This window comes from Cloeon dipterum, chromosome X (assembly GCF_949628265.1).
Source record: "Cloeon dipterum chromosome X, ieCloDipt1.1, whole genome shotgun sequence".
Taxonomy (NCBI): domain Eukaryota; kingdom Metazoa; phylum Arthropoda; class Insecta; order Ephemeroptera; family Baetidae; genus Cloeon; species Cloeon dipterum.
The window spans coordinates 28,708,811-28,769,758 of record NC_088790.1 but is presented as its reverse complement, the minus strand read 5'-3'; the positions used below and the strand labels follow the sequence as shown (position 1 = coordinate 28,769,758).

The window sequence follows — 60,948 nt, the reverse complement described above, 5'->3', positions numbered from 1 at the left end:
TAGAAGAAAAAAAGCAAACTTTCCTGAATATCAAAATGAGTTTTAGAAAAAGTGATAGTTAAAAATATGAAACTATTTCCGCGCTGCTGCACGTGTGGCTCAAATTAAAATATTAAACCTTATTTACATCATAAATGACTCCGAATAAGTATATGTGCAGATGAACCGGCGTTTCCACTACTATTTCCCGCTGGAATTCCTGGTCTATCTCTTTTTTTTTTTAAATTGCAATGCCTTATCTTCCTCCAGTGAAAACGCCTTCATACCAATAACTGATTTGATTTTAATTTCATTTTTATTTCGATCACCGGTAAACTATTTTTCTCTTCAAATATATACGACGACCTCATTCCAGCACCGGCCACTTTTCTACTATCTCCCCTTTTTTTCCCTGTGAAAAAGAAGCACGATATTGCGATAAAAATTGCTTCTCCCTGCCCAAACGGGCAAGCAATAGTTAAAATAAAAGCTTTTTTAAACTCGCTTCGTATGGCAAGTTTAATAAAGGAACATAAATTGTTCGTTATTTATTTCAATTGACGTCAACTGGAACCTTTTTTGCCAAGGTTGGTTGAATGAATTTATTAGGTTTGACTGATTGTTTAATTAGAAACTGATCAATTTGTTAAGGTCATTTTTTGCTTTGTAACTATATAGATGTTATTTTCTATAAAAACAGTTAGGATCGAAAGTTGGGAAAGTTGAATGATCATAGAATTTTGTTTTCAAAAAGGTATTTAATTAATATGTCTAACAAATATTAAAAATTAAAAAATTGGTTGTTCTTTTAAGTGTATTGTGCAACCCAATGCTAACATTTAATTTTGGAGACGCGCAGAAAACCCGAATTTTTTATTTTTGTCTGTTTTTTCCTACAAAAAAAAAAAACATGATGAGAGGATCGTCATTGGGAACTGTAAATTAATCTGTTCCGCTTTTGATATATGTTGCGAATGACTGCAACACAGAGAAACCAGAGAATATATTATTAGTGCCCTCCGACCCTCTAACTTACAGCTCGCAGAACTGGGAGGCCTCCTGACGTTCCAAACGCAGAGCTCGCTGCCGCGGCGGCCGCCTCTCACTTTATAGCTCCTTTAATAATGCTGCTGGTTCGTCAGTAGGACAAGAGAGAATTAACACACAAGAATTTAAGATTTTAGAAAATTGGTTGAGCTTGGTTTATTGGTTCTAAATGGCTCTAACAGAAAAGAAAGACTTGCGATCGCGAAAATTGGCCGTAATTTAAGTTACTGAGATTGAATTTAGCGCGGGCGATAATTAGACAAATAAAAAGGAAAATTCTTACTGTAACTGGCAAGGCAAAAAGGGCCGCTAACTGGCGGAAGGCAGGAGTGATGCTGCTCGGCAGAGGTCAGGAAACCGCGTCTCCGATCCGAGCCGGCGAGAGTCGCCTCGAAAGCTCGGAGGGGTGGATGTGACACCACTTGGGGTGTCACGTGCCAGTCAGGGATTGGAGGGATACAGTTTGGGGCGCAACCGCTACTTTAAGTTAAACAGTGCTCGCTTCTCGTTTAAGGAAAAATAAAGAAAGGCCAATTTATACATAAGACGGTGTGGCTCTTGGGTGGCGGCCGGCGGCCGCGCCTCCGATCTGCAGGCGCGTGTTGGGGCGGAAGAAAGCCAGGGGGCGAATGAGGCTGAGTCATGTCACGACAATATATTTCCTTTTAATGGTTTGTTATTTTTTATCACTTCCTTTCTGTGCTGAAAAGCTGAAACGTGGAAGAAAAAAGCAAACTTTTTCCAGAATATCAAAATGGAATAATTTCCGCGCTGCTCCTCGTGTATGTTCCCGCTGACATGGACAGCACACAGAACCGGCGTTTTCATTACTCTTCTCCGCTGGAATTCCTGATTCATCTTTAAAAAAAAATTCGCAATTCCGATCTCTTCCTCCAGTGAAAATTCCTTTAAACGAATAACTTCCTTTATTTTATTTTGCCACCGTGTTAACGTTAACTCTTTTCCTCTTCAAATTTATACGACGACCTCATTTCAACACCGGCCACTTTTCTGTACTTCTCCCTTTTCCCTACACAAGGCTGCATATAGAAACCGTGAAAAGGAAACGTGCTTTTTTATTGCGATAAAAATGCGTTCTCGCTGCTCAAACGGGCAAACGACAGTTAATGAAACTTTTAGATCGAGAAAACGACTCTCTTCATAAGGCAAATTTGATATAGCAATAACATGAATTATGTTACTAATTTCAATTGACGTCAAGTGGAACTTTTTTTGCTTCAGGATGGTTGGTTGAATGAATTTATTAGGTTTGACAGATTGTTAGAAAACTGATCAATTTTAATAATCATTTTTTGCTTTGTAGCTATATCGCAAAGTTCATTTAATTAAAAATAAATAAGATCGAAAGTTAAATTGGGATCAATGAATTTTGTTGTCAAAAAAGTATTTAATTGTGTCTAATTACCAAATAACAAAAAATAATGATTAAAAGATGGGTTTTCTTCTTTTATGCGATTTGTGCAACCCAATGTTAACGTTTAATTTTGGAAACGCGCAGGAAGAATAACATTTTTGACTTTTTTTGTCTGTTTTTTCCCTACAAAAACAGTGGATTAGAGGATCGTCAGTACGAATTTCAATTAAATTGGCGAACACTATCTGCAATCTTTTTTGTCTATAAAATACATCCGCCCTTTCCTGTATTTCACTATATATTTCCTTACTATAAAAAGAACGTGACTTTAAATAAAAGCCGTCATGCGTTGTAATTTTTTTTTGTAATTTTTTAATAGGAGCATTCAATCCACATATTTTTTAATTTTTATTTATTTGGAAGAAACATTGCATGTTCAGCCAATTCAGGACAAATTGTCGGCTGGTGCTCGCTCAGCTGCTTCATTTGCAGCTATCTAACAGAAAAAAAACGTAAAAAATCATGTTGAAACAATAGAAAAAGATAGAATTGCGCTTACTCTCTTAGCAAAATTGCAGAAAAAAGTTTTTTGCAATGTTCTGCGAACTCTGCCATCCATCCTCTATGTATTTAAGAGAGATGTCGGAAAGTTCTAACTGCTCTCTGTCGATGAATGAGTTTGGAAATGCAGCAATAAATCGTATACAAACTTGAGCAAAAATGTGCGAGTAAAGCCGCTTGTTCTTGCGCTCACGTTGCATTTTTAACTATTCTCTTGCTCCGCTTGCTCAGCTTTGGTGAGCAACACGTTCGCTTTTTTTTGGGAAGTTGCACTGAACAAAAAATTCAAGTTTTGCTCGCTCTTTTTTGTTCACAGATGCTCAGCTCGCTCTCGCACAATCTTGCTCGATTTGCATTTATTCGCTTTCGTATTGCGGATTTACATGGCTGTGGACTGGTCGTTAAATTCCCGACTGCAAATCCTGAAGTTAAATAATATTGAATAATAATGAAGTTCTTTTGACATGTAAAAACTAAACCGATCGTAGAAAATTATACCCTTGTATTTAAATCCTACATTTTCCCGATTTAATGGCCAAAATTTTAAATTTTAAAAATACTAGTCGAAAAAAATTCTTGAAAATCTCAGGAATTATAGTTTATAAATGACCAGCATCTTTATCGTGTAAGAAATTTTCATTAATGTTATAAAAAAAATCAAATTTTGTTCCAGCCAATAATTTATTGTATAAATTCGAAAAGAAAAAATTTTATAATTCAAAAATATACAAAAACACAAAATACCTTTACTTATGAAGATTAACGAGTATGAAATATTTAAATATTTTATATACATCATATTTCATGGTTTGTGAGCGCATCTTTCGCGATGGTTTTCACCATTAGCGGGTACATCTCCTAAACGCCAATTGATCAATAATTTCTCAAATTCACAACAGTAGCACACTGTGCGATCTCGTTTAAGATAGAATCCAGCATTAACGAGATCACTGACAGTTGGGTTGTCGAGGTGCCATGGATGTGGGGCGTTCTCGAAAGTTTTAAGACGATGCTCGACTCTGGCGAAGGATGGAAAAGGTAACGCTGACTTGCTCATTTTTCCTATACCATCATGTGAAGATTTGATTGGTTCGTTTCCTATTTTGACGTTCAAGAGTGAGGCCCCTTTCAAAAAAGGGCAATTAGGGTTCCAGCGTTTGTGCTCGCCGTCGGCAGTGTCTCCTTCTTCCCACCCGTTCACTTCTAAATTACAAAAAGCACATCTGACTTTGTCATCCTTTCCAATGTAATAAAATCCGCTCCTCGCCAAATCGAGGGGCTCAACATGAGACCAGTCGCGATATTTCAGCAGCGAGTACAGACGGTGTGATTCAAATTTGAAGTTTTCACATTTATCAGCGTCCGGCATTGGCACATTTTTTGAATCGCCCGCGGCAATGTTGCAGTTGAAATTTTCTTGCATGTCTCTTGCAATTGTCGCCCTCGGGTCTGTTCCATCGCGAAGTTTTTGCTTAAACTCCTCCAGACTGCTAATATAATCGCAAAAATTGCATCGCAATGATTTTTGCTCATTGTCGTAGTAGAGACCGAGTTCTGCAAGTAGTATGCATGGGTCGAATGAGAATTGATCCGGGCATAAAAGACGGAAGGTGAAAAATCGATGCAGAGCAATGAAGAGGTTCCAATTAGGCACCGCCTCGCGCCCTCGGCGGAATTTTGGAGCACGTTCAGGCGTTCCGCTTGAGCCTGGAGGCCTGAAAATGAATTAGAAATCATTTTGAAACGAATTTATTTAGCAAAAACGTCTGGTTTTATATTTAATATTTAAATGCATTACTTTTTGAACACAAGTGAAGGGAAAATAATGTTAGTTAGTTAATATAAAATGTATTTTGCAAGAAAAAAATTAAATCGCTTATCTCAGTGTGGTTAAATTTTGAGAGGAAATAATTAAATAGCAATCTCTCGTAATGCACAGCAGTACTTGTCCTTAAAAAATTTATTCAACAGTGCTAAATGCAGAGAATTCGCAGTATTTAGTTATTTTTAGTTTTTATTAAATTACACACAACGTGATAAGAAACATAAATAATTATTGTAATATATTATTTATTAATTTGTATCGTTTTTTAACAATTACAATCATTGCTAAACTGCATGTGGAGTTGAAATTTATTAATTTCGTTATCTCTTCCTTGAGAGGGCTTGATAATTGATTAAACGGTGGCGCGATTGACTGCACAAACAATTTTTTTACAGCTTTTGGCAAAGATTATTTTGGCGTAGATGATACCATTCAAGCAACAATATGAAATTAATATGAAGAATGTAGACTAGAGACTGCCTGTTGGTCAAAGCGACTTTATAGCACTCAGGGTTGCCGCCTTTTTCTTTGAAAAATGAACCAAAACTTGTCGGGCCGTGTGGTACTTATAATTTTTGACAATTTTTTAAATTCAGTTCGCCTATAAATAATTTTTCGATTTTCAAGACTTGAAAAATAGCTATTATCATCACATGAAACTAAATGTTTATTTTAATAAAACAAATATACATTAATAAAAACTCACTGTTCACTGCGGCCCATAATGCACGCCGCTGTCGCAATCCGCAGATTTTTCCAGAATTTGCACTCGAACCGCAGCACAGGCCACACACAATGGCACCTCTGAGTTAGCAAAGCTTAATCTCTGCTGATTGTAATAGTTCTGGTGCCGTGTGAAGAAATCGGCCGCTAGCTGCGATTCACTTATAACTTCCGTGCGGAGACAATTTGAAATTATTGGCCCCGCTGAAAGGGGTTGTTCATTTTAAGCGCAAAAGTGGTTTCCAGCTGAATATCTGCGAAAGGGACAAGTCAGGCATTAATTTGGATCAACTATTTGATTGATATGAAAAAATACTGAACTGATTTTTATTTACGAGGGATGAAAATATTTAATTACAAAAAACTTTAGCACAACACAAATAATTTATTGATTTATTAAATTTTTGCCGGTTAATTTGCCAAATTATTGAAAATGATTTCTGTCAAGATTGTTTAATTTTTAAACCTTTCTTGGCAAAATGAATTCGCGCCTTGGCATTACAAAAGAAGTTTCCTTAAAAATATTCCTTAAACGCGTATTTTCATTTAATTAAAAATCACGGAATTCAATTCTATGATAAGAAATTTTCGATTCAATTATAATTACAATTCTCAGTTCTCGCCAAACTGAACAAAATGCACTCTCGCATATTATTTTCCCTTGGAAACATACTCAGGGCAAAACTTTCAACTGCAAGGTAGAAGAACGACTCACCTTACTTAGATGCGAATTAACAATCAACCCATTGGAATTTTGGAATTCTAATAACTGGGCTCCTGCGGCGCCATACTTGAATAATAACGCAGAAGGAAAACAGGCCGTGTGGGTTTATATATTATCTCTGTTGGCATTAGACTTTACAAAAGTCTTACTGGTGAAAAAAAATCTAAAAATTGCGTTTTAAACAGAATTTTAAAAATATACCAGATAATCAAAAGCACAATAATAATAAATTTATATTCTGCTTTATTAATTTGGTCAGATCAGCGTAGAAGAGAAGAAAAGTAATTTATTCTCTTGTAATGTTTTAAATTTCAGAAATTATAAAACAAAACGGTTTACGTTATCTATAACCTTGAATTCTTTGAAAGTCTTATTATGTACCATGACATTTAGATTTGGCAGAGATATGTGAACAATACAATATTATGCATTTTTCTTTTTTACTTTTAAAATTAAAAAAGACAAAAATAAAATATAAAAGGAGATTTTATCATGTACTTTTAGACTAAATATAGTGCAAAAATATCGAAAATTTAATATTTTGAATTTTTTCGACATTGTTTAATAGTTTTTTAAATTTAAGTAGTAACATTTAGCAAAAATCAATTTCGTCGTCAATTATACCGAGCAGTTTTCCAGTTTTCCTGATTATTCCGCGCACAAAACTGAGTGAGAGTAAATAAACGAGAGAGATCGGTTAAATTTGGGCCGCAGAACTTTTTAAGACTGAAACGTGCTGCACAGAGGACGCGAGAATTTTTGAGAATTTTATTATATTATCTGGCTCAACTTTACCCTGACACACACCGGCCGGCTCTGCACCTCCCGCACCTCCGCATGAAGGAATCGGACCTCTTTTGCGAAAAGTAAATAGAACGCAAAACGTGGTGACGCAACAGGCAACAGAACTTTTTTAATCCATCAGCATTAAAATTTTAACGATAATAATATGTGAAAAATTGGATATCATGTCTATAAAGAGTCGAGAAACGTCAACAACAAAGAGCGCAAGAGTTGAAATACAGAGGCGAATGAATCTGTAAAAAAGGATGGGCCGGACTAGGGGGGCGTAACCACCACAAGCAACCTGCTGTTGCCTGCTGGAGCTGAATGTGTGTTTTGTTTAGTATCATACGTAGCTTGTCGAGTGAGATCAAGTCAGCCGAGCCGCCGCAGAGGTCAGCCACGGACCATCCTGTGTGTCGGCTTTTTGTCATTGTAATTTTCCGTCGCTCGTTTTCTCCGTTGCTCTCTTCCGGAAAGCAAAGAATAATTCTTTCGCTCTCACCGGCGACACCATGAAAGTCGTAACGTGCATCGCGCCGGTCAACATCGCCGTCATCAAATACTGTAAGCCGGCGTTTTACTAAAATTTCTCCTAATAATAATTATTGTTCTAAGAAACGGTGGTCACGGTCTGTTTAATTTATTTTCAGGGGGAAAGAGGGACGAGGATCTGATTCTGCCCTTGAACGACTCCATCAGCGGCACTCTCAGCACTGACCACGTAATTTTTGGATAATTAAATAGAGAGGGTTTATTAATTCAATATTTTGTATAGATGCATGCGAAAACGACGGTGATGGCAAGTGAGAGTTTCACTGAAGACAAGATCTGGCTCAACGGAAAGTGAGTGTTTTTTAGAGCGAATAAATTTAGGTTTTTATGTTTCAATTCGGATTTTTTCAGGGAAGAATCTATTGAAAATCCAAGACTGCAAAACTGCCTGAAAGATCGTAAGTTTAATAGAGAACTGGCTATTTAAATTTTAATTAATTTAATAGTTTCTTTAAATAGATTATGCGCAGATTTTTCTCTTGAAATATTGTGGATGAGTTAAAGTGAGATATAATTTATTTTTGTTTTTGCAGCTGCATTTATTTTGCTTTTTGCCTAATAGAGCAGAAGAGCTTTTCATTGAATATCTCTAAAATTAATTTAAATTTTCAGTGAGAGAAAAGGCGAAACGAGACGGCGACGCCGCCACCGCCAGTCTGAAAGTGCACATTTGCTCGGAGAACAATTTTCCAACCGCAGCCGGCCTCGCGTCTTCAGCAGCCGGCTACGCCTGTCTCGGTACACCACCAGCCACACCCTTAATAACCCTTTTAATCTGACCCTGAATTTCACATTGTGCAGTGTTTACCCTGGCGAAGGTGTTCGGCGTGGAAGGGGACGTGTCGAGTGTGGCGAGGAGAGGCTCCGGCAGCGCCTGCAGGAGCGTCTTCGGAGGTTTCGTCCGCTGGCACCAGGGCCAGATGCTGTCCGGGGAGGACTCCATCGCGACGCAGGTCGTCCCTGCCAACCACTGGCCGGAAATGCGCATCCTTATCTTGGTGGTGAGTTATTTTCTTAAAATGGGAATTTTTTAAATTTGTTTTAGGTGGAATTTGAAAACACATTGCGTTTAAATTTTTTTTAAATTTATTTTGGTGTAATTTAAATCTAAAAAATTAAATTAATTCCTAGAAGCAATAGTTTATCCTCATAAAACTCAGTAAACCTTTTGTAAAATCCATTTTTCTTCTTAAACTCCTACAATTCTACACAGTTAATAAATAAAAAATACCTAACAGATTTTGGCTTGTCAAATTTACTCGATAATTCAATTATTACAAATTTAGGTGAGTGATGCGCGGAAGTCGACGAGCAGCACCTCAGGGATGCAAAGGAGCGTGGAGACGAGCGAACTGCTGACGCACCGGGTGAAGAACTGCGTGCCCAAGCGTGTGGAGGCGATCACCAAGGCGATCGAGCAGCGCGACTTTGAGACTTTTGCGGAGATCACGATGAAGGACAGCAACCAGTTCCACGCCGTGTGCCTTGATACTTTCCCGCCGGCTGTCTACCTCAATGACGTCTCGCACGCCATCATCCGCTTTGTCCATCAGTACAACGCCGCCTGCGGACAGAAAAAGGTAAGATTTAAAGTTCAAAATGTGATTGTAACAGGTTTTTGAAGAAATTAACTGAAAAAAGGCAATTTTTATTAATTATCTCGGGATCTCTAGGAGATAGAGTTTTAAAAATTTATTTACAGATGACTGCCAGGTCTCGTAGCTTCATTTTCGGTATTAAAAATTAAATTAAATTAATTTAATTTATTTTTATAATTTTATAATCGCTGTTTTTTTAGAAAACCGAAGGGAAAGTTCAAAAAACGTTTTTTTACTCGTCCAGAAAATTGAAATTAATTTAAAAAGGGAAATTTTTGTGTAGATTTCGAGCGGATTTGATCCAAATTAGAGTGAAAAGAATTAATTTTGACATTTCGAGGTCAAACTGAGATTTCTTCGGTGTCGTTTCATGTTCTTTGCCAAGAGAAACGCCACCTCCGTTCTCAGGGTGACCCATATATTGAAAATACTTTCGAACACAATTTTGCAGGTGGCATACACCTTTGACGCCGGTCCGAACGCGTGCCTCTACCTCCTGGAGCAGGACGTCCCGACTGTGTCAGCGCTGGTCAAACAAATCTTTCCCCCAAATCCGGAACAGCAGCAGGACTTTTTCCGCGGCATTCCCATCATCCCCAGCGTCATTCTACCTCCGGTGAGTAACCCTGAAAAATAATTATTCAACGTTGTTATTTTTCATTAAAAAAGGCACAGAATTTAAATCCCAATTATATAATAAAAAGGTTAAACTTAGGAGTAAAAGCTCCTAAGTACGCAGAAAAATATTAAATCAAATAAAATCCAGCAAAATTAGTTTTAAATTAATTTTTGACATTTACATTCCTAATTAATGTCCTCAAAGTACTCTTTCTTGATAACAATTTTTAAGAAATGTTTTATTATTTATTTACCTTTCAGATTAACGAGCCGCCGCAGGTGGGAAAGGTGCGGTACGTGATTCACACCAAAGTAGGCGAAGGTCCGAGCCAGGTGGACGACCACTTGCTCGCCGACACCGGCCTGCCCAAGCAGTGATTTCTATATACATTTATCAAAGGACACAGTGGTGATGGTATTTTGACACATTGTTACGCATTTGACTCATTTTTTATGTATTTTATACCTTCGCTGGAAAAGAGTTACGAGCGTTACTCGTATAGGAGAGAAAATATACAAAAATATTTACACGCCTTAAATCTGAGGTTTTTATTTATTATTATTCCCTTGTTAATTAGTCACCAATAATCTGTTTTGTGATAAGTGTGAGCGGTGAGAAATTTCAAAACAATTTTCGAATTATGCCTAGTTAAAACATAACACTTACAGACAGAATACATTTCTCACTGAGGGAACAGCTTGGCCTCTACTGACAGCCTTCAGAGTGGTAAGTCTTCAGTTTATTTTAAATATTGCATGCATTTTGAGAAGTTAATTAAAAATTGTTAAAATTTCAAATTAATAGTCCAAAAATTAGGGAAATTTGGAATTTTGTTACGCGAAGATTTTTAAACAGAGCTTCTTGGCAGGTTTGAATTTGAAATTTTAAGATTCAAAATTTCCCTTTCACTTCATTTTTTCTATGTAACAATAAAGAGACAGTTTAATAATTATTCTCGACGAGGACTGATGTGGAAATTAGATGTTAAATTTAATCGCACGTCCTTATAGCCTACATACTATTTTGAAATTCCTTTTAAGGCTTAAAAAAACTCCTTGCTTGTATATATTTTTTTCTAAAAACTGAACCAGGTTATTTAAATATTTTAAATGCGTGTGCTGGGAACATTTTGTGAATTTTGGTAGAGCTGACAATGAACGCTTAAACCATTTCGTTAAACATTTCAAAGAATTTTTATCCTTATCATGCAAAATAACATTATTTGTCATCAACCCTCTTTCCTGTCGTTTTTATTGCCATCCAGACACGTGTTTACTACGCAGTTTGATAATAAAAAATGACTAATTCAAGCGTATTAATGTATTTTAATTGGAACAAATTAAACTTGTTTTTATCAGGTTGTTACTTCACCATAGATATCAATTTCTTGCAGTCTCATCCTCATTGTCAGTGAGAGCACTTTAATTTAAATTGTGTATGATAAAAATGTGATTAAAAGAAAAATTAACACTGTAAGGAAAAGCACACGCGAGCACGGCATGTGGAGGGCTTAATTTTGTTTTTAAATAAAATTATTGAAAGTTACGCAAGTGAAAAATAAATATCCTCTTTTTCGTCGTCTTATATAAAAATGTATTTCCTTTCAAATCGATTTCTTTTTACTTTGGAGTTAAGAGAGTATCGTGAGGAAACTCAATGATCTCATCCTGGCTAATTTATTGCATCACTCCTTTTTTATTATGATTTATAATGCTCACACAATCAGTAAATAATAGTGCATTATCTTAATTAGGGTTCGCAAATGTTGTAATTATGGTAATTATACATTTTATTTTTTTATAGCGCTGGATAACCAGCCGGGAAATTTTTTACTTTTTTGGAATTTTCCGTATTTTCTGAAATTTACTCCCAAAATTGACAAGAGTATGAAATTTGTTTTGTAAAAACTGAGAAAAAAAAATCCATTAACTTTTTGGAAACTAGCCGTGGCAATTAAGAATTGATTTTTTTTATAAATTTACTTTTATCAGTAAAATAAAATTAAAATTTTGGAAATTAGTAGAATTATCTAAAAAAATGCAGGGTTTTGCGAACCTGCTCAGAATACTTCTGCAGTTAATTGTGAGGTTTATTTTTTTAAAAAAACGCTTAATATCTCCATAGCATTTAATGATAAAAAAATTCATCATTCACAATATTTTTTCATTTTATTAGATTAAAAATATCTGAGACAAAACTTAATAACTTTCTGAGTACAAAATAATTTGCATAGCATTAATTTGTTTTCCATTAACAATTTTAATTAAATTTGCAGAAATGAAACCGCAAAATATGGATATAATGGACATCGAGGCGCCGGTCCCGGAGACGCGTCGGATGCTGAAGAACATTTTGGTCATCAGCTTCGCATTCACGTTCCTCTTCACGGCCTACCAGAGCACGGCCAACCTTCAGAGTTCGATCAACACCGACGCCGGGCTGGGCACCGCGTCCTTGAGCGCCGTGTACGTGGCGCTGATCGTGTCCAGTCTGTTCGTTCCGACGTGGATGATCACAACTCTCGGAGTCAAATGGACCATCCCCGTCTGCATGCTGGGCTACGCGGCCTACATCGGCGCCCAGTTCTACCCCCGCTTCTACACGATGGTGCCGGCCGCCGTGCTCGTCGGTTTGGTCGCGGCTCCCATGTGGAGTGCAAAATGCACCTATTTGTCGCACGTCGGCTTTCTCCGGGCTGACGCTTTGGGAACTTCTGAAGAGGCGCAGCGAACACTGCTTTTTGGAATATTTTTCCTCTTCTTCCAGAGTTCGCAGGTCTTTGGCAACCTCATCTCTTCAGCAGGTCAGCTTAAAATTAATTTTATTCAAATCGTTTAAATTTTTTGTTCTTTAACAACCTCTTTAATTTGTTTTAAATTTTTTGGGTGTGAAATAATAACAAAATTATAGCTCGTGCCTCTCCCGTGTTAAAAAAAAGTTCCCAACATTTTTTAATTTGAAATGTAGATTTAGCTCAAATTATAATTTTAGGTTTTTAATAGTACAAAAATTTGTGCTGATAATTTTTTGCTTGACTTTTTCAATTCGTTGGAGAGAGATACCACTTTGGAGCTAAAAAATTTAAAAAAATCTGGCTATATTTTATCAAAAAATAAAAAAGCATCATTTATAATTAATTACTCAGTTATGTGTGGCTTTTTAATTATTTAATTTAGATTTTACTCAAGACTATAGCGCTCTTTTATATAATTATGCTTTTTTAAAGATTCCAGATATTCAGGAGGTCTTCAAATCTACCGTGTATGATTAAGAAATTGCAAATTGAAAAGAAAATTAAGGAAACGAACTGTTTAAAACCTCTTTATTATTTTTTTTTAAAAATAGAATTTAATTATTTTTAAATTTAAATTAAATTGCGTCACACATATATGGCTTGGGTAATTTAGATTACTCAAAGGACTTTTTTGCATGGAATTGAAATTGCATTGAATTAAATAATTTCTTTCTTAAGATTTTATGAAACAATTGGTATAATTTGCATAAAACATTTGACACTTACACTATTTAAAGTTGTAAATCAGGTCTATTTTAGATCTTAAGTTAATATTCACGATCAAATGATATGGTTTAAGCCAGATTTTAAAAATGGATGTAGGTAATTCTTTAGAAAAACTCGGTGAACAAAAATACTACTATTTATTTTCATATTTTTAAATGAAAGCCATCAGTACAATCAGTGTTTTTTAAATATTCACCAAATTCTCTCTACCTGAATCTCAAATTCTGAGCTTCAACTTTAAAATTAATATATTTTCGTATGAAATTAATTTGTTTTAATTTAAAAACAATATTGATTATTATCTTTAGTGTTCTCTGCGGGCGACGTGGAGCCGATCAGCCCGGACAGCCCGCAACTCGCGATCTGCGGCGCCAAATTTTGTCCGTGGTTCAAGCTGAACGCGACGGCCAGCGACAGGCCGTCCGATAACAAAATCTACCTGTTGATGAGCATCTACCTGGGCTGCGGAATCGTGGCCGCGATAATCGTCTCATTTTTCGTCGATCAGCTCACCAGGTTTAAAATAAAATAAAATAAAATCATTTAAAAAAATGTCATGATTTTAAATAGGTTTGGAGAACGTGCTGGAAGTGGAGAAGGTCTCTCTGGCTTCAATCTTTTGCTGGCAACAATGAAACGCTGGAAGGACAAGAGGCAGCTGCTTTTGATTCCTCTCACTATTTTCTGCGGTCTCGAACAAGGCTTTTTCGGAGCTGATTTCACCCAGGTTTGGGAAATTAGTTAAAAAATTAAATTACAATTTTTAAAATCCTCCAAGAAAAAGCATAAAATCTTAATCACAATTTTTTAATTTTCCAGAGTTATGTGACTTGCGCGTACGGCGTGCAAAACGTGGGCTACGTGTTGATCACTTTCGGCGTGTGCGACGCCCTCTCCTCCTACTTCTTCGGCGCCGCCATGAAGGTGGTGGGCCGCATTCCGATCATCACGTTGGGCGCCGCTATTAACGTCGCCGTCATCATCGCCATGTTCGTTTGGCAGCCGCGGCCGGACGAGCCGCTCCACTTCTACGCCATCGCCGGCTGCTGGGGCATTTCCGACGCCGTCTGGCAGACCATGGTCAACGGTCAGTTCAACTTTTAAATATAATTTTACTCTAGAAAGAAAGGGGAAATCCCTTAAAAACGAAGAAATTGCTATTTTTGAGAACATTATCGCACCAGAAATCAGTGGATTGCGTCATAAAATTGGAAAATTATCATTTTTAGGGTTTTACGAGACAATTTTGTACAATTTTTAGATTTTCCCGTGCTGCAATTTAAAATTTTTTGTGTGTTTTGGATTCCTCTTGCCAATCCTGGTCGAACTATATATCGCCAAATTTTAGTTCTAGGTCAAAAATGTCATTTAAGAGTAAATTTGTTTGGTTTTTAAATCAGCTCAGAATTTTGGAATATGGTAATTTTGCTTAATTAACACGTGTGAAAATTTCAGAGTGGTGTTGTTCCACTTAAAAACTTCAAATAATATTATCTTCACTTGTTTTTTTCAAATATCTGAACGTCAAAATATCGGTTTCTAACCACTAGAATTGCCAAACGTGAACACCGTAAGACTCGTCTCGACCTCCCCTGACCAGCTGAAGGGTTTAGGGGTGCTTTAATATTTCCTGCAGAGGTGAAATTGATTTTTAAAACAGAGAAAATAGCAGGATAAAAACCCTCTGTGTCAGGGCTTCTCGTAATTGCTCTTTAGTTTTCTAGATTTTAAATTTTTTAAATAAAATGTCCAAAAAATTCGCATTTTTAAACGGGTTGAAATAAAATTAAAAAGACAAAAAATGAATTAATTGCTTTTTCTAAAATTAATTTTTGTGAAAATTGTTTAGCTCAATTTTCCAGCCAGAAGAACTGCCAAAAAAGGATTTTTTTATAGAAATTAACCTCAAAGTGATTGAAAAATGTTTTTTAAAAATTGTTAAAATATAAATTAACCTTCTGTGTGCATTTTTTACCTCACGTAATGCACACTTCTACTCGTTATAGATGCGAAAATATGGTTTCGCTGCTTATGAATTAATTATTTGCGTAGAAAAACGTGCTTTAAAAGCCTCCCTAAGACCGAAATTCACGCTATTAATTAATCTTCTGATATCTCTGCAAAACTAAAGCAAGACAGGAATTTAAAAAAATCATTTCTAGGAAAAGAATTGCGCGTTTGTCTATCATGATTGACATATAAAAAATTGATAAGAAATTTACATGAAAATTAACTGCATTTTTGTTTTGTAGCGTTGTACGGAAACGTGTTTTCGAAGGACGAGGAGGCTGCGTACAGCAACCACCGGCTGTGGGAGTCTCTTGGCTTCGCCGTGGCCTACGCGTACAGCACCCTTCTGTGCACCGACGCCAAAATGTGGGTGCTGCTCGGTCTGCTCGCGGTCGGCATGGTCGGCTATTACATCGTCGAGGTCATCGAGGCCAAGAACAGGAAACAGAAGTTTGAATTGTAGATTTTCACGCGTATAATTTGTGAAAATGGTATATTAAAAAATTTAAATAAAAAGTGGAATGAATTTTAATTCTATTGATTTTAAAAGAAAATTTCACTTGTTGAAGCAATTTCTTAACTTAAATATTTAATATATCTTGGGGATTTTTACCTTTGATCGCTCAAGTGGTTATCAAGATATCGACGATTGAATGATTCAAGAATAGCTTTTATATATACAGATAGGAAAATCTGCTAAGGCATATTTTTGTTGTTTCGTTTGTGACCTACAAACATTTTCTATTGACACCACAGCTTTTCCTGCAAGTCTGCAGCAATCTGTCTCTCTTCGGAGATAAGATAAAATCATCTATATACATTTTAAATTACCTCCATATATAATGAAGAGAGGTAGGACATTATTAATCAGTTGGAATCTAAAAATCATCAAGTTCAAGTGTTCAGAGAAGTGACTTTTTTATTTCATAAAAGGTAATTTATATTTTATATATTGCTGCCCTTTTGGCAAGTTAATTTTATTTACTAATTTATAGTATGGGGGTAGTTGAATAATTTAGATCGGGTTGGTTTTTGTGGAAAAATATTCTCATAATCTGTTATAAAGTAAAAAATTTATATTTTTTAACACAATTTTATTTATTTTATAAAATATGGATTATTAGGACCATAGTTTAATGTTTAAAATTTAAAACGCAAGTTTTTTGTCATTTTTAGAATTGAGGTCAAAATTTACGCTGAAATAAAAATTGCTAAAAATTATTGGTCTATACTTTTGAGCTTTTCTTTTCATATGAAATATTAAACAAGAAATAAAAATAGGTGAAAATGTAACAGAAATTATCAAAACAATTACAAATGGGTTTTTTGAAACTGCGTACTATTTTGTTTTATGATATTTTCGAATTAATTTATTTAATATACCATTTTGCAGAATGCCCTCGACTTGAGAATAAACATAATGTTCTCAATGTTTGGTATTTTAATCTGAATTAATATATTTTAATATTGATGTACGCATCAGCAGATCTGTTTCCTTCCTTTATTAAAAGGAGATTGGGAAGCTTTTAATTTAGAAATGTCATGGAAGATCGTAAATTGTTAAAAAATTTCAATTAAAATGTATGAACGACTTAATAAAACACGTGATTAAACAGTTCACAAAAAAGGTAATAAAAAGATAAAATGAATACGTAAAAAGTAATTAACAATATTTTGCATCTGTCTATATGTTTGTTTTAAATTAATCAAGCTTGGATTTTTTTTCTTAAAAAACGGTCCATTTTAAAACAAGAAATTTATTCATTTTCCTTTTCCAGCATTACTATAAATATTGACAAATCTTTAAAGACGATTAAAATACATTCCCTTTATTTATATACCTCTAATTATATAAATTCGATGAATTATTTTAAATAGATGAAATCTGGAGCTGACGAATCAATGGCGGAGACAGCGATCAGCAGTCCTGAAGACAAGCCGCCGGTCGTCGAACTGCGGCGGATGATGGTCAACATCCTGGTCATCAGCTTGGCGTTCACGTTCCTCTTCACGGCCTACCAGAGCACGGCCAACCTTCAGAGTTCGATCAACACCGACGCCGGGCTGGGCACCGCGTCCCTGAGCACCATTTACGTGGCGCTGATCGTGTCGTGCGTTTTCGTGCCGACGTGGTTGATCTCGGCCCTCGGAGTCAAATGGACCATGCCGGTTTGCATGCTGGGCTACGCCGTCTACATCGGCGCCCAGTTCTACCCGCAATTTTACACACTGATCCCGGCCGCCGTGGTCGTCGGTTTGGTCGCGGCTCCCATGTGGAGTGCAAAATGCACCTATTTGTCGCACGTCGGCTTCCTCAGGGCGCAGGCCCTCGGCACTTCGGAAGAGGCGCAGCGAACGCTGCTTTTTGGAATATTTTTCCTGCTCTTCCAGTGCTCGCAGGTCATCGGAAATCTCATTTCGTCCACAGGTTTGAAGATTTTATTTATTTATTAATTATATACCAATCATTTCAAACAGTTTCAAATAAGTATTAAATTTAATTAGTATAATCAGAGTATAATTTTCAATTAACTGAGCCTGTTTTTCAGTCTAAAATAAAATTAAAGGTAAAAAATATCTCTGCTCCTAATTTTTATTCAAAAAAATTTAATTTTTACTACATATAATATATTTTTTTACAAATTTAACATTTAAAGTTCAATTCACCAGTTGCAATAGCCCTAAACAGATGGCGCCACCGTAGACTTTCGATTTTAAGGCGCTTCCGCTGCGATTTCAGACTCAATCTAGCTACTGTGCGTTCTTCAATTAATTTTCTTTTTTTTGACGTGCTGAAAACCAAAATCGGTGCAGCAAATCGCCGTAGAATCGCGAAAAACTATTTTTTAAAATAAAAAAATCTTTTCCAACGTTTCTACGGCGAATGGCTGAACCGATTTTGGTTTTCAGCACGTCAAAAAATAGCAAGTTAATTGAAGAATGCACAGCAGCTAGATTGAGACTTAAATCGCAGCGGAAATGCCTTAAAATTGCTTAAAACAAATTTTTTTAAGAAAGTCTGTGGTTGCGCCATCTGCTGGAGGCTTTGAACACTAAGGGTTTATGCAACTGATGAATTATAGAAATAAAATATTAATACAAACTGAGAACCATCACTCGAAAAATTGAACTACCGCGCAAGTTCTGATATTTTTGATTTTTAATAATTTCTTAAAATCAAATATAAGCAGTGCTCTCAAAATAAAATTTTCAACAATAGATGAAACACTTTTTTTCCTCTTATTTTATACTTTGCTAACAATCGATCCTACATATTTTATCTAATATTAAAGTCAGCTGTATTTGTATTTATGCATGAACAGGATAAAAATATCTGCTTAGAAAAATTAAACCTGTTGTTGGGCCTTGCATCCCCTAGACATTTTAAAATCTCGAAATTTCCTACTGAAAAAACAGTTCTTTTAATTTAAAAGACGTTTAATTGGTATTAAATTCATGCGTGACCACTGACTAGCTATTTTAAGGGCGCTGGAAGGCCTCAATTGAATTACAAAGCAAAAAATCGTTAAAACGTGGTCTTTTTTAAATTTCGTTCATTACAAATGCCTTTTGCAGTTTTATCGTCAGGAGATGTGGCGCCGATAAGTCCCGAGAGTCCGCAACTGGAGTTTTGCGGCGCCAATTTCTGTCCCTGGATTGCTCTGGACGCGGCGCCCAGCGAAAGGCCGTCCGACGGCAAAATCTACCTGTTGATGGGCATTTATTTGGGGTGCGCAGTCGTCGCCGCGGCAATCGTCGCCCTCCTCGTCGATCCCCTCACCAGGTCATTTGTTCATTTCTTTAGAAAAAAAAATAAAATTAAATAATAATCCGAGAAAAGAATCTTAGTCTTATTTTTATTTTCGAATTTAGGTTTGGAGATCGCGTTGGTAGTGCAAAAGGTCTCTCAGGCTTCAGGTTATTGTTGGCAACAGTCAAGCACTGGAAGGACAAGCGGCAGTTGCTGTTGATTCCCCTTACCGTCTTCAGCGGCCTCGAGCAGGGCTTCATCGGCGCTGATTTTACTCAAGTAAATTTTAAAATGAATATATTATTTAACTAAAATCTGGATGGGAAACAAAATATAGTGTATTTAAAAATATTTGAATAAACTGGCGTAAATTATTCCAATTTTAAGATTTATAAAATATTTTAAAAAAGATAATGAAGAATAAATTCATCTTGTGCTGCTTGCTTTAAAATTTGGATTGACTGAATCAGTTTAATATTATTTATCTGAACAATTTTTCATTTTTACAAATTATATTTTTTATAAAAAAGGTGGAAAAAACCAAACTAACAGTTAAATCCTCAAAATACATAAAAACATAAATAAAAGAACTTTTTTAAATTTGTATTTTAAGAAATCCTGATGGAAAATACTCAACTCTCAAGAAAAATAGTGCTTTAACTTGGAAATTCTGTACATTTTTAGTTGTGAAAAACAAAGCAGAAAATTTTACACCTACATAATTTAAAGAAAAAAACAATTTCAGAGTTACGTGACGTGTGCGTATGGCGTGCAAAACGTGGGTTACGTGATGATCACTTTCGGAGCATTCGACGCCGTCTTCTCCTACGTGTTCGGCGCCGCAATCAAACTGGTGGGGCGCCTGCCCATTTTCACGCTGGGCGCCGCGATAAACATCGCCATGATCTGCACTATGTTCCTCTGGAGGCCGACGCCGGACCAGCCGGCCGTCTTCTACGTCATCGCCGGCTTCTGGGGCATCGCCGACGCCGTCTGGCAGACTCAAATGAACGGTAAAACCCAAAATATGCGAAAATACATGATAGACATAAAGCACACTTCGACTGATCATTAATTATTTCGATTCATAATGATGAATAACGATTCTAGCACATTATATATAAATTAAATTTAGTTAAGTGAAGTAGTTTGAACGGAAAATTTACTATTTTTTATTAAATTTTAGTTGATAAAGATATTTAAATACAAAATTAAAAAAATATGATTGAACTAAATACTTTATTTTTAATATATTTTGAAAAAATATTAGGGTCCAGTTTTTTACTGGCTTATTTTAAATGTTTGTAACTTAACTCTCAAAATAAATGTCTTTAAAAATTGAATAAAATAAAATTTTAAACTTGATCAAAAAATAAAAATCAAATGTCTGGAAAATTACGTTCTGTTGAGTGCGAGAAGAATTAAAAATTAAATTTCAATTTGAAAAACACTCTTGGCATAGAAACGTCATTGACGCGCAATTGACAATGAGCAACAGAACCAAAATTTATTTGTCCTTTTACGACTGGTGTGAATTGCGTGAAAATGTTTACTCAACTTTTCCTAAATAGCATTTAAGAGCTATCATGTGTTTAAAAATTTATATTAATTACTTCAAAATCAGCAGTGATGAATTTATACAACACAGGAAGTTTCTCTTTAAATTGTACGAATTTTGCCTAATCCTGTGATTATTTAAATATTTTCCAGCCTTGTTAGGAAATCTCTTTGCCCAAAACGAGGATATTTTTTCCAAACAAAAATCATAAAAAATTGCATGGCGCTTGTTTAACTCCCAATGATCATTTTCTTACTATTTAATTATTTTTCATTGATCACGAAGTGTGTGCAAGTAGACAATTAAATGTATAAAATAATTTTATTAAAAAATTTCCCTTAGGAAGAGCTCAAAACAGTTTCCTCTAAGCATTTTACATAGTTTTTAATTTATTTGAGTCCTACTCAGGGTTGTTTTCCCACGGACTGTTCCTTCCTTCTCTGGTAAAATGAAGGAGACTTAACATTTTAAAACAAAAACTAAAGAAAATTAAATTTTTAAGTCCAAATCAAAGCCAAAATATTAAGATTAAGGCTGAAAAAACTGTCAGCTGAATGTCAGAAAAACCAAGAGAACATTTACGTTATTTTGATGGCGTGAAATATTAAAATTTATTATTTTAATTTTAAAAACATTAAATGACGCACAGTTGAGCAACAAAACTGAAATTTATATTTTGTCTACTGATGCAAAGTGTGTGTAAGTGGTTAATCAATCGTGAAAAAATGTAAAAAAAATACTTAATTCATAAATTAATGCGAAAAAATGTCTCAATAATTTTTAAAAAATCCGCAGAGATGAATTCATAAAAAAACGAAGAATCTTTCTAATAATTTTACGCCTTCTTGGCTAATCCGTAATTAATTGAATATTTTCCAGCCTTGTACGGAAACCTGTTTGCTCAAAACGAGGAGGCAGCGTTCAGCAACTACCGCCTGTGGGAGTCTCTCGGGTTCGCGGTGGCCTACGCGTACAGCACGTACGTGTGCACCAACGCCAAAATGTGGGTGCTGGTCGGCGTTCTCGTGCTCGGCATGGCCGGCTACTACGGCGTCGAGGTCATCGAGAAGAAAAACAAAAAACTCAAGTCCAGTTTATGACTTAATCATTGTTTTTAAATGTAATTTACAAGAAATAATGCATCTACAGCGAAACATCTTCAAACGAGGCCTCAAGCTGAAGCTGTCGGCGGAGTTTCTGAAACAGGACAAAGAGCAGTGAGACTGTGCTATTGTAAATATTATTTGTACATGTTATTAAAAAACTCAAACACGAAATTATGTTTTTTTTATCAAATGACGAACGTATGTTAGTTAAAACTAATAAATCGGAGTTAGGAAAATCACTCTCCATGCACTCGCAGAAAAGCTTACTTAATTCAGGATTCACTTCTCCGCCGCTGGAAGAAAATTGCAGAAAATATTTTAAGCTTTTTATAAGACATAATGGACGTTCTAAAATGATCAGACTGAATTTAAAAGTTTAAAGAGACCATAAATAAAGTATAAAATCAGAGTTTTTAACTTACTGACTGCCTTGCCGTCCTTCCAGGGCGTGAATTTGATGTGCGACTCCTCGCGCTTGAGGGCCTCCGCCCTGTGCTCGGGCTTCAGGGACTGCCGGACGACGCGGGCAGCGATGCTCGAGTACTTGACGTAGCTGCAGAGAATTCAGAAAAGACATTTTTGAGAGCTGTTTTAACGAGAATTCTGAGTCTCGTGACCCCGGATTCCGACCCAGGGACACGTCTGCACGGTGCTGGACACGAAAATGGTACTCACTTAAGTCCTGCCTGGCGCCAGAAAGTCATTTTTGCAGATTTTTTGGTGTTACTCTTGTTTCTATCGGAAACAGATGAGCGAACGAAGGACAAAGACGAAAAGGGGGCGTGGCCGCCCGGATACGGCTTCAGTCATTTGGAAACAGCTGAATTGAATTATTTTAAGGATTTTATCTCGTTAAAGACAGAATTAATGATATTTTAATAGTTTTAGCGATTTAAAACAAGGTAAAATAACAGTTTTTTTAAGTAAAACATCAGGAATCCATTCCAGGTTTGTCCTAAATCAGTTTTGAATAAGTTCAAATTTTGGCGCGAAACTTCACATCGCAAAGTTTAGCGGATTCATTGAAACGATGTAATTTTTTAAGATTTTAACGATTTAAAATTTAAAGAGAAATACTTTAATTTGACTCTGTGATTGTGAAACTTGCTTTTTGTTTTTAAATATGATTCTTGCCAATTTCTCCTGAAATAATTTAAAAAAAAATTCATTGACGGGGCGATGATTATGCTCATTTATCAATTTCGGTAAATTAATCAAGCATTCAGCATCTCACCTGCTCGTACATTTAAATTTAATTCCAGTTAGAATATAAATTCAACAATCAAAAATCATTTCCGGTTTCTTTGGCTTTGTTAGAAGGTAAAACAACTCTTTGATAAATTAATACAGATATTTTTAATCATTCAATCTAACTTCAACTTTAAACATAGTTATCAAAAAGTAACTTAATTAAATAGTGATGTTTAACATTGCAAATAGAAAATAGTAGTTTATGAGAAAAACGGTGGTTCACATATCCTCTTGGTTCCTCGGCGGTCTTAGATTATTGTTTCTCTTGATGCAGTCGACAAGCCAGTTAATTCCCTCGTTGATTCCATCACTGAAATAGAGATTTCATGGTACAAAAAACACAGATTCAAATTAAAACTGACCCTGTGAGCGCTGAAACGGGCATCACCATGCAGTCTCTTCTGCCGATCAAGTGGGCGCTGCGGTTGAAAATTGGTTTCACGTCCCGCACGCCCATGCAATCAGGAATGTCTTGTTTGTTGGCCAGCACTAGCAGAGGCACGCCTTCTAAGAAGTTGCTGCTTATCATTTTGTCTAAAATAAAGATTTAATTAATATAAAATTGGAAAATTAGGACGGACAACGGACCAAATGCGTTTTTCGATTCTGGAATTCTTTCCCTGTCGGCCGAGTCGACCACGTAAATCACAGCATGCGATTCTGCGTAATACTGGAACGAAAATTCATTAGAAAATTCTTAAATAAAAAATATTATTAGCCAAAAACCTTGTCCCAGAGGCTCTGCAGCTCCTCCTGCCCGCCGAGGTCCCAGAAGCTCAGTCGAACGCCCTTAATGTCAATTTGTCCGATGTTGAGACCCACGGTGGTGGTGATTTTGCTAGGATTCAGTCCTTTGTAGCCCTTGGTGAACTTGGTTTTCGCCGCCTCCAGGTACGTCTGCACGAAAAAATTTCAGGAATCTAATTTTGACAGCCTCTGGCGTTGAACTTACGGACTTTCCGGCGTTGTCCAGGCCGAGAATGAGGACGCAGTACTCGTCTTTCTGCACGAGGTACTTGTAAAATCCGGAAAGCAACGTGTACATGGCCCCAAATGCGATAAAAAAGCCTCAATTTCCACGTCCTGTCATTGCCTTTCTCGCCTGCTGCTGCTTTGTTTACCAACGAGAGGCCAACGAGCCACGCCCCCCTCTCCGACCAATCAGCAATCGGCGTTCGCAGTAAACAAAAGGCTAGGACAGTTTTTCTTTGCGGCATGGACCTGCTGTTGCTGTGATTTTATTTTACGTTACATAAATTTCGGTTTGGAGGGATTAAGTTATTTAATGATTGACGCGTAAAATGAAAATGGAAAGTTCGGACAAGGTGAAATACGTTCTCTGGTTCGCGCAGGAACACGTTAACTTTAGGGCCGCCGTGAGTTCTGTTTTAAAACAAAATAAGAAAGGATTTTTAATCATGAATTTTGCAGGATATTGAATCTGTTGCGTCTATATTCAATATTGAAGTGAATTACCACACTGAAATTAGTGATGTTGTGAGTATTTTGTTAAATCCCTTTTAGAAAAATTCTGACAGTTTAAATTTTAGCCGTATTGCATCGTTGAGTTGCCAAGTGAGAAAGAGGCGCATTTGCTGGCCAGTCGGTGCATTTCCCTGAGATCAGTGCTGGAACTGTGGGGTCACGGCAAGACTAATGAAGAGCTGCACCTCAGCATCCAACAAACTCCAAAGGAACGAATGTACCCGCATTTCGTCCCTGAAAAATCGTTCCGATTGACAGTAGAGACCTTCTGCAAATCGCTTTCTATGAAGGAAAAAGTAGAAAGAATCGAGGTTTGTGAAAAAATTATTGCTGGAAAATTAAAATTAAAAGTTTCGTTTCCAGTCCTTTAGCTACCTGCCCATTGAGGGAAACGTGAATCTGAAAGACCCGGACGTGACATTTTACCTCCTTGAATATTTTGGACAGGACTCTAATAATATTCCTGATCAACCTTATGAGCTGTTCTTTGGCCGATGGGTAATTATTCATTAAATTAAAATCATTAACATGATTTATAATTTATATTTTCAGGTTGCTGATGGTCAGCGGTCGTTAATTCAAAAATTGTCTCTCAAAACGAGGCATTTTCTCGGAAACACGAGCATGGACGCTCAGCTCTCCTTGTTGATGGCCAATCAGGCCAAAATTGTGCCCGGAAGCTTAGTTTACGATCCATTCGTCGGCTCCGGCAAGTATAAAATTGGCATCGAAGATGTTTAAATAATAATTTTCATTCCAGGCTCGTTATTAGTCTCAGCAGCTCAATTTGGAGGCTATGTTAGTGGTGCTGATATCGATTTTCTAATGATTCACGGCAAATCGAGACCAGTCCGACCAAATCAAAAGGTGCCCTGTGCCCTTGCGCTTAATCTGTATAGAAAATTTTATTAATTTTTCTCCAACAGGTTAGGGAAAAAGGGGAAAGCATCAAAAGCAACATGCAGCAGTACAATTTGTCGTCTAAATACGTGGGCGTCCTTGTGGCAGACTTTGCACGGCCGCTCTGGAGGCCGGACGTCCGTTTCGACGCGATTTTAACTGATCGTAATTTTTTTAGATTGCTGAAAATGAACTTTAACTCATCTCGATATTATTCAATCGCAGCTCCGTATGGTGTGCGAGAATCGACGTTCAAGGTTGGCTCGTGGCGCGGTCCAGACATCAAGCCGATCGCGGAAAAGCACCTGCCGCACCACATTCCTGCAAAGGTTGACTACGACCTGCAAGAACTGATGAGGGACCTGCTCGATTTCGCCGCCAACCACCTCTGCATGGGAGGCAGACTGGTCTTCTGGCTTCCAATCTGCAGGTAAAAGGGAATTAATTAAGTGTTGAAATGATTGCTAAAACAGTTAAAAAGCCAATTTTCCAATTAAATTGATTTTTTTTATTATCTTTTTAAGGCTAATTTTAAATTTGTTGAACTGTCTGATGTTCTCAAGGCCAAATTTTAAGGCTGTTAAACTGAAAATTGATTGTCTGTAGAAGGAACTGATTCCAAATTTTAAATTTGAAAGAAAAATTAGTTGAAATATAAATTATTGGAATGCTATGTATAAGTGGTGGTTAATTTATCGAATTTTATAACCCTTTGTTATGGTTTAAATAAGATGACGACAAGGAGAAAATTAATTTTTGAGTTTCAAAGGCACAAAATCATCAGGAAATTTAATGTGGAAACTTTCAAAGGCATATTTTAAATTTTAAAAAAAATCTCAACAGTAAAAATGACTTGTTAAATCATTTTTTCGTCTCATTAAAATTTGAATAGAGGTCTCAGCTGTGAGATTTATGGCGGCGGTTGGCCAACCGGTTAAGCTGATTTTTTTTGCCCGGCGGCTGGTCATTTTCTCCGTTTTTTCTCCATTTTTTCCGACCAAAGGTACGGAAGACATTGTTTTTCTCCTGCACCTTTTTAATTTTTAACCTTTTTTCACTGACGGCTGGTGGTTGCCATGTAACCAACAATTTTCTGGCTGGCTGAGACCTGTAGAAATGATTGATGAAACAGTTAAAAAGATAATTTTTGTTTTCCATCAACCAAGGTTAAATTTTTAGATGTTCTCAGGGCAAAATTTTAAAGCTATTAGACTGAAAATTGAGTGTCTGAAGTAGCCATTGATTTAGAATTTTACTTTAAAGGGATTTTTAATAGAAATTGAATTTATATGAATGCGTTACGTTGTTTCAAATGTATGTTTTGAAGTTTGAAATTAAAAAACTTAACAAAAAATTAAGGGAAATTTTTAATTTTTCTTCAATTTGGATATTTAGCAAAGGTTGGAAAAATTCCCCCTCGATCGATTAGTTGTTGGACCGAATTTCAATTAATACTGAATTTTTAAAATATTAATTATATTTAAATTATTTTGAAATATATTTTTTTAAGTAAAGTCTCTATATCGGTCCAATAAAATTACCACCCAAGAAAAACACAGCTCCCTTTGAAAGGAATTAAAGATAAAGTTTTTGTATCAAAATATGAAATAAATTTCCTGAAAATATTTTAGGGAGGAGTACGACGAGGAGAAGAGTTTGCCGAAGCACAAGTGTCTGCGGCTGATCTACAACTGCGAGCAAGTTCTGAGCTGCCACTCAAGCAGGTTGTTGCTGTGCATGGAAAAGGTGAAGGAGCCAGTCACCAAGGAGAAGACGCCGCCGGCCGAGCTGACGAGCACGACCAGATTCCGGCACAGGTACTTTGGCGGCAAGGAACAAAAGGAATAAGAAAGCAGTCAAACAACGTGTATTACTTAAGAGATCTTTATTTGTTTCATTGTTTTATTTTCCTCTAATATTGTATATACACAAAATAATGAAAGTTTGATCTCGGAAAATAATTATTTTAGTTTGAGATATGACACATTCCCCTGCAAATGTAGCGTAATAGGCAGCATAGAAAGGCACGCAAGTAATTTGTTTAAAGGCTGATTACGGCTCCATGTCCAGAGCATTGTAGACAGGCATTGGGAAATATTCGGGGAAGGCGATGTTCCACACGATCGTGATGCCGATGAGAACGGTGAACACTGCCAGGCTGGCCCACCAGATTTTCTTCTCCCACGGCTTTTTGTTCAGGTTGCGCAGCACGTAGATGCCGACGAGCAGACCAGCAAGCGCGCCGCCGAAGTGCGCCATGTAGCCAACCTAGGACAGTAAAAAATAATTCAGCTGGATTTTTGTCTCTTACAATTAGATGACCAGACTCACGTTTGTTTCGACCTTGGAGACGTATCTTTGATATATTGCGGTGCCGACGTCAAAGCCGATCAGGAGGGTGAACACAACTAGCTGGTAAATTGCAAAGGACATTTCTGACCAGTTCTGAAATTGATAATGAACATAAATTAATTAATTTAAAGGTGATTTTTAATACAATTATTTTTTTCTCAAAAGTAATATCTCTTAGATTGGGATTATTATTTACCCATCTTTACCCCAAAAATTACTTCCCGGGTTCGTGGGAAAATTTTCTTATTTCTTAGGGAAAACCCAAAACGTGAAAAACCCTTCTCAGGAAATCCTGGTCAATCTAATGTCTCAAAGTTTTTAATTTTGGAGTAAAAGGTGTCCAATTTAAATTTTATATTAAAAAAAAAACATTTTTTCTCTTGCTCTACGCACTAATTGTAAGTAATTAACACGCACGCAAAATGAAAAAATCTAGTTCGCGCCTATTCTTCCCTGGTACATGCTACCAAATTTTACCATTTGGATCAGGGTTCACCAAAATCCGCATTTTTCCGGGAAAAATCCACCGCATTGCGTTTTTCTGCAATTTTGCTCTTTTTCCCAAAAAACGTTAATTTTAATTCAAGATAAAAAATTCGCTCGATGGATTACCAAAGAAGGGATTTTTACAAAACAGTAAAAAATATTCTGATTTTACCAAAATATCAAAAATTTTAACACTCAACGTAAATTTTTACTCTATAGACGCAAAATGGGACATTTAAATTCTGAAAATGCGGAAATAACCAAAACTGGTGGATATTTCCTGCTGGTATTTTTGCGCATTTATTAATTGGCAAAACCCTCTCAGGATTCCTGTCACAAAAAAACGATTTCAGGTATTCCCGGGTGCCCAAATATTTCCCAGCTTGATGGACGCTCTAGACACTACACAAACTTAATAATTTTACCAAAAATTAAAAAGAATTTCCTTGTTAGAAAAAAATTTGATGTAATACATCAACAAAAAATTGCAAGCCTTATCTAAAAGATAAGATTTTCTCATGAAAAAATACTAGGAATGAGAAAGCAACAAGTGGTGCACACCATGATAATAGTGGCCAGGTGGGCGGTGATGATGGCATAGACGCCGCCGGAGGCGCCAGCCAAATAGACGTAGGGGTCGGTGACGGAGGTTCCGAGAGAGCCGGCCACCACGCCAGCAAGGTAGACGATCAGCACGCGCCACCAGTGGTGCACCATTTCCAGCGGGATGCCCAGCATCAGCAGCACCACCATGTTCACGATCAGGTGCATCGCCCTGTACAAATTTATTTTATTAAAAATGCGCCTGGGGATATAAAAGTTTCCAAAGTTTACCCGACGTGAACGAACATGTAGGTGAGAAAGCGCCAAGCTTCATGTCTTTTGTGCGGGTTGTAAATTAGCACCGAGGAAAGTGGGCCGTTGACGCTGTATGGGTCCTTGGTTGACGTCACGTCGATCAGGAAAATCGTCATCTGGGAAAAAATTGTCTTATAATAGGATTTTTTTATTAAACTGGCTGCTGGATAAAGAGACAGCCAGAAAATTGTGACGTCATCTATGCACTGATTGGCAATGATTAGATAATTTTCTTTGTTGAAAAAATGTGGACAAAAAACAAAAATAAGACTTATTCTTTTGTAAGTATTAAAATTACGCGATTTTGAAAATAAAGTAAAATAGATTTATTTATCACAGATTAAAAAATAGGAAAAATTTCAACAAAAAAAGTGGCTCTATAAAAATATGTTGTGTAAAATGGTTACACAAATCATCGCAATTACCACAATTAAAGCTACAACAAGCATGGCGATCGGAGGCGGACAGCAGGAGTAGGCTTCCTCGTACTCTCCGTCAGGGACGTCGTGCGGCAACACCCTGGGAACGATCAAATTGTGGACGTAGCCGTGCAGCAGCCGCGACAAAACGCCCCTGGGAATCGCCTCGCTATGAACCTATTGAGGAATTTTTATAATAGGAATTGCGGCCGAGTGTGTCGAATGGAATTATACCAATTTCATGAACTCCTTGAAATTCAGTCGGCCGTCGTTGTTTTCGTCGGCCAGGGCGACGATTTGGCGAACGGCGTCCTGCGGCAGGTCGGCAGCGTAGTCGGCCGCCAGCAGCATTTCTTTCATTTCCGCCAGGGATAAATAGCCGTCGGCATCCAAATCGTACTTAAAAATATTCAAAAAAATATTAAAAAAATCAGATATATTGGCACACAAGGCCAAGCCTTTATCTCTGATAAGGATTAAGTCCAACCGCTTCCATAAAAATATATTACAAATTTTTATATTTCCTCTTCAAGGAGGATAAGAAAATTATTGACTCACCTTGTTGAAAACTCTTTTCCAATGCTGAAAATTTAGACAAAAATTAATTTCCTTCCTCTATCACTGTCACCGTAATTTTTTTATAAATAAAAAGTGACTTGCAGCTGGATCCGCCGTCTGAGTGTCCAGTCTTTGGAGCTGCCGTCCATTGGTCTGTCCAGGTATGGACAGCCGGTCGTTGAGCCTCTGGAGCTCGACGTCGGGGTGGCTCATGACTGCCAAGAAGCTAGCTAGGCGTTAACTGTCCTAACTGACTGCGACGCGCCGTAACGAACCAAATACCTGTTGAATGATTAACCAAAGGGCTTATCAGCTCGGAACGGGAGCGTCCGTTGAAAAACTGATAAAGCAGAGCACAGCGTTAGGCGCCAAAGCAAAAAAATACCATACATAACTCTAATAAAAATTATTTGTTATTGTTATTCTGTTTAAACAAATCGTGAGTTCCGCGTTGCCTATTTTTATGAATATTCAGACCACGAGACAAGTGAAATTATATGGTACCTGACTGCGAGTAGAAATCGACTTGTGCTGTTGTTGACTCATTTGCTCTCAACACGTCATTCTCGTTCGCTGGAATTAACGTAACTACTAACACGAACGGCTGATGGTTAATAATACACGGCAAAAAAGCTGGATGCTCCTGCCCGGGGAGGGGAGAGCCGTAACAGCAGCAAACACGCAGCCCGCCACCTTTCAAATCACCTTTTATGGGTTTCATTCACGAAAGAAATCACGGACTTGAATGGAATGTTTGTTTTTAATTATTTCATCATGTGTTAAAATGTGTCGTCTAACAGTCCTTGCAACTTAACGACGGATTTTTTGATTTCCTTTTTGTTTTTGGCACTGAGTTTTTCGTGTTTCAATTCCTTCACTAACGAATCAATAAAGGAAGTCAGCTCCGCCACTTGCGTGTCGCACGCCGAGTTTTCTTCCGGTGACCCCGAGGAAAAGATCGCACTGCCAATACTCATCTGGAAAAATCACAAAATCCTCAAATTATTTAATTTGCTTCATCCGAGAAAGGCGTAGATTAATTTCATATAATTAAAACTAAAAATATTGATATATAAAAATTAAGTGAAAAATATGAATTATTCAGGAGGATAATTATTTTAAAGGGAGTTAAATTATTTTGAGTTAGGTGTGGAGGATGGGTTAACCCCATTCAGTTCAGTAAGGTACCTTGATTTTTAATAAGGAAAATATTTGCAAAAAAGTATGATTTTTTTCAAGTTTCAAATTTTAATCTTTCAAAAATGTAAGCGAAAATAAGTTTAAAATTTTCACAATAGTCCACACGTGCCTGAGGACAATTTAAGAGTGGCTTTATAGATTTAAAAAAGAGGATTATTAATTTAGTATCACGAAAAATGTCTTGTAATGACCTTTGACCTTGACCGATGACATTAATTAAGTGTTCATTTGATCAAGCTTGTTGACAGCGAACCCAATGAAAATCTTTCTTAGACATTTAACCATTCAGAAGAGGATGATATATTAGAATTTTATTAATAAAATTTCTCAGGATTGCATTAGCTTACCACCCAGTTATTTCACCACTGGTGTTGCCACTCAAATTTTAAAAATTTCTTGCGCGAGAAATGAATTTTTCCCATTTTTCCCCTGTGGAAATCTAAAATTTGTAGTCAGAATAGTAAATATTTCCTCTATGTACTGTGATTTTTTTAAATTGCAATTTTCTGCATCATTATCACCAAAATTTTCTCTCTGACAATTTTTCAAGTCTAGGTCATGAGCAAATAATTAGAAAATTAGTTTTAAGTGCAAACATTGCCTGCAAGAAACTGGTATAAATTTATGACTGCACTGCATTTAAAAAAAAAATCCCTAAAATTTCCAAAAAAAGATTGCATTTTTTGTAAAACTTCCGTATTTTCCTCTATTATAGTGAAAGACACTAACCTGGCTAAGGGTATTTTCCGGGGAGGGCGTCCGCAGACGCGGCGGGGTATCTTGTTCATTTGGCTTAAAGCGAAGTCCAGCGATTTTCTCGACTCTCATTTCGTCACAGGGGGCCCACTCGATTTTGGACAGCCGCCGCATTTCCTCGTCGACGCCGTAATTGTCACTCACCTGCAATTATCCCACGAAAAAAAAAAACTAGTACTTGAGCTAGAGATAACAATTTAGGGCATTTTAACATACACATTTCTGACAATTTTAACAGTGAAAAAGGAAATTCAAAGTTTTAAAAAGGTTAATTTGCTGATTTTTTTCTAAATTAATGGTTTGCTGAAATTGTTAGAGCAGACATCCAAAAGGCTGCATCAGAAAAATTATAATTGTAATTTTTATCTTCTTTCAAAAACTAGGAAAAATTAACCTACTTTTTCCAGGTGTTCGTAAATTTTATAAATTTTTCCCCAAAGTCAAGAAAAAATTAAGCGCAGAAACGATTTTAGAGTAGTTTTCTGCTTTCTTGCAACAATTTCGGGGATTTTTTCCAGTGTAAATAAAAACTCTGCCTACCTGCTTCTGGATGAAGGCGGACACGGTGAGCTGGAGGGCCTTGTTGTTGGCCACTGCCATTGGGACGACGTCCTCGTGCGGCGAGCACTGCGCGAACGTGACGAACGTCTGCAGGGCCGCCTTGCGCACGACGACGCTGTGGTGCTGCAGCAGGTCGTTGAACGCCTCGGACACCAGCCGCACGACGGAGGACGCGTCCAGTCTCCTGCTGCTCAGCCGCCAGAGCAACTCGAGCGACGCCACCCGCAGGGCCGGCGAGCAGAAGAAAGGCACGTTCGTCAGCAGGGTGTCCAGGGCCCGCGCGTCCAGGAGAGGAGTGTAGTGCACGCAGGTAGCCAACACCTATTATTTAAGATGGTGAGGAGAAAAAAATTAAATATCAATTAACGAATTATAATTTTGTTTTTGAGATTTAAGGGTGAAATGATTCATAATTCAATAAGTTGGACATTTCATTGCCATTTATAAATTTTAGTTTCCTTTTTAATACCAAAAAATACCATACTTTTTTATGAAACCACCAAATAAGCAGGAATAATTAAGGAAACACTGACCTTGAGACCCATGCACTCGGAAAGCTCATCCAAGTCGTGGCAGAAGGGTAGCAGACGCAGCAGCACCTCCAGCAACTCTACCCTGACATTCTTGCGGCCCATCAGGTCCACAGCATCCAAACACTGCCGAAAAGACACCTCTGAGGGCCGCTCAAGAAACTCTTCAATCTGGGCTTTGACCTGGTCCACTTTAGAGTCCATCAGCGGCTCGCCTGACTCGACCTCCCCATTCCCAGGGAATTGGGCCATGACGTCAGTCAGCCGCTGGCAAAGGGAGGTGACCACCCGCCTCTGAGGCCCAACAGGCATCTGTTCGGAAAGCAAACGCAGCGTGGACACATGCTCCAAACACAGTTGCGTGGAATTGCTGCTCTTGGTCAGACACACCCACAGGTCGGACGCCAGCAGCCACGGCCACGCCGTTCCCCACGAGCCGCACAGGGTTTGCAGCAGCGTTTTTTCGGCCACGATGAATTCCTCGGCGTCCAAGGACACCAGGAAGAGACAGCCGGAGGAGAGGCAGGAGTCGTAGATGCCGCTGTCTAAGTTGGACAGGGACAGAGGACCTGGAATTAAATTAATAAATAATTTAACTTCATGATAAGAAACCCCTTGGGCTGATTTGTTTTTGTTGGTACTTACATTTATCAATCAAGCGGAAGAGTGTGCTCAAGATGTTAACATCTCTTGAATAATTAATCCAGAGGATTCTGCTTGTTTCATTAGAACATTTCATCCCCACCTCTTCTAAAACGGTGGCTACCAGCATTAATTCTTGGACTGGTTCATCCTCAAATCTCAAGTCAAACAGCCACTGAAGAAAATAATTCAATAAAACATTTCCTCTGAAGACAACGGAAACCCTACCTCTGGAAAGTCAGGTTTGTCTAGAAAATTTTCAACCATGAGTTTAACTCGGGCAACGATTTCCTGACTAACCATCTTTTGTCGATTGGTAACCGCAGCCTCCCTTGTTTGTAAAACTGGCTCTGACCATCTGCGAAAATTAGTTTTAAATCTGTTACAGTACAAAATGGGAATTAATACCTTTGAAGGGATAGAATGAGCTTAAAAACGTCTCGCAGGCGGGATACCAGCCTTGATTCAATGTTGCCTCCAGTCATTGTGTTTAAAATTTGTAGAAGAAACACAGCAAATTTCACGAGCCGCTCAGCACCATTATCAGGAACCGTCTGTAAATAGAAAATAAATATTTGTATGTGCTGGAAAGTAATAAATAACCATACCCGTGAATTTGGAATTATTTAACATGAAGATAAGATTGTGGTTTTAATAATTTTTTTTATAATTTCGCATAAATAAAATAATATCTCCTTTGGATCCAGAGGAAAAGAATGCAAATTACCTCGTCAAGAGAGATTTCTGCATATTGCAAAACTTGCTCGCTTAAATAAATAGCAGGACGAATCACTTCAAAGTCAATTGGAATTGCGTTCCTCCTCACAAATGCGATTAAACTGTGGTAAACTCTCCAACTTTTTGCCAGCAACGGCAGGGCTAGCTCGGCCTGCTGAGCAAAACGGCTGACGTCGAAGAAAAAATCAATGGCTGCAGCAGATGCAATTAGTACAGAAAATAACTCCAAACTAAAAAATTACTCTTAGCAAAAATGTGGTCTGCCTCTTGATTTCTTTCCGTTTCATCGAAATTAACTTTATCCTTGAACAAAACAATCAGACTCGACAGGACTGCTGAAACTTCTCTTGAAAGATCGATCAAGACCTCAGCAGAGCTCGTATTTAGAAACCTTTTGCTGCAAACAGAATTTTAAACCACGCAATTTTTAAGATATGAAACTCTACCTGTTGCTGTAGTGTTCCAGCAAGTTGACAACAGCTTGGAACAAACTGTCTTTGAAAGATTTCAGGTCTAAAGGCTGCAGTCCTTCCAAGCTGACGTAAAAATGGATGCAAGAATTGATGCATTGGGCAAGGATACCAGGCACCTGCGTATTTGAGTTTTAATCCAAGCCATTCTTATTAAAAGTTGATTATTTTACTTGCAGCAAGCCATCATCTACATTCAATTCCCTGATTTGCAGCTGATTTTCTATGTTGGTAAATATCTAAACAGAATTTAATTCATTACTTTAATATGCTGTCAGGTTTCACATTTTGTACCTCAGTAGAAAGTTTACTAAATAGTGGCAGAACGGGCGACAGGAAATTCTTTTCTGCTTCAGAAATGTTGTCAAAAACCGGAAGACAGTGAGTGAAGAGAATGCAGCTGGCCGTGACAGCATCTCCTGGATTAGCAGAGGAACTTTTCATGCACTCGTAATCATTTAAGGTCAAGGAAAACCATTGCAACGCTGAATATAAAAGCAATATATAAATAAAATATAATTTAGAGAAAAGGATATCTTCAAAAAGGGAAGTCTGTTCGCTAGGTATTCCTTAATCTGCTCCTTCGAGAGGCTCGGCAGTCGCTCCAGGTCGACATCTAGAGACGACTGCAGTTGCGACATTCTTGATAAACCTGTAAAAGGCAATATAAACAAACATAAAATCGCATCCATAAATCGACCCATGCATTATTTGTCAGCTGTTTCCGACAGAACTTACAGAAACGACACTCCCACAGTCGCGAAAAACGACAACGCTTCAGCTAACAATCAAAATCAAACTGTTTTCGGGGCATTAGAGCCCATTTTTGTCTTCTCTGGCAGTTTTCTGGTTCTTCTTTTCCCAACAATAACATTGAAAAGCTGACCTTACAAGACCGCACTGCAGAATCCCGCGTTCTTTGGCCGCTGCACCAATCAAATCGCCCCACTATAAAAACCTGTTGCACACCTCCCGCTCTCGACCAATCAGAATTCAGAATAAGTGTATGGGCCTCTCAGTCAGCTGCGCCAGCTGGAAGCAGCTCGAAGGGGTTAAAAATCATCAGGAGACTTGATAATTATACATAACGCATATAACGCCAATATTTAAAAATCTCTGCGTTTAAATCTCACATGTGAGAAATCTGCATTGGGAAATTAATAATGGCGAGCAGCTTCAATCCTCATGTTTGGTGAAGATCAAACGTAAACAAAAACTGGATTCCTGGCCTGCTGGGAGCTGGGAGTCGCGATCAGGTCGCGATCTGGACTTAAATTCGTATTTTGATGTGAAGAACACGAAGAATAGAGGGTCAGATAATTATTTAGATACTAAGAATTTGTCACACTTGCGTAAAATTGGTGTTTACATATTTTGTACTAAAGTCAGTAATAATTTTGTGCTTAAATTTCGACTTCTTTTAATAATATTATTAATGAGGTCGTTTTCATTGCAGATGAGCAAAAGACATCATGAGCCAGGAGCAGAAAACAGCAACGAAGCCGACGAACCTCTGATAAAAATTCCCAAGTCATTGTCATCATGCAAAACTCTGGAGGCCCTGATTTCGATTGGGAAAGATTTTCCCATTTTACGGTTTTCAAACAAAATTCCCGCCGTGGTGATGATCCATCAAGTGTACGACTTGGTTCCATCACGGACTATCGTTGACCGGGAAATGGTAAAATTAGATTTAAATTTAAACCCTAAAACCGAAATTCTTAAATAATTAAATTTCAGAATTCGTTACGGAGCAATGGTGTGATCTGCGTTTTCCAACTGGGCATCGATTTGCAGTCCAGAGCTGTAATTTTGGCCGAGGACATGCTTAAAACTGCCAATGTTTGCTACCCTGGAAACAAAACCGTTGCGAAGTATTTAGGAAAAATTATACCTTTGGGTCTGATTGAGATCGAGAAAACAAGACTGGAGTCGATTGTATCGAAAACCGAAGCCAAGTGAGCCGTTTTATCGAATTATGAAGTGGATTTTAAAGTAAATCATTTCAGGGAGCTGATGCACTTTGGTTACCTGGTGTTGAAGGACGCCAAAACCTACAGCCTGTCCTTCCCAAACGCTGGAAACTTCATCAGAGCCTTCACGAAAGGACGCAAGACCGTCCTGGCACTGATCAAGAAGGGAAAATACAACCAAGTATTGGAAAGGGTATGGTACTCAAAAAACCTTTTTTAAAATGCAGAGAAGTTAAATTATTATTTGAAATTTAAGGAATTGCTGGGGAGGCCTCTGGAGAAGACTGTCGTTCTCGGCACAAAATACCAAATCCATGACGTTGTTGGAGCGGATTTGGCGCAGAGGTAATTCAATCCTGGAGAATATCTCTTGAGGTTATTACAACTACTGCTTTGTTGTAGTTTTGACACCACTTCTGGCAGAATGCTGAAGATCAGCCAAAATGGCGTCAAGGTACTTAAAAAGTGACCTTCTTCTGTGATATTTTTCATCTGAATCAAAGATCTAAATTTTAATGCGTCAGGGTTACCATTTCACGTGGTAATCATTTACACAAAAGTAATTCGAAAAATTAATTTCTACGTACCAAACTAAAATGGCTGGAGATTTAAAATTTTTATAATGTGGCATAGCTTAAAGAGAAAAATCTGGCTACTAGAATATGACTGGCACACAATTTTTGTTGTGTTGTGCGTTTAACAAAAATCTACAATCGTGAAGTTGTATTTTGTGGGAATCAATTTTCAAATAACAGTTAAGTTTAGTGTTATTTGTGTTGGTCGAAACCAAGTCATGATATTTTTTAATCATAATCAGAAGTCCAGAGAATTTTTCTAATGCTTAGGTTCAAGAACTAGGAAACTTGATAGGGATTTTTCATCATATTTATTTGCCATGCGAACTGTTTAGATGCTGTGTATGATTTCTGTTTTTGCGCCAACAAACCGCCACTAAAGATCTAAAGAATAATTAATTACCCTGCCTCTTATAAATTGAGCACATTTTCGTGTGGAAAAATATATGATTTACCAATCAATAAAATTCAAGTTTTGTCTATATTTTGCTTTATTTGATCATTTGAAGGATTAACTCACCAAAAGCCTGAAGCTGGGAATCTTATAAAAATAAAAGTCATACATTCATATTCAGTTGGTCGTCATAGAGAGGTCGCTTATCAGGGACGTTCATACAAAAATTTAATTTATGAATAAACTTCTTGAGTATCGGAGATTAGCGTCCAAAGAAACTAGAACACATCGCGCATCTTTGAAATCCAACGATATTATGGCGAAAACTGTAAATCGGTGATGAAAACTGTAGTTTTTTCTTATAATAATCAATTTTGGTACGATCGAGAATTTGTTATGACATGATTTGTTACACATTCTGCTTCAATTGGCTTTGCATGGAAAATTGAAAAATATTATGCATGAGAACTTAACATAATATTCACTTGAACCTTCCATTTTCCAAGCAAAACTAATTGAAAAAGCTTATTTATTTTTACTATGAGTCGCTCCCTTATTTAGCTTCAAAAGCCGTTCACAGATATTTTGCACGACGAGCACGACAGAAAAAGATGCACGATAGAAAATTTTGTACCTAATAAATATGGCATATTTTGCAAAAAATGTTTTAAATTCAAATAAAATTTGTAATTATTTAAATAATTTCCAAATAAAACGCAAGAATAAAATTGGGTAGAATTGGGTAACACAGAATAATCCAGTGTTACGAAAAACTATCAAAAGTTCATATATAATATATATTAATCTTTTAGATCAAACCTGGGCGAAGTCGATAAATCTTAGAATATTCTTGGGCGTTATTTTTATGACGGGAGGGCGAAAGACTACCATGGGGGGCTTGAAAGTGACGGGTTGGACGTCTTTTGGGAGCATGAAAATGTTCAGATCACGCTTGTGACTGCTCTCGACGGAGGTGCCAACAGCAACAGGGGAGTTCAAGTAGGCAGCTCCGGCGTAGGGGTAGGTCACCACAGGGGCAGCGACAGCAGCAAGGGCGGTGGTACGGTTGTAATCGGCGGCAAAGTTATTAGCCTTGGCAGCCATGACCTGCGCGTGGGGAAAATAGCAGGGGAGCGATTAGAAAGTTTTTAGGGTGAGGATTTGGTCTTGGGATTGGTACTTGGGCATATTTACCTCAGGGGTGTCTATATCAATGGGCTGAGGAAGACCACGAGAGGTGTCCTTGGAGGGGACAGCGACGGTACCAACAACTCCACCAGTGTTCACGTACCCGTCAGGAAGAGCCAGGGCTGCGACGACGACGAGGGAGAAGGCGACTTGCCGAACAGAGAGTGACAAAAGGGTCGGTCAGAGGTCAGGCGACGGGACAACTCACCAGGCCGGACTGCATGGTGTTGTTGTTTGCCGAGTGTGCTGCTGAGAAGTACTCTGCAAATTGTTCCTCGACGCCCTGACTTTTTATACTCTTCTAATATTCGGCAGGACGCCAGCCCCCACCTAATGGCCTTGCTGGTGGGCTATTAGGATTGTGAGCCCTGAGACTGAGAAGCACATGCACTTTTGCTTCTCTGCTCGGGCGTGGATTCATTATGTCACCCCCGTGGCCGCCGACGGTCTCATCTCTGCAAAACCGCAGCTGCATTTGCTAATCGACGCTAAAGCTCTGCGACGCAGTGTCGTCAGCCAAGGTCTAATTCGCGTTTTTATATAGATTAAGAGGCACGCGTTGGTTGTGGATGTCCTAGCGCGCCGTGGGATTTTAATTTTGATGGCTCGTCTCTTGCTCAAGTAAAGTGTGTTATAATGTCATTTCCTCCGCGCGATTCGCGTTTCTTCACATCTCGGCGCGGCTCCTAATTTAATTCTACATTTGCGTGCGTGATTTTATCTTTGCTAGCGGCAAAAAATAACATTCTTCTCATCCACATTAACCGAGGTGCTTAAGGACCGTGATATTTACAATAATTTTTTTTTAAATATTTGTAATTTTCTGGAAAAGGAGTTTGAAACGTAAAAATAAGCAATAATAAAAAAGATATACAATAAATTTTATTGAGGCTGATACACTCTTGTTATGGTGCCCAAACAAAGGGTTAAATGAAACACCCAATAATTATTGTATGTTGCATTACGTGGCACATCATATAATTATCTCACACCAGGCTTGCGCTTCGCTTAGCCTTTATTGTGTAAATATTATTTTGTGTCACTCTCCTTTTGCGCCTTTTAAAATGCGCTCGTCCTTTTGCAGTAAAAATAATCTCTTACGAGACGCTGTTGAATTTATGGTTTACTCTGAAAAAATAGCAAAATTATCAAACAAGCATTCAGTCTCTTAGAGAAGGAGCTAGAATAAGGCAGCAATCCCAAAGCAAAGTGATGACTTTGCAACTGACTTCTATGCGCCACTAAAAGAGGCGTTGGCTACAAAATTAAAATGAGGTTTATTTAAATAGCTGTAAAATCTCCTCACACTTGATCTTTTCAATCAAAATTTTCCAATATACACACCAAACTTTTGCGCCTCAAGAATAATTTTAAATGGTTGCCATGTGACAAAAAATGTATAATTTCTGTGTACAAAATTCATTGATTGGAGTGAAATTAATGAATTAAATTTACAATAATTTTCCTGGATAGCGAACTGATCCAAAGAGAGTTAGACGCTTCAACGAGGAGAAGAAAAAAACGCTTCTAAACCTCACTTTGCCCGCGTCTAACCCCAAATCAGGATCCGAATACGCTTACAAACTCCATATTTTGCTTCCAATCCGCTTCTCCGGCACTTTTTCAAGCGTTTCGCTTGCGTTGGAAGTGGAATTTTCTGCCTGGGATAATATCTAATTTGAGCGGGTCACAAAATTTCCGAGCGTCCCTTTTTCTATCAATGTTAACACCCCAAAAATCGGGGAAACAGGAGGAGTATAATAGCATTGACGCCATTTTAGGCACGTACAGATTAGATTTTCGTTTTCTAACATCTTTAATTAGTTTTAACATCCTCTGAGGTCAAGGTCAGACGCTGCACTCTTGATAAATTATTTGCATTCGTTTGAAACTAGCACCGAAATAAAGATAATTTTTTTACTCATTCCAAATTTGCCACACTTTTTGAAATCACCACATTTGAAACTAAAGTGTCTTGAATACGAACTGAAATTAAATTATGGGGCTGCACTATATTATATTATGCACTCTCCTCGGTGCTGCAGGGTGCACTCTTTTGTCAGATAAGGTGGATTTTCGCTGTCAATAAAGCGACATGATAATGTTAACGAATGATAAATAGAGCTACCCGTGCGCGCTGGGTGGCGGGGGGGGGGGGGTTAGGGTCAGTGGCATTGTGTAAAAAGGTTATTGTTGTTTTGCCGCTCGTATTTTTAGGAAATAATTCTCGGGAACGCGAGAGGGACGCTCAGGCGAAGAAAAATACGATAACAAAAGAAGTGGCGATCGCGGCGCGAAAGGGAAGATTTCACCATTTATTCAATGTGTAAACGTACGTGGCAACCTCCGCACATTTACCAATTGACTACCCCCTCCCTCTCGCACTGACACCTGCTCCTGGTTTCTCCTGGAAAAGCAAAGGAAACCCGCGTCTTGTATTCACCCTCGCTCGCTCTCTACGTGCGTTTGTCTTCTTTCTTCCCTGCACAAGCAACTCAAAAAGTAAGTTTTGAGAACTCAAAAATATTGAGTTCCTTTCCTTATTAACTGACTGATAAAAATGTTAAACCATGCCTCCTAATAATTTTGAGGTGTGTTATTTTACTTGTTAAGTGAGAGGATCTCTACTCTAAATTTAATTGCCGCCCGCACAGACATTTATTGGTGAAACATATTCCAGGAATAATCCAACTTTGTCAAGAATATTCCGCGAGAATATAATTTTATTAAAAAATAGTTACGCTTTTGTTATTCCACGATTAATCCACAGATTATTCCAAAAAAGATAATTCAGGATTATTGTTCCTGGATTAATCCGAGAGGAGAACTTTCGAAAAATAAAATTTCTCCCTTGAATTAATCTAGGAAATATCCTGAAATATCTTTTTAGGAATATTCTTAGGATTAATTCTGGAATAACAAAAGCGTAAACATTTCTTAATCAAATTATATTCTTTCTGAGGTTGCTTAGAATAGTAGTTTTTTCCCATTTCGATAATCCTAGATTAATACCAGAATATTTCTATGGATTAATTGCGTTTGATTAGGTAATTATATAGATAATTGACTATTTCTGTATTTTAAATTAAAATATGTGCAAATTATGCAAAATTTATTGAGTATCCAAGGCAACATCTGAACCGTAAAAATATCAGGAAAACGAAACTGATATTCTTGCGTTCGAAGTTTAAATAAAAAATTAAAAATGGAAATATTTAGATCAAAATTTTCTTTTGACAGTGCTAATTTCCAGATCAATGAAGGCAATATATTTTTATTAGATAAACAACTGTCGTATTTTCTATTTTCAGTTGATTTAATATTTTAAATATTGTACAATTGGTGTTTTTAATGAATATCTCGGTCAATAGGTTTAGCAAAATTGATCATAATCAATTAATTTCTAAACTAAGAATTGAACTATATTTTTTCAAGTCCAATATTCATAGGATTAATTCTGGAATAATGTTTTACAACGTTCCGGCCTGCTACGGACCTTAGGGGCGCTATGGCAAGGCGCCCAAGCTGGCAAAATACATATTTAACAAGCGCGGAGGTGATTTCTAAAAATTTTTCTTTGGCCCGAGTCGCTAAATATTTCTCACCAGAAGGTCACGAATTTAATTTTCTTTCTTCAGGGTCGCAAAATTTCGTCTTAATCAGCTCGCAAATGTTTTTCTTGTCCGTTCGCAAATTTTTCTCGTCAGGGGACCCTCCAAAATGCCACAATAAATAACAAATTCGTAAAAATTTATAAATCAAATTATATTATTTCTGAAGTTGCTTAAAAAAATTAAAAACGGAAATATTTAGATCTTTTGACAGTGCTGATTTCCCGATCAATGAAGGCAATATATTTTTACTAGATAAGCAACTGTCGTATTTTCAGTTGATTTAATATTTTAATTATTGCATAATTGGTGTTTTTAATTAACAACTCGGTTAATAATAATTTTAGCGGAAAATTGTTCATGTTCAATTAATTTTTAAACTAAGAATTGAACTATATTTTTTCAAGTCCAAAGCGATTACGCCAATTAGAACCGAAAAAAATAGATCGATGTAGCGCAAAATAAAATCCGACAGCTCTATTGAATAAATCGACGCGGGCTTGTAAAAGAAGAGCAAAGTCGGTATAAAATTTCCCCTTTTTTTCTCAGTATTTCGCTGCCTCATACAATCAAAGCAATATTTATTTTACACAAGATAAAAATCACAATTCTTGATAAAAAAGTTTGAGTTTGTCGAAAAAGCAAAGATCTAGACTTGAACTACAATGGAAAATATGCCTGCACGGCCGAAAAATAAAAAAAAATTGTTGAAATAAAATAACAGCATAATATGCAATGTTTTTATTTTTCCAAATATGGTTATTGCTATCTGCGAAAAAGATTGGCCGCTAATCGCACACTTAGTGCATTAGAAAATAATGGAATCTCACGGCTCTCAATAGCCATGCAGCAGCTGCGCGAGAAGCGAGCACTCAGAGCTCAGAGCTCATCAGCCGTCTCATGAGAGTCCGTGTCTGTGATTAATTATTTTTCTGAATTAACTCGCGCAGATTGCGACCAGAGTAACATTTTTGGAAAGAACGAAAATTGTCTTTAATTAGGTGCTAATTTAGATCGAGAGCGTTGATTATGCCAAGAGGGCAGCGGCTGACCTTGACCTCTTGAGGGCTTTAAAATACATTAAGTCCAAACTATTCGTGAAATCGTATACATAAACTGACCTCAATGGTGTCAATCTGTCAATTTGTTGCAAAATTATAAAGCCTAATAGCTCCGCGTCTTTGTAACGTTTTTAGTACATTTTTAATTTATTTAAATTCAACCAACAACTGAGGGGGAATTGACGGTTGAACTAACTTCCAGAATATTTGAGCTGCGTGCAGTATTTTTCATTAGCTATTGTATCAACAAAAACGACTAATTAAATTACATATAATTTATAAAATTGTAGTTAAGTCTTTGCTTTTTTTTGACAAAATCATACTGAACTTTTGTATCAAAAGAATTGTGATTTTGATCTTGTGTAAAATAAATATTGCTTTGATTGTATGAGGGAGCGAAATAATGAGAAAAAAAACTGAAATTTTATACCGACTTTGCTCTTCTTTTACAAGCCCGCGTCGATTCATTCAAGAGTGCGGCCTGATTTTTTTTGCGCTACATCGATCAATTTCTTTTCGGTTCTAATTGGCGTAATCGCTTTGGACTTGAAAAAATATAGTTCAATTCTTAGTTTAGAAATTAATTGAACAAGAACAATTTTTCGCTAAACCTATTATTTACCGAGATATTAATTAAAAACACCAATTTTATTACACAATATTTAAATTATTAAATCAACTAAAATACGACAGTAGCTTACCTATTTAAATTATATTGCCTTCATTGATCTGGAAATTAGCACTGACAAAAGAAAATTTTGATCTAAATATATCCGTTTTTAATTTTTTATTTAATCGTCGAACGCAAGAATATCAGTTCCTCCCTGATATTTTTACGGTTCTGATATTGCCATTCCACTGCATTTTACAAATATAAATAAATGTACACTCAATTATCGTTTCGTATGATTGCTAATTTTTTAAAATCGATTTTTAATTAGAACACTAGTGTAGGGCACAAATTTTCCCGCGCTTGATATTCTATTTTTGTGAATGAGAATCCAAGGAGCGCGGTTCTTTCATGATTTTTCACGCATCCCCAGCATCGCATCCATCAATACATTATTGTCAAGCACACAAAAGCGGTAGGCTGCAAAGGAAAAGCCTGACCTGCCAGCGACCTTTTTAATTGTGAAGCAGCGCGCCCCCTTTTGATGCACAGCCTACATATTTATGTACACGAGCTAAACACCTTCGGAGGGTGCTGCGTTGCAAGCTCGTCTTTCTGTCACAGTTGAAGCGAGTGAACGGCAACTGTGCGAGTCGCGGCAATCGCGCCCAAAGTAAAAATTTCAGAATTTAATTAACTAAGAGCAGACTCAATTGCCGCATGTTATGATCTTGATATCAACCCACATTTTAAATATATTCTATGCGAATTAAGCAGGAAATTAAAGATATTGTAAGCGTTTTTTTAATTAAAGTATAGCATTACTTTTAGGCCACAATCACCCTCAAAGGACGAAACCCTGATGCCACACTCCTCCCCTTCCCACCATTTTTACTTTGGGCACGATTGCTGTGAGTCACAGCTGCCTGTCACTCAAAAATAGAAAAAAAGGGGCAGCCAGGGCCACCCGCGTCTGCCCAGGTGGCTCCGCAACACCGCACACAACGATGACGAATGTTCCAGATAAATTTAGAAACAGGAATATGTGGGGGAGAGGTAAAGGAGAGGCAGGAAACAGGATGATAAATGGACAGAGCTGAGTGACTCCCCTATTTTTCTCTCCCTGGAGATGCGTTGTTCGCCTTTAGAGAAAATATTTTCTTATTGTTCGACCAGCAATATTCCCTTTTTAATTTTAGTTGTTGTTGGGCATGAAATTTAGACACTTTTCATACTTTTTCAAGCAAAAGTTATAATCACCTGACTTAAAAAAATACGTACTTTCATCCTCACTGGGAAGCAAGACAACTCTCACAACAAAAATCGGAAAATGGTATTATGAAAATATCATGCGCACTATCAGGAAGTTCCGATTTAAAAAGTATGAATTTTTACCATCATAAATTCTAAAAAAGTATGGTTTTTTATTATTTTCCGTGGGACATTTTTGTGATTTAGCTGACTCTAGAGTAACAGTAAAACTAATAAGCCAAAATTGCTGTCCTAAATCGAAATTTTCAACTCAGTTGATATCTTACCCTATTTCTTATGCTCGATCGCTGCAATAATTTCCATGACATGTGTAAGCTATCATGGGCAAGAGACAGAGCAAAAGTGCTCAATTTAAAAAATATGTCGGTGCAGACAGTGAAATTTTACTATTCGCGCCGTTATACTTGCTCATCACTCAACTCATGTCGTGACACGATTCGGCCTGATTTGCCCTAACATGCGCCTGCAGACCTAAGGCGCGGCGCGCGGCTGCCGGACACCGGACACTCCGGCCGCTACCCAAGAACCACACCGTTTTATGTTATTTTTTTTGCTCTTTTTATCCCTGTCCTCTCGGACCGGGAAGGTCGCGCACTGCACTAGCACGAATGCTGAAACCCTGGTGCGGAATAACACCGCGAACGGATTGAATGGGCGCACCAGGCCGCACGCAGGGACGCAGCCCACTCAAGGGCCACTTGCCTCCGCACCGAGGACTGCATTGAAACGCTAGACATTCGTCCCGTGAAGCCAAATCACGCATGCTGCAAAGGTGCAAAGCAGCCCGTTTAGCAATTTGAGCATTTCGAGTCACTAAACAAACCACTTTTTGCCATCTCTGACATTGGGTGGCCAGTATGAGATCTCCGAACTGCTCAAATACCTCCCATTGCTTTGACACTCCTGAGAGTGCCTTAACAATGCGAGCCAACGGGCTGGTTATAGGCAAATAATATAACAAATTACTGGTTTCATGAGTTTTTCCTAGATAGATAATTTATTAAGAATCGGTGTAGCCCATTCCTTACTTGATACATCTTATTAAAATTCAGAAAGGTGTTAAAATTCTATTAAATTTTGGTTCAATCCAATTTTTTCATAAATTTTCTTGCTCAATGTTTTGAAACGTGTTTAGTTTAAGTATTAGTTAGCTAAAATTCAATCCAAGTTGTATTAATAAAACAAGATATTGACTATGAGAGTGTAGCGGTACAACAACGCGGTCCTGCTTTTTGTTGGAAGCCAACAATTGTCGGCGGTTTGAATTATTGTAATTTTGCATTATTGTTTAACAGCAGAAAGATGATTTTAAAATAAGAATTCAGTTTTCGTCCGTCAGCCACACGGTGCTGACGTGATTCGTTTAATAGTGCAGAACCCGATTCAAAGGGGTGAGTCCAACCGTCAGTTAACAAAAGAATTTATCACTTATTATTGTAAAACAATTTCAGTTCTGGTATTTGATTAAGCATCCGATCGGATTTCCAACTGTAACATATAATACACCAACCAAATTCGTCAATCTGAATTAATCGGTCTTCATCATTCCAACCCTCTTCATACTCCCAAAAGAGTGATGATAAGTAAAAAAAAAAAAAAAAAAATTATCATTGACTGAGAGTGAATGTAAAACTATAACAGGCAGACAATTAGAAATATTTTCACTCTAGGTAGCAAGTAATTGTTCATAGACCAATTTTATACATAAAACGGTGTGGTTCGTGGGTAGCGGCCGGAGCGTCCGGCGGCTTTTGGTCTGCAGGCGCATGTTGGGGCAAATCAGGCCGAATCGTGTCACGACAACTCAACACCCAAATTTTATTTAACAAAATATTTGCAACAAGGAAATTCGCTTTTGGTTGTTGAAAGCTGCGCGATTTTCCAGGACCATGACGTATTGCTTTTAGGGTTCTCAAAAACCCGCATTTTTCTAAAAAAAAACAGTGCATTGCAAAAAACTTTTTTGCGGGTTTTTCTGCAATTTTGCGCATTTTTCCAAAACACATGCATTCTTATGGAAAATAAAAAATCTCATGATGCGGATGACCAAAAATAGGATTTTTCAAAATTTCCAAAATCAGTATTAGAGCCACGGGTTCCTTCAAGAGACAGAAAATTTTAACTCTCAACGTAATTTTATGAAATTTCAGACTGATTTGGAGCATAAATTGACTATTTTTGGGATAAATTCGGAAAAATGCGGAAAAACCCAAAACTGATGGTTTTTTCCAGCCGGTTTTTTGCGCAAAAACCAAGTGGTGCATTTTTGCGCATTGCAAAATTGGTGAACCCTGGTTGGGAAAACCCTCAAGTTTTGGGTTTTTCTACATTTTTTCCGATTTTAACCCCGAAAAGGTCTACATTTTTGCACTTAAAAAGTTTTTGGCAAATTTCGGTTTGTGTTAAAATTATTGTCTTTTCTTTTAATGAAACCAGTGATTTTAAAAATCCCTATTTTTGGTCATCAAACGTGTAAATTTTTAATTTTCAATAAAAATTTCATTGCAATGCAGTAGGTTTTTTCCGAAATAATGCGGTTTTTTTGCGAACACTGCACTGCTTTCACCAAGAGATAGAAAACATTAACTCCCATCCTAATTGTCCGAAATTATAACATTTTTGGCACGAAATATATTATGACTTTCTCAAGTTTAAATTCGGAAAAATGAGGAAAAAACTAAAACTAGTGGTTCTTCCAGCTGTTTTTTTGCGCAAAAAACAGCGTCGATTTTTGGCGCATTGCAAAATTGGCGAACCCTGATTGCTTCCTTTCCTTCTCGAACTGACAAGTTGAGAATCTTTAGGATTTTAATGCTGTAATTGCTGCCGATAAAACTGTCCCTCGTCCCGCTGCAGATTGTCCCTGCCCCGTCCCGTCCCTGTCCCGAAATAAAAAATAATTCCCGTCCCTGAGGGAATCCCGTAATCCGTGTCCCTGGTCCCCTCTCTAGTCGTACTGACCAATGAAGGCACGCTCGGCCTCATGCTCCACCTGGCACCAAGTATAGGGCTCGCTATGGTTAGTGGCGCACTAATGCATCGCGCACGGCTTTTTGGGCGCCGCGTGCGAGTCGAATTATACCGTAAACCGGCGCCGATCCATTCCGCGAGTAACCCAGAACATGGGCAAACCTCCCCCTGGGGGTGGCGGGGCGTTGCGAGGGTCATCGCTCGTGACAGGAGGTCGTGAAACGGAACCCGCGCGACCGCCGCACCGATCGCATGCTGTAAGCCCATACTGCCGCTCTTCCGAACAACAAATCACGGCGGAAAATCGTTTAAAGAGCTCCCGGGCCCGGGAGCTCGAGCGCCGCGAGTGCGACGGCACCGGCCACCGCCTGCCTCGGGACGTCGAACGCCGCCGATCGGCGCCGGTGGTCCACGTGTCGGCGCCGCCGCCGGCGAAAATCCACGAGAAATGGGTAACCGAGATTTTTGGGACCCCCGCGGGGCTTATTTCGGCCGGTAACGAAGCGGCGTCGCGTAATAGTAGTCCACCCTCGCCGACTCCACCGCGAAATCGACGACTCTGCGTCAGACCGTTCCGGAATATTTCGCATTGATTTAAAAAAAATCTGTGCGGGTGTGTCACGTTTTCGGCCTTGAATACCTGATTTAGTGCCCATTGAATCAATTAATTATCAATTACATATTTTTTATAGTATTGTGGCTTTACGACGCGCGCGAGGTTCAAGGGCGAAATTTCTAAATTGAAGTAATCACTTTTCAACGTCAATAAACACCAGCCGAATTTGAATATAGAGCAAAAGAGTGAAATTTTCTAATATATTGAGATGAGGACTCTACAAAAGTCTTGAGAAAGCCGCAGTTTTTCAAACGTTTTACAAGAGAAAAATTACTTGCGAAAGAATTAAACATGTAATTTTGATGGGCGAATTCTCGTTCCTTCTAAAAACGTGCTCTGAAAAATGATTTCATCCTATCTCACCTCTATAGTATTCCCTGTTTTATACTTGATTTAATATTTGCAGATTAAAAATGAAAGTGAAAGCCGGAAGCGTTGTCAAACAAACTCGTCGGGGTGGCTCGGTGGCCAAAAAACGAGCACCCGCAAAAGGTAAGACAAGTGTAATTTTCTTTAATTATTTAAATAAGTCCGAGAAATATTTAAGAAAAACTTAACTTCTTTCCCACTACCACGCAAATGATGAAAATGTCAAACAAAAAAATGGAATTCTTTTTTTTTTCAGGGAATGCTGCAAGGAGATTCGCAGTTGGTTCAGATGAACCTAACAATGCAGAAGGGGTAAGTAGTAGATTGCTTTTTGGTTTAAGTCTCAAAATTGAAAATCATTTGGTGCTAATTCATAGGGTGATAAGCGAGAACATCACAACCAGCTCGAGAAGGGAAGAAGAGATGCTCTGAACGGCCACTTTGACGCCCTAACCAAAGTTTGTCCTACCCTGAAGGGACTGAACTCAGGAGAATGCAATCGGGGTAAAATCCTCATTAAATCTGCAGCCTTCATCAAAAAGTGGAGCAAACATTATGACCCCAGCGATGGAGGAATGGAAGCTTTCCAGAATAAAGTGATGTTCATGAATGAATATTGTAAGTAGAGTCAGAACACCTTAATGAGAGAGTTGACTAACGCAAATTATTTCAGGTAAAGAGATGGAAAACATCGCAAGCACCGGCATAATAACCGATGCCTTTTTAAAAATGGAAAAGCACTTTAAGGAATACAAGTCGGAGTATGCTATGTTCACACGAAACTCTTTTGCTGCCAAACTTTGCAAGGCACTGGAAGGGGACACGAATAACAACAACCATTCCGACCCAGAAGATGAGAGCGAGGAAATGGATGATGATGAAGATATCGATGATGTTGGTGAAGACGACTTAGAAGATGACGAAGACACCGACGAAAGCGATGAAGAATCAAATGAAGAGGATGATGAAGATGAATGTTCTGATGCAACGGAGGAGGACGAGACAGAAGCAAATCGAGAGGATGAAGATCAGGATATCAGTGAAGAGACTGGTGATGAAGGTGAAGAGTTTGCTGAGGTTGAAATCCAAGAAAATTCTATTGATCAGCAGGAATATCAGGAAAACAACGATGATTACGAAGACGAAGAAATCGATGTAGGTTGATTTGACTCAATTGAACGCGGCTCTCTTAGGATTGTCAAATCATCAAAAAGAGAGCATTTCCCTGTTTTGCCGTCCTGGACGCTTCCAATCAATCGGTTTCGTCCTAAAACATCCTAGATGGAATTTTTCTCCCGTTAATAGTTTACGGGGACGTTTTTTGCACAGTATAAATTTTGAGCTGACATTGATTAGAGCGCGCGCTGCGTCTCCTTCTCGCTCTCTTGCCCCTCCAGTGACGCTACATAATATATTGTATTGTAAATATCCGGATGAATTCCGGTATCGATACGTAATGTGGAGCAGCATGATTAGTTTGAAAGGAAGCTCAAATCATTTTTGTGTATTCGAATAAATTTTACAACATGAATGAAGTTCTAAATTTTAAATGTAAGTATGTTTAATATTTTATTTCTGTATATATGTTTTGGACATGTTTCCAAATGTTCGGACAGCACCAGGCGTTGTACCGAAGATATTCGCAAATAAAGTACAATTTAAATTCCAATTTCTGTTTTCAAAGTTTAGCCAAACGTATAATTTCATAATTTTTGTGGGATCTCATTCGTTCTGGTCCTCCTGGTGCTGCTGCTGCGGATGTGCCTGCTGAGGCTGGGTTTTCTGCTGGTTAGGCTGCTAGTTCCGCTGAGGGGCGGCAGGGGCAGGAGCCTGGGCCACAACTGGCGCCTTGGGCAGGTGGTCACTCTCGACCTTAAATCCGTCCTAACCGGCTGTGTAGTGGACGGTGATGATCTTTCCATTATGGTACCCGCCACGGACGTTTCCCTGTGCGTCGGTAGCTTTGATGCGTTTATTGCCGTCGTCAGGGCGGTTGTTACTGGTGGCAGTCAGATCTTGCGCTGCGCCAAAGGCGAACAGCGCTAGCAATACCGCGTACTTCTATACACACATCAAATAATTCTCTTGTCAAATGTGAGTATAATGAAAGGACCTCTTCCAAGGTTTAAAATTCATTCTAATCTTTTTCGGGAGATCAGTAAAATTAGTTTAAATAAAAGGCCTCCAAAAGTTAAATTATTAGATTTTCTATATGCCTTTTTATTAATAAATTTAATAAATCCCACAGTTCAGATTATTGCAACTTCAATAGCAGTTTAAAAAAATGAAAACAATAATTATCGTCCTGGTCCCGGTAAAATTACGCAACTTTCAACAACCAAACGTGAATTTCCTTTTCCTTGTTGCAAGAAAAGGTCAAAAATCAATTCAACAATGGAAATTTGGGTGTTTGTTGAACGTTGCGCAATTGTACCGGGACCAGGACGATATACTGTTTGGATTCAAAGTTCTCGAAATATGAGTGTGAAAATGCAAATAAAAGGTTTGAGAAAAACATACCACTGCTCTAGCCATGCTGTCTATATTGCTGTCGAGTGCAAGCGAGAGGGAAAAGATTAGGTTTGTGGTGCTGCAGCACGTGCAGCACTCTTATATGTACATATTAAGGCTCCTAGGTCGGCATAGGCGTGCCCAAGCAGAGGAAGTCGTCAGCAGAGAGGAAGTCATTTGGATGGCAGACACAGGAAAACCCACACATAAACAGGGTTCGCCAAACCCACATTTTCCGGAAAATCCCACTGCATTGCAAAAAATGTTTATGCGGATTTTTCTGCAATTTTTCGTCTTTTTTCAAAACATGGTTGATCAAACACTCCCATGATGCATGACCAAAATTAGAAATATTCACAAAATCAGTAACAAAGCCACTGCGGTGTCACCAAGAGACCGAAAATTTCAACTCTCATCTTAATTTTCCAAAATATCTGGCTTTTTTGGCGCAAAATATGACTTTTTTCGGGTTGAGCTAGGAAAATGCAGAAAACCCAAAACTGGTGAGTTTTTCCAGCTGTTTTTTTTTGTGCGCAATTTCATTGGTTCATTTTTGCGCATTGCTCAATTTGCTAACCCTGTCCGTAACTCACCTCTGATGCAGAATAGAAACATTTCATCGGGTTGTTATTTTTTTCTTTATTTATATCAAGATGGTCTGCACGTCTGACGCAGAAAATAAAAATAGAGGGTTTTCATTTAAAAACAATAAAGGTATGCAACCGGATTGGCGGGAGTGCGTCGCCGGTTGCCTAGGTCCGACGAGAAAGGCGCTTGAGCAAAAACATGCAATGCACTCTGGACTGCTGAATTCTAATTAAACTCTTAATTCATTCCGTTTCTGTAGCCAAAACCTGCTTTGAAAAACTAGTTAGTTGTTTATTTATGTTTCCTTGATGGTACCCTTTAGACTTTGAAATCAAATAAAAACAGTTGTTTACTCTAAAAAATAACAAAAATATCAAACAATCATTCAGTCTCTCAGAGAAGGAGCTAGAATATAGAGTAAGGCAGCAATCCGAAACGAAGCAATGACTTTGCAACTGACTCGTGGTGAAGAGGACGCCGTGGAAAACATAACGAAGCAGCAAATAGCCGAGACGGACCTGGAGACCGTCAGTCTGAACCTGCTCGTGGACAACCTGAGGATGTCGCGGCCCCCTCTGTACGACCTGCGACACTTGATCTCCTTGCTGTCTTTGAGCTCGCGCGAAGCTTTTCTGAGAAAATTGGCATCCGCCGACCTTTACGAGAAAGAGGAAAATAAAATCGGCTCGTACCGTTTACTAATAGCGCTAATGACCATTTTGGAAAAGCCGATTTGCAATCTGGACCTGACAGGATTTACCTTCAACGGCTACTACATGGAAATTTTTTTGGCAGCCGTGCTCAACCAACTCTCTAAAAACAGCAGTGGGTCCGTGAAAACTATCAAAATGGACATTGACCGCGACGAAGAGCTCAGCTCTCTGCGTTGGAATTCGTTGTCGAGGCTGAGAAACCTGGAGGAACTGCACCTGCCCAACTACGTCCTCCGCGGCCTCGACTTTGAATCCATCGCCGCCAATTTTCCAAGTTTGCTCCTCCTCGAGTGCAACCTGGAGAGCACCCTTGGTGTCGACAGAATGCTCCATTGTCTAGGGTCTATGGGCAATCTGGAAAGGTTCGTGTTCAACGTCGTGCCACCGAAAAATCTTCAGGTGTCTGAGCAGGTTCTGTGCGACACCTACACGCAGGCCTGCGTGATTCACCACCCTACCCTGAAGGTCGTCGGCTACGCGCCAGAGTTTCGGCACAGGTGCGTGTCCAGGGTGTGCCACGCGTTGCAGGAAGGGGATGCCTCGAGGTTGAGCGGAGAGAGCAGTCTGGAGCACCTGGTTGTCCAGCGTCGGATGCATCCTCGACAGGTCCAGTGGCACTCAGGGCACGTCCGGTCCCTCTGCGCCCTTCAGTTAACCTCGGACGAAGATTTCGAGCCGCTGTTGCACCTGAGTGACAACCTCCTGGAAGCCGTCTACCTTCAGGGCTGCAATCTTTCAGTCGATATGCTTAAAAGGGTGATAGAAAGGTTCGGGCCCAACCTGACGACCTTTTCCTGCGACTCGCCGCTGAGTTTCCCGATGGATGCGGACGTCTTTAGAATGTTTCCGCGCCTCACCAAACTCAAGATTGCCAGAGAGCTTTCGCCCAGATTGCTTATAGGGCTGGAGGAGCTCACGTGGGTCTTCCACGGCCAATTTATGGACTACTTCCGCCTGGTACGGGTGCTCGTCACCGTGCCAAACCTGCACAGGCTTAGTGTGTATTTCAGCGGTCTCGATCAGGTCAAGTTAAATCAGGTCACCGAATTGCTGAAGAGAAGAGAACACGTTGCCCGACAACTCAGATATCTCAAGTGTGAGACTTTATTTTAAAATCATAATTATTTATTATTATTTTTTTTTTAATTCCGCAGTTGGTGTGAATGAAAAAGAGGCAAATTTGAGTGTTGATTGCTACCATCAGGCTTTGGTTGATTTTGTGGCGGTCATTTGCACAAAGGCGCCGCATCTGATGGAAGTGAAAATGCCACACAAAAGTCAAAACTCGACTTTTGATTTCATCAACAGGAGGATTTATTTTAATTGAATTCACCAGTTGCATAAACCCTAAGTGTTCAAAGCCGCCAACAGATGGCGCCACCGTAGACTTTCGCTTTTAAGGCACTTCCACTGCGATTTCAGACTCAATCTAGCTACTGTGCATTCTTCAATTAATTTGCTAATTTTTGACGTGCTGAAAACCAAAATTGGTTCAGCCAATCGCCGTAGAATCGTGAAAAGCTATTTTTTGAAATAAAAAAATCTTTTCCAACGTTTCTACGGCGAATGGCTGAACCAATTTTGGTTTTCAGCACGTCAAAAATTAGAAAATTAATTAAAAAAAGCAAAATAGCTGGATTGAGTCTGAAATCACAGCGAAAATGCCTTAAAACAGCTTAAAACAAATTTTTTAAGAAAGTCTGTGGTACACCATCTGTTGGCGGCTTCAAACACTAAGGGTTTATGCAACTGGTCAATTTGTTTCCAAACAAAATATTCCTGTTTAATTTTAAATATTTTAATTCCAATCTGTGTGGATTTTTTAAATAGTGGTAAACAAGAAAGAAAACAAAATTTTCAAATCTCGAATTTTACAAATCTATTCTGGTCTCTAAATCTTCTAAATTCTTTTCAAAGTTGCATTGCACACACACAAAAATCATCAAAGGTATAAATCTCTAAACAAAAAGTTATAAAACCTCTAGTCTTCGCATTTCAGGTAGATTCAAAATGTAATCTCTTTATTCAAAATCATTTTTATATCATTGCCAATCAAAAAGATGTTAAAGAACATGCAACGCTTGAAACTGAAAATCAGCTTTCGGCCGATACTCTGTCATGACTTGCTTTAAATTTATCAAGTTTTCTTCAGTTTCACAATCATTCATGATCACAGTTAGATTGAACTTGACAATTTTCAATAAAATTTCTTTATTTTCAATCATGTCTGCTGTTTTTCGTAGCTGCTCGTCTTTAACGGAAAGGCGGGTCAGGGTCACGTATTTTAGCTTCGGCGCCATCAAAATGTCAGAGAGACGGACATGTTCACCGCGGCGGCTGCAGAAAAAAAGGGAACAAAAATGATAAATCTTTTTATGAGCATTTAAATTTTTTTAAATTCTCAAACAGGATAAAAACTGTATTACAATAAATGGAACAAAACTCAGAGTTTTTAGTGACCATTTAATGTGGGATTTTCTCATTAAGTCTAACCTGAATAGCACCTCCAAAACGAGTGTTTCCAGGTTCCTGAAGTGAGCAAAGCACCAAACGGCGTCGTCGGTAGGGTCGGAAACGTTTTTCATGACAAGCTTCGTGAGATTTGGGCAGGCACTGAGAATTGTCGCAATCCGGATGTTCATCACTTGACTCTCAGCCGTGCTCGCATTGACAGTAATCTCAAGCTGCGTCAGCCCGCGTTTCCCATAAAGATGCAGGAAGATCTCCAGCGTGCCGAGTGAATCTCCTTCTTCAAACCTCAGGGATTCTAGAAGGTGCATGGGGAACTCGGAATTATATTTCAACTTCCTGAGAGAGGGGCCTGAACTGTCTGGTGCGATCTAAAAATTTCATAATTTAAAGTATATACTCTAAACTAAGGGAAAATTAACTAAAATACTCTCTTAAAGGACACATACACGGCAAAAAATTTATTATATTTTTGTTGAAAAAATATGAAAGTGACGTAATCAGAGCCCAGGTCGGCAAAGAAAATGATGCGTTGTTTTTTTACACGATAAAAATAATCATTGACGTTTCCTGAACATCCGATGACGTCATAAAATGTGATATTTGTCCAGCACTAGACGGCGCCGATTCCAAAAGTTCCAACGGTATTGTGATTTTTTCAGAATATATCACGCCAACTCATACATATTTTTATATTTTATACACATGCATGTCCTTTAAAGTCTTAAATTCCAATAAAATATAAAACGTACGGTTAGATCCCTGCTCACATGATGGAATTCGCGGTTATTGCTTCTCTCTGCCACAGGTTCATTTAAAAAGACAGACAAGCTCTGCAGTTGGGACGGGGCTTGTGATTTAATTATGTCTATAACCTGGAAAATAAAAAAAATAGGTTATCCTAAACGCACGGGACTTTATGAAATATTGCTTGGACAGACGAAATAAAAAAAAATGAGGAATATTCTTGACCTTGAGAGACAAGGAATTTTCCTCAATTCATTTTTTAACACAAAAAAGTTATTACCTCTGCGATAGACCAGGGTTTATCAGGATATGTATAAAAAAATGAGTTTGAATCAACAATAGGTTGATCAGTAAATTCTTCAATGTAGTAATTGCTTGAAGCCTGCTCGTCCTTAACTGCAGCTGCTGCAAAATGTGTAATTTAAAGAACTTAATTAATGCTCACAATTTAAATTCGCACCAATTGACTTTATATATCCCATTTTGGGTGTGCTGTATGGATTTAGATCTGCCATAATTGCAAATTGATGTGCCCTTTCCTTGAATATTCGTGTTTCTAGGTCTGCTAAGAGGAGTAGACAGTGAACAGTATGTGCTGCAATTTCAGGTCGTTGAAAAACTCTATGAGAAAATTTCTATCCTGCTCTTTTTTACATTCTAAAATTCTTTCGATGAATTTTTGTCATTCCTAATCTCCCATCTTTGAACTTGTGTAATTACTGAGCTAAATTTAACGCCTGAATTCAATCTTTATATATAATGACAATAAAAATGTTTATCTAAGGTGCGCGTTGCAAAAAATATTAAAAATTATGATTTTTATTGTTTCTATGCTTTTTAACTTTGATTTTAAATGAATATTTACTGTTTAAAACACCATAAAATCAAATTAAAAACGTTCCTCTCTTTAGGAATAATAAAAAAGTTACAATACATTAACTGTTTGAAAAACCCTTTTCGGAAATTTGATTCACGCCATATCTTAACTAAAATCCCAAAATATTTCAAAAGTGGTTAAATTCGCATCATTAACACTTAAAATTTTCAAATCTATTCCGTCAGATGAATCGAACAATGCGTGGTTTTATAATAATTTTGGCAATTTTTCCAACAATTTCTAACGGAAAAATGTCCTGGGAAATCACGTGCGAGAAAAATAATTTTCAATTTTTCAGACCAGAGTCCATTTTCATAAGATTATTTTGCTATACTACAGTTAAAACAAGACCATTTTTAAAAAGGTTTTCTGAAAAAACGAAAATTTCATCAGATTTTAGAAATTGTCAAGGTTTATTTGGCTCTAGAAATCATAGCCAGTGATCGCCTTTTGTTGTAAAGCCAAACTCGACTCCCTCAATAATGTAATTAGATTTTAACTAACCATTTTTTTATTCATCCATCGTCGAGATTAAAATTATTAAATAAGAGCTTTTCCTGTATTCGAAAGCAACCAAAATTTGAGAATGATCCATAGCTCGGATTTTCATCTAATTTGAAACATCTGAAGGATGATTATGAAAAAAAATTATATTTTTTTGGTTTTTTGTTTAAGAGATGCGTTATTTTTCATGTTAACTCGGATTGCTATTGTGAGATCTTTCATCCAAACAGAAAAATATTCTCTGGATTGAAATGACGAATTTAAATTTTAGTTTTTACTCAATGAGTTTTATTTTTGAAAGAAATTAAATTAGAAAAGAAACTAGTCTTGATTTTCATGTGGTAGAAATTTATTCCAGGTGGATATCTACAACAAATGTAAATTTTTCAAAACATTTTGTCTCGAACGCAATTGACGATTTGAAAACACTAGGTAAAAGTGACGGTAAAAGGGGTAAAAGTGTAAATTTGATCTATATACAAATTGTTTCACGTGTAGGTCTTGAAAATTAGAGAACTTTACGAACTCTTCTGTTTCATTTCGGTTCAAGAACCTATGTTCACATCATATGTACTTCTATTCCAAAATCAAAGGATGGTGTGAATGTATTGCAACTTATAAGAGGCACCAGGCCGGTAAGTTTTCATCACTTGATTAAATCTTTCATAGATTTTGACTAATTTTTGTTCGGCCATTTTCCATTCCGCATTGTTTCCGTAATCATAATCCAGAACTGGGTGGATAATCAAAGTGATTCGTTTGATAAGCGACAGCAGTTGTCCTTCTTCAATTTTTCGTATCAACAATTCCAAGTGGTTTGTGCTTACGTAAACTCCAAACAAAAACACTTTCTTCAATCTCGGCGCTTCCAAGATGTTCGACAGACTCACAGCTTTGCCGTCGCAACTGGAATAACAAAACAAAAGGAGTGAAAATGGAAAAACAAAAATTGAAAACAAATTAAACCTGCGATTGATGTTCAAGTGGAGGACTTGAAGGTTTCTAAAGCGGAGGAAGGGCCAAATCGAGTCGTTGATCGGATTGGAAATGTTATTAACGGTCAACTTTTGCAGTTTCGGGCAGAAACCGAGAATAGTCGCAAATCGAATGTGTCTTATCTGATTTTCGCTCTCTGGATCTACCTCCACTTTCAGCCTTTTCAACGACCGTCTGTAACTGTGCAAGAAGATCTCCAGAGTGGCGAGTGAATTCAAGTTGAGAAATTCCAGAGATTCCAAAACGACGAATTCCAGGAGCGGAGTAAAATTGTACTCTGAGACCGGTGGGCATCCATTCTCTTCCCATTTAATCTGCAATGTCATAAATTAATTACGCGAAAATAATGTATTTTCATTGTTCTATTTGATTAAAAGGTTTTTGTATAAGCCCTTAGTGTTTGAAGCCACCAATAGATGGCGCCACAGTATACTTTCGAATGAAATTTAATTTTAAGGCACTTCCGCTGCGATTTCAGACTCAATCCTGCCACTGTGCATTCTTCACTTAATATGCTTTATTTTGACGTGCTGAAAACCAAAATCCGTTCAGTCAATCGCTGTAGAATTATGGAAAACTATTTTTTGAAAAATAAAATCTTAATTTCCGAGGTTTCTACGGCGAATAGCTGGACTGATTTTTGTTTCCAGCACCTCAAAAGAAAGCGTATTAAGTGGAGAATGTACATTAACCGGATTGAGTCTGGAATCGAAGCGGAAGTGCCTTGAAATTAAATTTATTATTAAAGTATAAGGTGGCGCCATCTGTTGGAAGCTTCAAACACTAAGGGCATATGTAACAGGGGAATTCCCCTATTATCGAGGTATTTGAGTTATAAAAAAACAATTTTAGACATTTAATTAAAATTAATAAAGGGGAATATTCCATTTTTTTATTCAGCACCATGCCAATGAGATCTTAGAAAATTTGGAAAGCTTCATGATACTCTTTCTTATTTCCCGGAAAGCTGTTTGAAACTAGCAAATAGTTAACCAGAAAGTGATGCAACCCAAAAAATTTGAAATGACTTAAATGCAACCTATTGATTTAACGGAAAAGTGTTTTAGAAAAAAATTAAAAAATTGCTACAGCCGTTATATAACAACAATTTCCCGTTGGAAACATCAGGAACTGTCTAAGAGTATGAAAACCGAGTTTTCAAGAGATCGTTGCATTTTTAAATTAATTTTAAATTACGGGGAGATATATAGCAACCATTTTTAGGATTTTATCTTAATTGGCATAATTCAGCGCGTTAATTAAATTAAATCTTTTTACGCCAGCAGGATTTAAGTCTGAAATTGCAGTTCAAGTGTCTAAAAATAAAACTTACGGTGAGTTTTTTGACGTTGGGAAAACTTTTGAAGTGGGAATCGTCCAACCTTACATCTCTGTTCAAAAGAACAGATAAGTTTTCGAGTTTCGACAAACTTGCCTGGTCCTTGCAAGCCTCCGTCATGTCCGTGAAGTAGGTGGTATCACCCACTTTCTTCAGTTTTGGTAGGTGTTTGACGCAGAATTCCGTCAAATCGTGCTGCAACTTGGAGTCACCTTCAACGTTCTTCACCACAGAGAACCGAAAGGTTTCTAGGTTCCGGAAACTCATTATGAACTGCCATTTGAACCTCAGATCATTCTCCTTGATAGTGTATTCAGGGGTGTGACCTTGTTTGGTTTTTCTGCAAAGAGGGGAGATTGCGATATCTAAATTCTTCAGTCTTATCAGGCTCCAGCCTATTTCAATCAGGTCGTCCACAACGAATTTGTATTTGTTGATTCTCAGCGTTACCAAAGTTTTCAAACTTTGAAATATATGAATCAATTCTTTCGGAAACATCAGCGGGTTGGAAAAGTTTTTTTCGTAGAATGTCAGTTTACTAATAAGCCTGGATTCTATAGAAAGCAATCGTATAGCCTGTAAAAATTAAAGAAATTAAATTATGCTGGAAATTAATGTGAAAATG

General features: G+C 37.8%; 10 protein-coding genes across 12 annotated transcripts; 5 read left to right on the top strand and 5 right to left on the bottom strand.

Annotated features, from left to right (window-relative positions):
- Positions 1-2,748: 2,748 nt before the first annotated feature.
- Positions 2,749-7,266, bottom strand: LOC135946538 (death-associated inhibitor of apoptosis 2-like). Of its 2 annotated transcripts, none has more exons than XM_065494789.1 (3): positions 7,030-7,266; positions 5,494-5,764; positions 2,749-4,677 (listed from the first exon to the last, which is right to left on the bottom strand). In XM_065494789.1, the coding sequence occupies exons 2-3, from the start codon at positions 5,508-5,510 to the stop codon at positions 3,765-3,767; spliced, it is 930 nt and encodes a 309-aa protein (XP_065350861.1). In that variant the 5' UTR covers positions 5,511-5,764; positions 7,030-7,266; the 3' UTR covers positions 2,749-3,764. The 2 variants fall into 2 exon arrangements, with proteins under 2 accessions (XP_065350861.1, XP_065350862.1); XM_065494790.1 differs by lacking the exon at positions 7,030-7,266 and adding an exon at positions 6,226-6,573.
- Positions 7,267-7,346: 80 nt separating this feature from the next.
- On the top strand, positions 7,347-10,327 carry Mvd (mevalonate diphosphate decarboxylase). The gene is made up of 9 exons (XM_065494788.1): positions 7,347-7,584; positions 7,671-7,741; positions 7,796-7,863; positions 7,924-7,970; positions 8,185-8,310; positions 8,374-8,573; positions 8,859-9,152; positions 9,622-9,786; positions 10,050-10,327. The coding sequence occupies exons 1-9, from the start codon at positions 7,533-7,535 to the stop codon at positions 10,164-10,166; spliced, it is 1,140 nt and encodes a 379-aa protein (XP_065350860.1). The 5' UTR covers positions 7,347-7,532; the 3' UTR covers positions 10,167-10,327.
- A 164-nt stretch (positions 10,328-10,491) lies between these two features.
- Positions 10,492-15,794, top strand: LOC135945602 (UNC93-like protein). The gene is made up of 6 exons (XM_065493395.1): positions 10,492-10,515; positions 12,065-12,592; positions 13,618-13,825; positions 13,880-14,036; positions 14,129-14,396; positions 15,562-15,794. Exons 2-6 carry the CDS (start codon positions 12,067-12,069, stop codon positions 15,780-15,782), a joined length of 1,380 nt encoding a protein of 459 aa, XP_065349467.1. The 5' UTR covers positions 10,492-10,515; positions 12,065-12,066; the 3' UTR covers positions 15,783-15,794.
- A 1,407-nt stretch (positions 15,795-17,201) lies between these two features.
- LOC135946744 (UNC93-like protein) lies at positions 17,202-21,905 on the top strand. Its single transcript, XM_065495099.1, has 5 exons — positions 17,202-17,747; positions 18,896-19,103; positions 19,193-19,349; positions 19,816-20,083; positions 21,508-21,905. Exons 1-5 carry the CDS (start codon positions 17,222-17,224, stop codon positions 21,726-21,728), a joined length of 1,380 nt encoding a protein of 459 aa, XP_065351171.1. The 5' UTR covers positions 17,202-17,221; the 3' UTR covers positions 21,729-21,905.
- Positions 21,717-22,536, bottom strand: LOC135946745 (protein stunted-like). 2 transcript variants are annotated; one of them, XM_065495101.1, is made up of 4 exons: positions 22,410-22,536; positions 22,157-22,287; positions 22,002-22,027; positions 21,717-21,825 (listed from the first exon to the last, which is right to left on the bottom strand). In XM_065495101.1, exons 1-3 carry the CDS (start codon positions 22,436-22,438, stop codon positions 22,014-22,016), a joined length of 174 nt encoding a protein of 57 aa, XP_065351173.1. In that variant the 5' UTR covers positions 22,439-22,536; the 3' UTR covers positions 21,717-21,825; positions 22,002-22,013. The 2 variants fall into 2 exon arrangements, with proteins under 2 accessions (XP_065351173.1, XP_065351172.1); XM_065495100.1 differs by lacking the exon at positions 22,002-22,027.
- Positions 22,537-23,066: 530 nt separating this feature from the next.
- On the bottom strand, positions 23,067-24,106 carry Arfrp1 (ADP-ribosylation factor related protein 1). Its single transcript, XM_065493558.1, has 5 exons — positions 23,938-24,106; positions 23,712-23,882; positions 23,574-23,655; positions 23,348-23,519; positions 23,067-23,295 (listed from the first exon to the last, which is right to left on the bottom strand). Exons 1-5 carry the CDS (start codon positions 24,028-24,030, stop codon positions 23,205-23,207), a joined length of 609 nt encoding a protein of 202 aa, XP_065349630.1. The 5' UTR covers positions 24,031-24,106; the 3' UTR covers positions 23,067-23,204.
- A 78-nt stretch (positions 24,107-24,184) lies between these two features.
- LOC135945714 (tRNA (guanine(10)-N2)-methyltransferase homolog) lies at positions 24,185-27,331 on the top strand. The gene is made up of 9 exons (XM_065493556.1): positions 24,185-24,361; positions 24,417-24,482; positions 24,536-24,781; positions 24,834-24,968; positions 25,023-25,179; positions 25,231-25,337; positions 25,397-25,535; positions 25,596-25,800; positions 27,002-27,331. Exons 1-9 carry the CDS (start codon positions 24,287-24,289, stop codon positions 27,216-27,218), a joined length of 1,347 nt encoding a protein of 448 aa, XP_065349628.1. The 5' UTR covers positions 24,185-24,286; the 3' UTR covers positions 27,219-27,331.
- On the bottom strand, positions 27,241-30,705 carry rho-4 (rhomboid-4). The gene is made up of 9 exons (XM_065493557.1): positions 30,548-30,705; positions 30,146-30,325; positions 30,044-30,067; positions 29,720-29,884; positions 29,492-29,662; positions 29,043-29,182; positions 28,770-28,983; positions 27,702-27,815; positions 27,241-27,638 (listed from the first exon to the last, which is right to left on the bottom strand). Exons 2-9 carry the CDS (start codon positions 30,254-30,256, stop codon positions 27,423-27,425), a joined length of 1,155 nt encoding a protein of 384 aa, XP_065349629.1. The 5' UTR covers positions 30,257-30,325; positions 30,548-30,705; the 3' UTR covers positions 27,241-27,422.
- A 20-nt stretch (positions 30,706-30,725) lies between these two features.
- On the bottom strand, positions 30,726-35,817 carry LOC135945713 (uncharacterized). The gene is made up of 14 exons (XM_065493554.1): positions 35,679-35,817; positions 35,477-35,592; positions 35,235-35,390; positions 35,114-35,179; positions 34,917-35,059; positions 34,713-34,867; positions 34,460-34,662; positions 34,141-34,286; positions 33,961-34,090; positions 33,736-33,907; positions 33,094-33,659; positions 32,540-32,881; positions 31,973-32,143; positions 30,726-31,020 (listed from the first exon to the last, which is right to left on the bottom strand). The coding sequence occupies exons 2-14, from the start codon at positions 35,579-35,581 to the stop codon at positions 30,823-30,825; spliced, it is 2,553 nt and encodes an 850-aa protein (XP_065349626.1). The 5' UTR covers positions 35,582-35,592; positions 35,679-35,817; the 3' UTR covers positions 30,726-30,822.
- Positions 35,818-35,968: 151 nt separating this feature from the next.
- On the top strand, positions 35,969-37,972 carry LOC135946898 (inactive serine/threonine-protein kinase 19-like). The gene is made up of 6 exons (XM_065495367.1): positions 35,969-36,251; positions 36,397-36,621; positions 36,681-36,898; positions 36,950-37,106; positions 37,170-37,258; positions 37,316-37,972. Exons 2-6 carry the CDS (start codon positions 36,397-36,399, stop codon positions 37,380-37,382), a joined length of 756 nt encoding a protein of 251 aa, XP_065351439.1. The 5' UTR covers positions 35,969-36,251; the 3' UTR covers positions 37,383-37,972.
- Positions 37,973-60,948: the final 22,976 nt, after the last annotated feature.

Coding starts and splice junctions, on each gene's coding strand:
- LOC135946745 (XM_065495100.1), bottom strand. CDS start 22,438: ATGACTTTCTGGCGCCAGGCAGGACTTAA. Junction 22,288..22,409: donor TGGCGCCAGGCAGGACTTAA/GTGAGTACCATT, acceptor AATTCTCTGCAG/CTACGTCAAGTACTCGAGCA. Junction 21,826..22,156: donor GAAGGACGGCAAGGCAGTCA/GTAAGTTAAAAA, acceptor GTCCTGTTTCAG/AAACTCCGCCGACAGCTTCA.
- Mvd (XM_065494788.1), top strand. CDS start 7,533: ATGAAAGTCGTAACGTGCATCGCGCCGGTCAACATCGCCGTCATCAAA. Junction 7,742..7,795: donor GCACTCTCAGCACTGACCAC/GTAATTTTTGGA, acceptor TATTTTGTATAG/ATGCATGCGAAAACGACGGT. Junction 7,864..7,923: donor AAGATCTGGCTCAACGGAAA/GTGAGTGTTTTT, acceptor GGATTTTTTCAG/GGAAGAATCTATTGAAAATC.
- LOC135945713 (XM_065493554.1), bottom strand. CDS start 35,581: ATGTCGCAACTGCAGTCGTCTCTAGATGTCGACCTGGAGCGACTGCCG. Junction 35,180..35,234: donor TTAGTAAACTTTCTACTGAG/GTACAAAATGTG, acceptor AATTCTGTTTAG/ATATTTACCAACATAGAAAA. Junction 34,663..34,712: donor AGACCACATTTTTGCTAAGA/GTAATTTTTTAG, acceptor CATCTGCTGCAG/CCATTGATTTTTTCTTCGAC.
- rho-4 (XM_065493557.1), bottom strand. CDS start 30,256: ATGAGCCACCCCGACGTCGAGCTCCAGAGGCTCAACGACCGGCTGTCC. Junction 30,068..30,145: donor CTCAGACGGCGGATCCAGCT/GCAAGTCACTTT, acceptor CTAAATTTTCAG/CATTGGAAAAGAGTTTTCAA. Junction 29,885..30,043: donor GGAAAAGAGTTTTCAACAAG/GTGAGTCAATAA, acceptor AATATTTTTAAG/TACGATTTGGATGCCGACGG.
- LOC135945714 (XM_065493556.1), top strand. CDS start 24,287: ATGAAAATGGAAAGTTCGGACAAGGTGAAATACGTTCTCTGGTTCGCG. Junction 24,362..24,416: donor ACGTTAACTTTAGGGCCGCC/GTGAGTTCTGTT, acceptor TGAATTTTGCAG/GATATTGAATCTGTTGCGTC. Junction 24,483..24,535: donor ACACTGAAATTAGTGATGTT/GTGAGTATTTTG, acceptor TTTAAATTTTAG/CCGTATTGCATCGTTGAGTT.
- LOC135945602 (XM_065493395.1), top strand. CDS start 12,067: ATGAAACCGCAAAATATGGATATAATGGACATCGAGGCGCCGGTCCCG. Junction 14,037..14,128: donor TCGGAGCTGATTTCACCCAG/GTTTGGGAAATT, acceptor TTAATTTTCCAG/AGTTATGTGACTTGCGCGTA. Junction 14,397..15,561: donor CTGGCAGACCATGGTCAACG/GTCAGTTCAACT, acceptor TTTGTTTTGTAG/CGTTGTACGGAAACGTGTTT.
- Arfrp1 (XM_065493558.1), bottom strand. CDS start 24,030: ATGTACACGTTGCTTTCCGGATTTTACAAGTACCTCGTGCAGAAAGAC. Junction 23,883..23,937: donor TGGACAACGCCGGAAAGTCC/GTAAGTTCAACG, acceptor TTTTTCGTGCAG/ACGTACCTGGAGGCGGCGAA. Junction 23,656..23,711: donor TGCAGAGCCTCTGGGACAAG/GTTTTTGGCTAA, acceptor TTTTCGTTCCAG/TATTACGCAGAATCGCATGC.
- LOC135946744 (XM_065495099.1), top strand. CDS start 17,222: ATGGCGGAGACAGCGATCAGCAGTCCTGAAGACAAGCCGCCGGTCGTC. Junction 19,350..19,815: donor TCGGCGCTGATTTTACTCAA/GTAAATTTTAAA, acceptor AAACAATTTCAG/AGTTACGTGACGTGTGCGTA. Junction 20,084..21,507: donor CTGGCAGACTCAAATGAACG/GTAAAACCCAAA, acceptor AATATTTTCCAG/CCTTGTACGGAAACCTGTTT.
- LOC135946898 (XM_065495367.1), top strand. CDS start 36,397: ATGAGCAAAAGACATCATGAGCCAGGAGCAGAAAACAGCAACGAAGCC. Junction 36,622..36,680: donor CTATCGTTGACCGGGAAATG/GTAAAATTAGAT, acceptor ATTAAATTTCAG/AATTCGTTACGGAGCAATGG. Junction 36,899..36,949: donor GTATCGAAAACCGAAGCCAA/GTGAGCCGTTTT, acceptor AAATCATTTCAG/GGAGCTGATGCACTTTGGTT.